Consider the following 70,079-nt stretch of genomic DNA (forward strand, 5'->3'; position numbering starts at 1 on the left):
GGGCGTTATCCATGGTAGTGGGTTGGGGGCAGGGTTGATGGAAGCTGGGGTGCAGGTCCACAGTAGATGGGCTCAGGGTGCTCTAGGTGAACTTTAGGGGTCTCCCTAAATCTTTAAATCCCAGCTGGACCGGAGAGAAGGCTGGGAGGAGAGGTGTCGCCTCTGCTGCATTTGGCTGGTTTGGAGGAAGTGAAAGGGGGTTTCAGTGCTGCTCCAGGAAGCCCTCCTAGGCCAGGCCTTTGAATTTTCCCCCTCTCCCCTGCATTTCCACCTCCCCTAGTCCAGACCCCACCCCGGGGTCCCCAGGGCAGTGAAGAAGAGTCTGGAGTCATGATCTTGGCTTCAAGGAAAATTGCTTTATTCTGCTTCCTCCCAAGGAGCTATTACACAGGCTCCAGGATGGGGCTTCGCTGGCACCCCCAGGGCTGAGCAGATCAAGATGTGGCAAAGCTACTCCTCATTCAAGCCCTTTTGAAAGGAAATAAAGTCCAATTAGTCCTTAGAGAGATGGTATTGGGCAGGGATGGGGCACTGGAAAGAAACGTGAGAGGGGTCTGATGGTGGAGGCCTGCTGTGTGGGCAGGTGGAAGCCCCTGTGGCAGCAGCAGATGTGTTTCTAGAGATCGATGTGCAGGGGGCAAGTTCTGCAGGGTAGGGTTCTGGGTTTGGCCAGAGGGAAGTTGCCTGGGCGAGAACAAGGGGGTTCTCTGGGATGTTCATTTTAGGTTTGAGTTACAAGATTGTAGGACAAAATTAGGTGGGAGGGAACTGGAAACTAGCAGTTGGGGGAAAATTGGGATATACAGGTTGTATATAAATTAGGGTCTTCTAGGATGGCAGACCACCCTAGGGCTGAAATTCCCAGAGCCACTGAAACTTAGAGCTGAGCTGGGAGTGGTGGCTCACGTCTGTAATCCCAGTACTTTGGGAGGCTGAGGCAGGTGGATCACAAGCTCAGGAGTTCAAGAACAGCCTGGCCAACATGGTGAAACTGCATCTCTACTAAAATACAAAAATTAGCTAGACATGGTAGCACATGCCTATAATTCCAGCTACTTGGGAGGCCGAGGCAGGAGAACCTGGGAGGTGGAGGTTGCAGTGAGCCGAGATTGTGCCACTGCCCTCCAGCCTGGGTGGTAGAGTGAGACACACACACACACACAAAAAAAAGTTGGAGCTAGGAGAATCTTAGAAATCACACAGAACTGAATTACCAATTACCTTGGCCTCTGGGGTTGTGTGGTTCAATTGTGTGGAATAAATGAAAAGGAAGCATCCCTGGTTTGAGGGTGCTCTGTCTGGGTATGCCTGCTATGGGGGTGACTAGCAAAGCCCAGAGGAGGGACCCACCTTGGTGCCAATGTCACGGCTCTTGGCCCTCAGCTTGTTGACCTGGGACTCGGCAATGTCCGCCCGCTCCTCCGCCTCATCCAGCTCGTGCTGCACCTTGCGGAACTTGGACAGGTTGGTGTTGGCTTGCTCCTCCTGCGGGAGGTGGGAGCATGAGGTGAGAGGGGGCCTGGGTTCTCTGACCTCTGGCTTGGGGGACGAGCTCTCCTATGCCTCCCCTGGACCTAGTCCCCATCAGGGTCACTCACCGCCTCCTCGGCCTGGCGCTTGTAGGCCTTGACCTTTAGCTGCAGCTTGTCCACCAGGTCCTGCAGCCGCAGCAGGTTTTTCCTGTCCTCCTCCGTCTGGGGGCCAGAGGATAGGCAGGGGGTGAAGATGGCACAGTCATAGAAGGTAGCATCCCCTCTGCCCTGCCCTGCTTCATCTGACATCCTGACCCAATTCTACTTTCTGATCCTCACTGAACACTTGAATTCTCCTTATAATTTCTTACCTGATATGTGTAAATATTTTAAATGATCTGTACCAGGAAGAAGTCCAAAGAACTAGTGGGACTCCTGAAACTATACACAAAATTGTGTGTGTGCAGTGCTCCAGGGAGCAGGTTTTTCAGGGTCCGGGGACCCCATGGATCATAAATTCCCCTGCTCTGGACCTCAGCATGTGCTGGGAGTGACTTTGGGGCTATGAGTATGATGGAATTTCCTGGGCTGCAATGCAGATGACACTGACTTAATCTAGGTTAAGGACAAAGTGTGCTTAGAGGGATGGTGACATCCTGGATTGGAAAAGAAACAAATTCTAATTCAGAGTCTGATTCTAGAAAACACCTCGGAAAGCTAGAGTCCACATTGCCTTGGGTAATGGAAAAGTTTTGATGCTTGTTTGAATGGGATTGTGTGTTTTTGGTGTCTGTTGGGGGTGACGCTGGTGAGCTGTGCTAGGTGAGCTTTGTCTGGAATTCTGTGTGTGTCTCCTGGGGATGGGCTGAGGGTGGGTGTTGAGATGGAGCTCAGGCCAGGAGGCTCAGAGACTGACCTCTGAGCTAGGGGACATTCAGGGTGGGGCAGGGCTAGGCAAAGTGAAATGGGGGCTGCATTCCCACCCTCGCCCTGGAAGAGGCTAAGAGCAAACTCTTCATTCTCCTTAGCTGGCTGTCACCGTGGTCATGGTGCCAGGGCTCTGCCTGGAGTCACCGCCCACCGCACCTGGTAGGTGAGCTCCTTGATGCGCCGCTCGCTCTTCCTCATGCCCTTCACCGACTCCGCATTGCGTTTCTGCTCTGCCTCTAGCTCATTCTCCAGCTCCCGCACCCGCGCTTCCAGCTTCTGCAGCTGCTTCTTGCCGCCCTTGAGGGCGATCTGCTCCGCCTCGTCCAGCCGGTGCTGCAGGTCCTTAATGGTCTGCTCCATGTTCTTCTTCATGCGCTCCAGGTGGGCGCTGGTGTCCTGCTCCTTCTTCAGCTCCTCTGCCATCATGGCGGCCTGTGTGCAGGAGAGAGGTGGCACATGGTCTGGTCAAGTCACACACTCACGCCCCAGCCCACGGAGAGACACATCTGGATCGGGTGGGTGGAGGGGGGCACTCACATCTGTGATGGCCTTCTTGGCTTTCTCCTCGGCGTTCCTGCACTCCTGCACTGCCTCCTCCACTTCGGTCTGCAGTTGGGACAGGTCAGCATCCATCTTCTTCTTCTGATTGATGAGGCTGGTGTTCTGGGTTGGGGGAGGGGTGGGCAGAGCACGAAAAGCATTGAGCATCTATGCATAGCTCTCAAGCCTTGCTTGCTGAGTCCCAGCCTGTACTCCCTTCAGGAATGAGCAGGGGAGCTGCTCACCTGGGAATGCAGCAGCTGCACCCGCTCGCTGGTCTCAATCAGCTCCTGCTCTGCCAGCTTCCGAGACCGCTCTGTCTGCTCCACCACGGCACGCAGCTCCTCCAGCTCAGCCTGCAGCAGGTTGTTGCGCCGCTCCACAATGGCGATGTTCTCCTTCAGGTCGTCGTTGGCGCGGACAGCGTCGTCCAGCTGAATCTGGGTGTCCTGAGGATCAGGAGAGTGGGCATGAGTAGGGAGCCAGCCTCGGTGCCCTTCACTGAGGGCACCTGTCAGAGGTCCCTGCAGTGACCCAGGGTCAGGAGGAATCTGGTGCCTGTGTTGAGACACCACTGCTTCTTCGGGCCACGTGGAGGCCAGTCCCCTCTGGGTGAGGGGATGTCCTGTCCCCGTGTACCTTCAGCAAGCTCTGGAGGCTCTTGACTTGCTTCTGGGCCTCAGCGGCCATGCGGTTGGCGTGGCTGAGCTGGATCTCCATCTCATTGAGGTCTCCTTCCATCTTCTTCTTCACCCTCAGGGCCTCGTTGCGGCTGCGTGTCTCTGCGTCCAGGGAAGTCTGCAGCGAGTCCACCACCCGCAGGTGGTTGCGCTTGGCCTGTTCCATCTCCTCGTCCTTCTCTGCCAGCTTCCGCTCGATCTCTGCCTTGATCTGGTTGAACTCTAGCTGGGCCCGGAGGATCTTGCCCTCCTCGTGCTCCAGGGAGGCCTGGGAAGGGGTGGGGAGGGGATGCAGGCAGACAGTCAGGGCACAGGGCAGAGTGGGGATCTGTTCACTAATCATGGATACAAAGTGAGTTCAAGAGTGGTGTAAGTGGTTCAGTCAAAGATTCAGGAGGTGGAGGAAAAGAGAATCTAAGAGAAAATAAAAATAAACCTTAGGAAAGGTGATTCAGGCCCTCACAGGGGAGAGCTAGCTATGAAGACAAGGAGGAAAATGAAGAGAAAGGTGTTGCCAAGGAAACAGAGGCAATCAGGTATAGAGTATAAAAGAAAACAGGCAGGCAGAGGTGGGAACCAGGAGGTGTGTGGAAATGGGAAACTCGGCTAAGATGCAATGGGTAAAATGTTTATATGAAGGGAGTTCAGTGACTGGTCATTCATTTACTCCACAAATCTTCATTGAGTGCCTACTATGTGCCAGGCTCTGTCCTAGGCTCTGGGGATGGGACAGTGAACAAAGCAGACAAAGCGGGGGATGAGAACAGGGACCAAAAGCCTGAAGTTCAGCTCCCTGCACCCCATGCCCTGCACACACACACACCTCAGCCTCCTCCAGGGCTGACTGCAGCTCCAGCTTCTCGGCCTCCAGCTGCTTTCGAACCTTCTCCAGCTCATGGATAGTCTTTCCGCTGGAACCCAACTGCTCAGTCAAGTCGGAGATCTCCTCTGTGTGGGGAACACGGTAACTTGGTTGAGGGCTGCTGAGGTCCAGTGGAGTTGGAGGGACATGCCTCTTTGCCCAGACCCCTCTTGGAGCCCCTGGGTGGCACCATATGGGGACACTGCCAGTGCAGCCCCTCCCCAACCTCTCGGGCCCCCAGCACACCCTGAAGGTTCTTGTTCTCCCGCTTGAAGGTCTCCAGATGCTCCAGGGACTCCTCATAGGCGTTCTTGAGCTTGAAGAGCTCTGTGCTGAGGGAGCGAGCCTCCTTCTGTGAGGACTCCAGCTCCGACTGTGACTCCTCATACTTCTGTTTCCACTCGGCCAGGATCTGCCCGGGAACATGGCTCAGTCTTCAGCCCCCCAGCCTCAGCCCCATGTCCAGGGTCTGTCTCAGGACCTGCCTGGGCTCAGCCCTCCTCCCCCGCCTTCAAAGGGGACAGCTCTGGCCTCGCACTGGACCCCTCATGCCCCCTTGCCCTGCATGCTGGCTGCAGCCCTCACCCAGGGCCCACCTTGTCGAAGTTCCTCTGCTTCTTGTCCAGGGCTGCAGCAGCAGCATTGGAGCGCTCCACGTCCACCATTAGGTCCTCAATCTCATTCTGTAGCCGGTGCTTGGTCTTCTCCAGTGAGGAGCACTTGGCATTAACAGCCTCCACGGCCTCCTCGGCATCCTGCAGCCGCTGGGCCAGCTTCTTCCTGCCCAGGGGAAGGTGGGAGAGGGTGGGGAGGATGGAGGGTGTGGATGGGGACAAGAAGAAACAATATGAGCCTTCCAGAAGACAATCCTTGAAAACTCAGAAGTGTAGCTGGAGAAGCCTGAGGATAGGTCCCAGGGGCTGAGAATGGCAGGCAGAGGATCCCAGCAGGGTGTGGAGACCAAGGCACCTTCTGACCCTGGGCCAGCCTCTGGGCTGTGGACATGGAGGAAGTATGGGTTTCCTCAGCCCTCCCCACTGCCTTTCCCTGCCACAGTGCCCTGCCCCAGACGGAAGCACTCTGCCCTCAGACAAACCTTTTGTTCGTCTTATATTCGGATCAGAAACATAATTCGAGCAAAAAGCTTCCCTGAGAGGAGAAGGAGGTGGGGCCGGAACAGAGTCCTCCTATGTTGTCAAACACTAGCTAAGCATCTCCTGTGTGGGATCTGCTGAGGCTGGGGCTGGGCCAAGTCCTGCCTGCAAAGGGGCCTCAGCCAGAAGTCAGGCTGCTCGGAACTCACTTGGCCTCCTCAAGCTCCTCAGTCCGCTGAATGGCATCTGTCTCATACTTGGTCCTCCACTGGGCCACCTCTGAGTTGGCCTTGGACAGGACGCGCTGCAGCTCAGCCTTGGCCTCCGTCTCCTCCTCATACTGCTCCCGCAGCAGGTCACAGTCATGCCGGGCTGACTGCAGTGCGTGGGCCAGGGCGTTCTTTGCCTGGGGAGGGGTGGGCACCAGGAGGTGGGCTCAGCTTTCTCCATAAAGCAACCCCACCCTTGCCCTTCTCCTCACCCCAATGTCAACATCGTCCCTTGGCCTCATCTATGTCCAAACCCCTGGTGGACCTAGCATGGTTTACTGTTTGCTAATAACAAATAATGCCAATATGGCAGTGAACTATTTAAGAAAAGTTTCATGGCCATTGGCCCTGAGCTCCTCCCCACACCAGACATGGTCATCATCGCTGCCATTTTACCTGGTTGGGGAGAGGGAAACAGGCTCAGAAAGGTTGGGGGACTTCCCCAAGATCACTGAGCTGTAAGAGGCAGGTTAGTATTGAACCCTGGTGTTTTTTAAAACTCATGTTCTTTCTTCTTTTTCATGAGACCACCAAAGTGCTAGGAATAGGCTCCAGTTTAATTTCTTTCTCCAGGTTGCAGATTCCCCTGCGAATCCCAGGACCCATTTGTGCAGTCCTTACATCCCCTTGCTGTGCCTAGGCAAAGCCATCTCATGCCTCCCTAGTTCATTTCCTCTCCTCCTTCTCACACCTAGCCTCCCGCCCGGGGATGCAGCAAAAGCAGAGGGCCTCAGCCTGGGGAGTAGATGGCATGTGGTAGGGTTTGGGCTATGATTTCTTTTTAGAATTCTTGGAGAACAATTGGTCTATAGCCAGCCTTATTCCTGGGAAGGGAAGTGATGTCAATGCAAGGCTAGTCAGTGTGCTCCTTGCTTGGGCCAGGTGGCCAGAGTCTAGCCCTTACCTTAACCTCCTCCTCCAGCTGCCTCTTGAGGTCCTCCAGCTGCTGGGTGTAGGTGAGCTTGCCTCGGGTCAGCTGGGAGATCAGTGCCTCCTTTTCATCCAGCTGCCGGGACAGCTCACCTGGGGAAGTACCATTCTAGATCAGCACTCCTATCCCCACCTCCTCCCCTAACCCTCAGGCCCCATTCTCTGGAGAGACTCTGTGTCTCTGAATGCATGTATTGGCGTGTGCGGGAGGCTGGAGCGGCTCAGGAGGTTGGGGAGACTGTGGTAGGATCCATGGAGACCCTGCTCTAGGCTCACCATTCTCCGTTTGCAGCTTGGCCCGCTGGCTGGTGAGGTCATTGACAGAACGCTGGGTCTCCTCCGCCTTGCTCCGATGCTCATTCATCTGGTCTTCCAAGGTCCTGCACATCTTCTCCAGGTTAGCCTGAGAAGGGAAGGAGAGTTATATGATGGATGTTGGGGGTAGAGGGGGGTGCAAATGAAGGGAGTGTAAGGGGTGCAACTAAAGGAGAAAGGAAGAGGAAGATGTGGAAGGAAGGAGGGAATGGGAGAACCAGGCAGCGGAAGGGAAGTGGGAAAATGAACCATGAAGGAAGAGAGACGACACGGGCAGAAAGTGGAGGTGGGAGGAGGAAGTTGGAGGAGGGGAGGCTGAGCAGAGCCTGCCTTGGCCTTGATGATCTGCTCCATGTTGGAGGTCACGTCGTCCAGCTCCAGCTTGAACTCGCTCTTCTCCTTCTCCAGCTTCTGCTTCACCCGCTGCAGGTTGTCGATCTGCTCCCCCAGCTCTGCCACGCTGTCGGCGTGCTTCTTGCGCAGGGCGGCGGCCGTGGCCTCGTGCTGCAGCGTGGCCTCCTCCAGGTCCCGCCGCATCTTCTGGAACTCGGCTTCGCGCTTCTTGTTCATCTCGATCTGCACGGACGTGGCCCCGCCGGCCTCTTCCAGCCGCTCGCTGATCTCCTCCAGCTCCCGGGACAGGTCTGAGCGCAGCTTCTCCACCTTAGCCCTGGCGGTGCGCTCTGCCTCCAGCTCCTCCTCCAGCTCCTCGATGCGTGCCTGGGTCAGACACAAAAGGCTCAGACCCACCGCCTGGACCCCTCCACTGGATTCCACCTGGTTCTAAAAGGCTCTTGGCTTCTCTGGAACAGCAAGTCAGTTTAGCTCCTCCAGCAGAGAGGTGGGGAGGATTTGGGGAAGATGGTTTGAAGAGCGGAGTTAGCCTTCCTTTGGGCGAGGGCCTGATAGTCTACATGCTCTTTAATGGAAGGAAAGTGATTGAAACTTGCTCTTAAAGATGGACAGAGACCTGTGTTCTGGGGATATTTTAAGTAGTTTAGTCATAAAAAAATAAGAAAAGTTGAAAATGACCAGACAACTAAAGATCTAACACAACTTCTGCTCTAGAGTAAGGAAAGTCATGCCATCAGAGTTGAGGAGCCTGTAAAAACCTCCATGTAACAGGGGAGGGCATGGAGACCCAGAGATCTGGAGTGGGCTCCCTGAGGTCACCCAACTAAGGCAGAGCTGAGACAGGAAGCCAGGAATTCTGCCCTCCTGGCCTGTGACCTTTTCGGGGTGGCTGTGGATCACCTCGCCCCTTTTGGATGTATCCATGGGGACACTGTGATAGCTGCGTGTCTGCCTCCAAGGACACATAATCAGTTCCTGTAATGCTGTGAACAGGACACCCTAGAGGAGGGGGCAGGGGAAACAGAACCAGCCCAGGGACTAAGCATCCCGCGAGGGTGTCCAGACCTCACCTGAAGCTCCTTGAGCTTCTTCTGCAGCTGGCTGCCGAGGGCCTGTTCATCCTCAATCCTTGCGTTGAGAGCATTCAGCTCAAAGTCTTTCCTGTGGGGAAGGAGGGATGGCAAGGTAAGGAAGACTCGTGGGGCCTCAGGAAGGTCCACCAGTGGTTGAAAATGGTAATGAAACAGCTAAAGAGTAGGATTTCATTAGAAAAACAGCTTCTGGGGGTGATATAGGATCCCTGGAGGTGTAATACCTGTGGTAGGATTGAAATGCAACAAGAACGTAATGGGAGGAGTGCTGTAGACAGGGTGATGGGGCCTGGGCTCTACAGGACATTCCCACCTTTGGTCCTTGTTTTCTCGTCTGTAAAATGAGGGGGTTGGACTAGATTGTTTGAAAGGTCCCTTTTAGCTCTGATGGTCTTTAATTTGTCACTGTTGCTTTGGGTAACTCAGCTAACCTTTCTGAAAGTTATTTTCCTCTTTGGTAAAGTGAAATTAAAGATACCATCCTTAAAAGATGTTTTGAGAATCAAATAGGATCATGTATTTATTCATTTATTCAACACATTCTGTGCCTGGGAAGGTATGAAGATTCCTGTGCAAACACAAACTTGAAGAGGATGTAGATTATGATGATTCTCAAAGCCTCTCAAAGTCCTGAGCCTGAAACACCATAAGAACTTCAATTATCAAAATATGTTCTGCAAGCTCACTGTTTACCAATTCTGGAAAGTCTATACATTTTGGAAGAACTTACACTAAGAATTGAAACGACAAATTAAGCAAAACAAAGAAATGGCCCTGATCCTCTGACTTCTTAAGTGTGAGGGCATTTCTTGGTGCCCTGTGGGCTCTCTGTGGAAAGCCACGAAGGGACTTTCCTAAGAGGCTCTCATGTGGAGCCTTCCTCCATGTCAAGGAACTGGTTTCCAAAGAGAGATGCGTATAAAGGGGGAAGGCTGTTATTTTCATTCCCACTGAGTGCCTAATAAGAAGAAAGGACTTAAGGGATACAATGGACTTTTTGCCAGGGAGGACCATCTAACTAACCCTGATATATGGGACTGAGGGAGGAAAGCCCTTGTGTGGGAGGTCTTTTCCCATGGTTTGCAACTCTGCTTGTGGAGGCTGCATGAGGTTGTTGCCTCAGAGGATGGCTGTCTTGTGTCTGCTTGTACTGTTATGGGCTGGGGAGGAGGAAGGACAGCAGGGAGGGAACACAGTACTTTTTCAGTCGCTCATCCAGCTGCTGCTTGTCATTCTCCAGGTCCATGATGCTCTCCTGGGTCAGCTTCAGGTCGCCCTCCAACTTCCGCTTCGCTCGCTCCAGGTCCATGCGCACCTTCTTCTCTTGTTCTAGGGATCCCTCCAGCTGGTAGAGAGAAGGAGCCAGGCCCAGTAGGCAAAGCATCCTGACTTGGTGATTCTGTTGTTCAGTTGCCCCAGGACTTGGTAAATCTCTGAGTTCAGGACTTGGGAAACCTTCCCCAGAGTGGACCAGATGTTATTAGGGGACTGTGAGATTGCCTAGATATAGGGGATGCTCAATCAATATTTGATAAATAAAGGAATGAATGATTGTGGGATGAAACCCCAAAGCTGTATTCTTTCTTTTTTTCTTTCTTTCTTTCTTTCTTTTTTTTTTTTGAGATGGAGTCTCACTCTGTCACCAGGCTGGAGTACAGTGGTGTGATCTCAGCTCACTGCAACCTCTGCCTCCCTGGTTCAAGGGATTCTTCTGCCTCAGCCTCCTGAGTAGCTGGAACTACAGGCACGTGCCACCACATCCAGCTAATTTTTGTATTTTTAGTAGAGACGGAGTTTCACCATATTGGCCAGGATGGTCTCGATCTCTTGACCTCATGATCCACCTGCCTTGGCCTCCCAAAGTGCTGGAATTACAGGCATGAGCCACTGCGTCCGGCTGCAGTATTCATTCTTTCAGCATCCTATAAACACCTACTGGGCATTGGGCTCTGTGCTAAGCACTGCAGTCCCCAAATTGAATAGACCCGTTTCTGTCTAAAAGAAGCCTGTAGTCTTATGGCTGAGATAGAAGCTTAAATAATTATAATACAGAGTGATAAGTGAGTCAACAGACATATGTGCATCAGAAGGAATAACGATCAGATTCTACCTTAAATATTGGAATTTCAAAAATTCTTCTTGGAGAGCCTCACAAAATTTCCAAAGAAATATATCATGTTCTTATGAGATGACCCTCTAAATCTTGTGTCAAAGGCAGAGATATCTGGGATTGAACTTAAATTTAATAAGGAAACTCATCTCTATTATTGATCATACCAGTGAGATTAGATACATAATTCAGAATTGATCACCACCTCTGACTTTTCATTCCCCAGCTCCTTTCTAGAAAGATATCAGGAAAATTAACATCCTCTAACCCCACCTCCCTTCAAACACACACACGCACGCACACACACACCCCTCTGGGCACAGATGGACATGGCATATCTAGGCCCCACAACTCTGTCTACTCACATCATCCACTTGCTGCTCCAGCTTGACTTTGGCCTTAGTCAGGGTGTTGACCTTGTCCTCCTCGGCCTGAAGGTCATCCAGGGCCTGCTGGTGGGCCTCTTGCAGAGCTTTTTTCTCCTTGGTCAGCTTGGCAATGATCTCATCCAGTCCAGCCATCTCCTCTGTCAGGTTTTTCACCTGCCGACCAAGAATCCCATCTCCTTTAGGGTCAAAGGTCACCAGCTTGGTGCCGTCTATGGGGAGCTCCACGTCAAGGTCCATCCTGCTCTCTGGATGCCGAGTGGCTGACCTGGGTCAAGGTCAGTATGGTCTGAGAGTCCTGAGGAGACCTGGGCTGGAGCCAAAGGGAGCTGCCCTTACCTTGTTCTCTGTTGCATGTTTCTCCTTCTCCACTTTGGCCAGTGTCAGCTCCAGATCATCGATGTCCCTTTTGAGTTCTGAGCACTCATCTTCCAGCTTGCGCTTCTTGGCAGTGAGCTCAGCATTCATCTCCTCCTCATCCTCCAGCCTTTCATTCATCTCCTTCACTTTGGCCTCCAGCTGAATCTTGTTTTTGATCAGCTGATCACAGCGCTCCTCAGCATCTGCCAGGTTATCTTGTTCCTGAGAGTGAGGAACAGAGGGGAGGCTGTTCAGGGGGCAAAGTTGTCATTCTTGCAGGTAGAGGGAAGGAGAGGCACATCCCTCAAATAGGACGGGAACTCTAGGATATCCCCAGTTGGCAAGAGCTTCAGAAGTATGGGGAGGGGAGCAGAGAGGAAAGGAACCAGAAGTCTTCATCTGGACCTCTTCCTCTGGTCTCCTCCCACAAAGGGCAGGAACTGCATTTGCTGATGCCAAGCGCTTATATCTGATGGCTCAATGAAATGGACAGCTTTATTCCCTGTCTAGAGGAAACTGAAGCTCAAAGATGATGCATGGTCTGCCCAAGGTCACAAAGTATTAAGCTGTGAATCTAGGTTGAACCCAAGTAGAAAGCCTGTGCTTTTAAAAGTCAGCTCTTTTCCCTCTGCCCTTTCCTCCTCCTGGGGGGACCTCTTTGGACGTCTTTAGAAGTGTTGAGCCCAGAGTCCTCTGACTGAAGGAACAAGACAGTGAGCCCCTGTGCAGGGAGGTGCAGGGTTGTGGGAGGTGAAGGTAGATCAGGGTGGAAGAACCAATAGTAGCCCAGGAGCCTCACCGCCTGCACTTGGAGCTGCAGGTCATTCTTCTCCTGCAGCAGGGACACCATCTTTTCTTCCAGCTCCTTGCGGCGAGCCTCGGACTTCTCCAGCGCCTCTTTGAGGCGTGCGAACTCCTCCTTCATGGTGGCCATCTCCTTCTCCGTCTCTGCACTCTTCAGCAGTGGCTTGATCTTGAAGTAGAGCTTCATCCAGGGCCAATTCTTGACCCCCATGAAGGCTCGAATGTTCCATTGGATTATCAGCAGGGAGTCTCTGCAGGGACCCATGAAAGGAGTGCTGAGTCTCCTGCCTCCTTCCTACCTGAGGTCCTGAAACCTTGGGAATGTCCCATTTTCTTCATCCCTCCCACTCTCCCTGAGGCCCTCTGACCCTGTGACTGCAATGTGTTCATGTGAGCGCCTCCTGCAGGTCTCTCTGTTTGAAGACCTGTTGAGCTCTTTTTCCTGACACTGCCCCTGAACCAGCCTGGGCCTCAGAGAAGCGGAAACTTCCTCTTGAGATCTCTCACCTACGTTCCAGCAGCTTCTTGTACTCCATTCTGGAAAGCACACCCCGGGACTGGGCCTGGATACGCGTGATGATGCGGCTCAGCCTCTCGTCCCTCATCTCCTCCAGCAGCCCCAGCAGCCCGGCCTTGAAGAACACCTGCAGGCAAGGTGTGTGTTGGGCATGACTAGGGAGTGGTACGAGGGAAAGAGGGAGTGGGGAGTACCTTAGGAAGGGTAACAGCCTAGAAAAGGATTGCAGGGAGGAGGTCAATGGCAGCTGGAGCTGGAGTGAGGGGAGTGGTGCTAGATGTGCTGCTGAGAGGGGTAGCATACAGGTAAGAGATTTCCCTAAGACGATTATAAAAGGAAAAGCATCATGAGGAGAGGAGTCAATGCACAAGAGATATTTTCCTTTAATTAACTAGTCTCCTTTCCTCACCTTGGTGTGGCCAAACTTGTACTGGTTGTGGTCAATGTCCAGGGAGCCGAGCAGCTTCTCTGCCCCCTTCCTGCTGTCAATGAACTGTCCCTCAGGGATGGCCGCTGGGTTCAGGATGCGATACCTGAGGAGGGAAGTGCCCAGAGTCATCCATGCTCTGCAGTGATCTGCTCTGCCCACAGAATTCCAGGGCCACCTGCAGACTCTCATTCCCACCAGGGCAGCCTGGTTCCCCCATTCTACGAGTTCTGGGGCGCCCTCATACCCACCTCTGCCGGAAGTCCCCGTAGAGGATGCGGTTGGGGAAGCCCTTCCTACAGATGCGGATGCCCTCCAGCACGCCATTGCAGCGCAGCTGGTGCATGACCAGGGGGTTGTCCATCACCCCTGTGGTAGGAGGGAAGTGGGAGGAGTCTGTGAGAACACTGAACTGAAGTTCTGGGTTCCTATCCTGTCTCTGTCACTGATTAGCTTGTAATCTTAGCAAGTCAGGTAGTAATAATCCTTTATTTGTTTCATTTTCTTGTAGCCACATTTTTAACCACAAGGCTTTCACATTCCTTTTTTATATGATTCATACCTATTATCATAGGTGGTAGCCAGAACAGATATATCCCATTTTCTAGATTAGTAAATGAAGCCCAGAGGGATTATGGGACTGGCCCAAGGCCACTAAGCTGATCAAGAACAGAGCCAGCTCTTGAACTCAGGTCCCTGAGCCTCTGTCTCCTAATCAGCCAAAAATGGATTAACAATTTGAATATGTCTCATTAGGGGATTAAGTAGTTCTGCAGGTAAATTTAAAGCTGAACTAAGATTCTGTGTTGGAACCAGTTATCCAAGGGGTTGTAGGGCCACTGATGAGGTAATGTACATCAGAGTGCTTTACACATCACCCACATTATTATACACTCCAAGTGTAAGGCAGCACTGAGAGGGAGGTAGCCTGTGAGGCCTCATGGGGGATGGGGAGAGAAGAACGTGGTTTGGAAACCGCTGTGGTGGTAGGTAGGGAGATGCCCTAGGAGGTCCTGTTCCCAGGGTGCTGTATGCCAAGCAGTGGGCTGGCCTGAGTTTGTGGCCTCACCTGGAGACTTTGTCTCATTGGGGATGATGCAACGTACAAAGTGGGGATGGGTGGAGCGCAAGTTGGTCATCAGCTTGTTCAGATTTTCCTGTGGCCAAAAATGCAAGAGAGAAAAGTAAAGAAAATGCAAGAAAGAAATGCAGAAAGGAGAGAGGAGAAGAAGGAAGGAAAAGAGAGATGGAGAGAATTCAAGGAGCCACAGAGATGAAGGGGCCTTGAGGGAAGACACAGATAAGGAGAGAGGTGGGAGACAGGAAGGAAAGAAGAGAGAAGTGAGATGGGAAGTAAATAAGTGAAGAGGCCAGGAGATGACAGGAAGAGAAGATGGAGTGAAAATGGTCACGAATGCACCAAGGAGACAGGGAGCGGGAGGAGTAGGGGATGAACAAGGCAGGGAAGGGCCGGGCTAGGTGGAGTTGGCAGATGGGGAGCTGAGCTGGCTGGGGCTGGGTCCCACTCACCCTGTGCAGAGCTGACACAGTCTGAAAGGACGAACCTTTCTTGGCCTTGCCTTTGCCCTTCTCAATAGCTGCAGGAAAGAGAGTCAACAAAAGAAGCCTCAGTGTGGGGAGGTGAGGGCGTGAGTAAAGAATTACAGCCCCTCTTTACATCCTTGCTGGCATTTGGCCCTTGGGTGAGGGCCTTCAATGTGGCTGCCTCAGTTTCTTCACCAAGTTCCATCCCACTGAGTCTGTAAACCTTGGAGTACAACCTGACATTGAAGTAGTGGGGTGTAGCAAGTGACCTAGCTCAGAACCTTGGCAGAATCCCTGCTCCTCTGTCCTGGGAGCCTCAGTTCCTACTTACGCGCATCAGCTCCAGCATAGTTGGCAAACAGGGTGCTGAGCAGCTTGAGGGAGGACTTCTGATACAAGGCCACTACAGTCTCATTGAGAGGGTCTTTGTTCTTCTGCAGCCAGCCAATGATGTTGTAGTCCACGGTGCCGGCATAGTGGATCAGGGAAAAGTGGGCTTCAGGCTTCCCCTTGATATTGCGTGGCTTCTGGAAGTTGGAGGATTTGCCCAGGTGGTTGTCAAACAGCTTGGCCTTGAAGGTCATGTCGGTGGCCTTGGGGAACATGCACTCCTCCTCCAGGATGGACATGATGCCCATGGGCTGAGGAAGCAGGGGAGAGCATCACTGAGTGTCCTTCACACAGGTGGACATGGATTCTGCTCTATGATCAATACTTGCTCATGGAGGTGCCCCGCTGGGTGTTAAGGTAGTAGGCTCAGCTCTGAGTACAGTTATCTACTGACTGGCACTGGTTCAAGGTGGAGGATTTTGTCTGATGACAGAAGGACCTTTGTGAAAGTCTGGGAGTGTGGCTGCTATCAAAACTGTACATATCACCCCACCACCCAGATTCCTGAGATGCTAGGGTTGAAAATAGGTGCACTCTTATGATCTCCCACACCATCCTCACACTTCCTGATCCTTGGATGCATAAACCAGGCCCAATAAACATGCAGGTGTGGGAGGTCATCATGCAGGTGCCCATCCTCCATGTGTCCACTCTCAAGCCCCTGGGAACTCAGCTGTCCCTGGTGCCACCCTGTCCTCGGTGCTCAACACAACATAGGCTCTGGAACCAAGGGCTCAGGATCCTTCAGCCCCTTATGTTGTCAAGATTATATTCCCCAGAAGGGAGAGAGGCTGCTATTTTGTCTATGGTGTTCATGTTGGGTGTGCAGGGAGAATTCAGGCGGTGAGACCAAAGAGGCACCTTCTCGATGAGGTCGATGCAGGCCTGCAGGTCCATGCCAAAGTCAATGAATGTCCACTCGATGCCCTCCTTCTTGTACTCCTCCTGCTCCAGCACGAACATGTGGTGGTTGAAGAACTGCTGCAGCTTCTCGTTGGTGAAGTTGATGCAGAGCTGCTCAAAGCTGTTGAACTGCAGGGGGCATGAGGGGTGGGACCAGTCAGGAAGTGGGTGTGAGTGGCCATTGGGGCTGTGCCCGTGCACTGTGCCCGAGCCCAGCAGGGCGTGGCTGGTCCCCTCCATGTCAGGGCAGTGGAGGAGGGCTTCCCCTGAAGACAGGGACAATGACTGCCTCTGTCACCGCACAGTCCCCACTGCCTTCCTGTGTCTGGTCCACAACTGACTCTCAGCAAATGGCTGTTGAATGTGGGAGTGAGCGAGTGATTGTTCTCCCCCTCCCAGGGGTCCCAACTCACATCAAAGATCTCGAAGCCAGCGATGTCCAGGACTCCTATGAAGTACTGGCGTGGCTGCTTGGTCTCCAGGGTGGCATTGATGCGTGTCACCATCCAGTTGAACATCTTCTCGTACACTGCCTTGGCCAGTGCCCCAGTGGCATATGCCACCTGCAAGGTAGAGGAGAGACCCATATTGAGCAGGGTTATTGGGAAGAGTGAACTTGAAAACTCCCACCCCATCATGCCAGTCTCCCTACCCTGCCCACCCATTATCATCTGAAGATGGACCCACCTGCTGGACATTCTGCCCCTTGGTGACGTACTCATTGCCCACTTTCACCCTAGGATGGCACAACCCCTTAAGCAGATCGGCTGAGTTCAGCCCCATGAGGTAGGCAGACTTGTCAGCCTCTGGAAGGAAAAGACAAATAGCAAAGTTGGTAAAGAGATGACTGCTGGCCGGGCATGGTGGCTCACGCCTGTAAACCTAGCACTTTGGGAGGCCAAGGTGGGCAGATCACTTGAGGTCAGGAGTTTGAGACCAGCCTGGCCAACATGGTGAAACCCCATCTATCCTAAAAATACAAAAATTAGCTGGGCATGGTGGTGCATGCCTGTAATTCCAACTACTCGGGAGGCTGAGGCAGGAGAATCACTTGAACCCAGGATGTGGAGATTGCAGTGAGCCAAGATCGTGCCACTACACTCCAGCCTGGGCAACAGAGCAAGACTCCATCTCAAAAAAAATAAAAAATAAAAAATAAAAAAAGACAGATGACTGCTGAGCAGACATGGCCCTCCGTTACTTGACAGCTGCCCCCTAGAATCCCTGCCTCCCACCTTCAGTGCCGTCCGGCTCCGCCTGCTCCTCCCGCTGCTTCTGCTTGAACTTCATGTTTCCAAAGTGCATGATGGCACCTGTCAGCTTGTACATGGAGTTTTTCTCCTCTGTAGTGAAGCCCAGCACGTCAAAGGCGTTCTGTAGGGAGGCCCCGTATTGGTGGACCCCCCAAAAAGAAGTATGATGGGTAAGTGAGATCCCTTGTAAGTTGTAGAGAAAACTTGTCTCCTTAATCCCTGTGGGTTCTGAGACTCCCATACCCAGTGGGGAACTCCAAAACAAAGGATGGAAGATGCAAGAGCAGAGCAGACGTCAGCCAGTCCCAGCCCCAATGTCAGTGGCCACAGCTTTTCTGAGTTACCCACTTATGCTTCCTGGCCCTACACTTGCTTCCTGCCTGGCCTTCCGTACCTGTCTGCATCTGTTCACCTAACAGGCCCTCCGGCCCCATGCCATCTGCATGGCTTTCCCTCCTCATCCTGCTCCCTTGGTGATGCTTATTTCTTGGCTGTGTGCTTCTCTGTCTCATGACTTTCAGCCCTTCCTGGTTTGATAGAACACCAAATACTGGCCAGTCCTGTCTCACCTCATCCGTTCCCCAGTACACCCTGACCACGGGGCACATTCTGGCTCTCAGGAGATCCATACCACTTTAAACAACCAATGGCCAGCATCTTAGCTCTGCTTCTGGACCCCTGTTTGCCCCTCACTGCCAATCCTCCCACCCCCTGGCTGGGTCCTCACACACTCACATCAGTGGCCATGAGCTCCTCAGCGTCGTCAATGGAGGCCACAGTGGTCTCTCCTTGGGAGATGAATGCATAATCGTAGGGGTTGTTGGTAATCAGCAGCATGTCTAGGGGAAAAAACATGGTTAGGGAGGGACACAAGCCCCCGGCTCTCATGGAGGCTGCTCGCCACAGCACATGGCCTGAGGAGGAGCACAGGACAGGGCTTGGCTCGGCCCCACATCCCACTGAACTGAATCCAGCAGTGCCATGAAACCCAGGGCATGCCAGCTGAATCCAGCCACAAGGAGAGGGGACCAGGTTGCCATGGAGATAGTTGGTCTCAGTCAGTGGCTGTGACTCACCCAGCAGCTCAGGCTTTTTGTTAGACAGGATTTGGTAGAAAATGTGATAATCTCTCTCCGCTTTCAGCTGGAAAATAACTCTGGATTTTTCCAGAAGATCTGTGAACAGGCGGGGAGAAGGAGAGAAAGAAAAGTTAGGGTTTGGGCACAAGGAAAATTAATGATAAACGTAGCAAGCAAAAGGCAGAGGGAAGGGAAGAGCCAGAGAGACTAGTTGGACAGACACAAAGAGATCACACAGAGAGATGGAGACAGAGACCCAGAAGGAGAGAAATAGTCTCAGAGAGAAGTCCCAGAGAAAGACACCTAGCCATGCAGAGACAGAAATGGAGAAAGATGCAGAGGAAATCTCAGAGAGAGACAGGTATGTAGATCTGAAAACAGAGACACCTATAGACATAGACTTAAAGAGGAGAAAAACAGAGGGAGGGAAGAGAGAGAGAGAGAGAGAGGTTAAGACCAGATGGTCTAGAGCAAGGGTGAGCTTAGGCTGAGCCTAGCAGATTCACGGCACTCACAGGTCTCTATGTCTGCAGATGCCAACTTTCCTGTTGCCCCAAAATGGATTCGAATGAATTTCCCCTGGAGAGATGGAAGAGAGTGGTGATGAGTCTGGGAAAGGCTCATATTTGAGACCATCCCTCCACCAGTCCAAGTCCCAAGCCCAAGGTCAGGGACCACTCACGAAGCGGGAGGAGTTGTCATTCCGGACGGTCTTGGCATTGCCAAAGGCCTCCAGAGCAGGGTTGGCCTCGATGATCTGGTCCTCCAGGGTGCCCTGCAGAGGTCAAGAAGGAGGCAGGTGAGAGCTCTTCCCCCTCCCTTTCTGCAGTGCAGGACCTTGGAAGGCAGTAGGCCTACCTTGCCCGTGTTCTGGTCCTTCTTGCTGCGGTCCCCAATGGCTGCAATAACAGCAAAATACTGGATGACCCTCTTGGTGTTGACCGTCTTCCCTGCTCCGGATTCTCCGCTGTGAAGACAGTCAGGGCCTTATTGGGCAGTGAACAACACTGCTGGAGACCAACAAGCCTCAAATCAGGAGAGAATGCCTGGGTCTACCCGAGAGTAGGAGCCCTGGACAAGAAGTTGCCAGGTTATCTGCACCCAAAATCCACAACTGTCTTCTGATGCACAGAGGTCAGGGCTGGCACCAGGAAGGATGCCACCAGAAGGCACTGGTTTGGGCAGGCTGAGCCTGTGCTTGGCTGGGCAAAGTAAATGGAAGAGATGGGCCTGGGTTGTTTTGGGAAAAGTGGGTGGGGCTGGAGGAATGGGAAATGTTTCTGAAGGGAAAGGAAAGGAAGAGATGAAGACATGGCGATAATGAGCTTCTGGATAAATGAGTGATGAGTTGGAGGAGAGTGGGTGAAGGAGGTGGGAGACGAAAAACATGAAGGGGATGGAAAGCAGAAAGGAATAGGGAGATCAAAGAGAGGGGTCAGGGTAAGGGTCAGAAGAGAAGGAGATGGGCAGGAGGTGGTGGGGAAAGAGGCTGAGTCTATGCCTAGGGGCCTGGGATCCCTGATGGGGCTGGAGGCGGGGATCAGGGAGATTCTGGAAGGGAACAGGGTAGCAGCTACACTCACGTGATCAGGATGGACTGGTTTTCTCTGTCTGTGGGGAAAGGGTGGGGAGGAAAGGTCAGGAGCTGCACAGAATGCTCTTGTGGGGCTTCTCCCCTCCTTCACCTTCTCCCTCTCCCTTCTGGCATCTCCCAGTTCCCTTCAGGAAGACCTTTCTGGGGCCTCTCACCTGTCAGCATGTACTGATAGGCATTGTCAGAGATGGAGAAGATGTGGGGCGGGGCCTCGCTCCTCTTCTTGCCCCGGTAGGCAGCTACCACCTCGGCATTGTACACCGGCAGCCACTTGTAGGGGTTGACGGTGACACAGAAGAGGCCCGAGTAGGTCTGGGGATAGAAAAGTAGCAGTGACTTGCCAGTTGCAAAGGGAGAGGGCTGGTGATTTTGGGAGTTAGAGAAAGATCCCAGGAGAGAAAGAAGAGAAAGGAAAAACTCTGCATGCACTCTATCTGAGTAATGCCAGTCCCCAGAGTGTTGGAATTGAACCAAGGATGTTGGGATGAGATTAGAGTGTAACCCTGCCTGGACACAAACAGAAGACACTCTTGGCTCCTGGGGTGGACATGGATGGAGCAGGAACAAAGATTCTGAGGTGGGGCCAGGTGCAGCACTCACATAGATCATCCAGGAGCCGTAGCGATCCTTGAGGTTGTAGAGCACTGCGGGCTCGTGCAGGAAGGTCAGCATGGCCATGTCCTCGATTTTGTCGAACTTGGGTGGGTTCTGCTGCATCACCTGATCCTCCTTCACAGTCACTGTCTGCAAGAGCCCCCATCCAGGCCCTCCTGTCAGCCTGGGCTTTCCCTTCTCCCTCAAGAGGGTTAGGAGTTGGTGAGTGACAGGGCAATAGTGCTTAAGAGAGAAGGAACCAGGATCTCACGGAGAAGACAGGGGGATTTGGAAGGTCAGGGCTCCTTGGAGGGTCTGGATTCTTCCCCAAAGGGAAGGAGAATGGGGCCATCCTCAGGTCTACGTGAGGGTGGGGCATGGGTGTTCCCCTCTGTGTCCACCCAGGTGTGCAGGTGGCCAGGGTGGACTCTCACATTAGTCTGACACCCACCTTGCCATTCTCCGTCTCGGCAGTGACTTTGCCACCCTCTCGAGACAAAATCTTGGCCTTGACGAACTCCTCTTTGTCATCAGGCACAAAGACATCCTTCTTGAGGTCAAAAGGCCTGGTCTGGGCTTCTAGCCGCTCCTTCTCTGACTTGCGCAGGTAGGGGGCGGCAGCCCCAAAGGCGGCCATCTCCGAATCTCCCATGGCTGTGCCTGGAGTGAGCAGAAGCTGGCTGCCTTTCCATCTGCCCACTCTCCCCTTCCCTCCCTGGGCTCTCCCCTTCAGTGGGAGCCCCAAAACCTAGCACCATGCTCAAGAATCAAGAAGAGATACCAGTGAGTCCCTTCATCTTTGAGGTTACCCTTTAACCAGAAGAGCAGCCTAGCAAACCTGCCAGAGTAAAGGGAGCAACTAACTATTGTTCAAGCTGGAGCTCTCCTAGGGGAAGGAAGAGTACCCTGAGCTCCTTGTAGGAGCAGAAATCTAACTATTTCCATCTCTGACCCTCATCTGTCCCTGGACCCCTTGGCCACAGGTAAGGAGCTCCTGATAGCCAAGATATTTCTCCAGTGCAGGGCAGAAACTAGAGTTCCATAGTCTGACTTTGGGGCTCTAATGCCCAGTCTCACTAGATTCTCAGTGCTCTAGCTTCAGCTTTTCTTACCTGGGCTACTCAAGTGTGTCTACAGATGAGGAAGGGGGCCAAGGCCTGCAGGGGACCTGGAGAGAGGGAAGAGGCTGTGTCAGGGCAGGCTGTGCCCAACCTGGCCAGTCCCACCTTCGTGCTTCTCCCTGGCTCTATCCTTCAGCATCCACCCTCTTCCAAAACAAGTTGGAAAGGGCGGTCAACTTCTCTGGTCCCATCCTTCTTGTTTTTCAAACCCTTTTCCCTTTTTCCTCAAGAACTAGTTCTAACAGCTGCCTGGTGTCAACTCACCCTGAACCCTAATCCTCTTCACTCCTCCGAGATGGTCCCACCCCTGCCTGTACCCATCTAGTGGTACCTTTCTTTGAGCCATCTGAGAGACAACTAATGGTCACATTTGTTGAGCACTTTCCAGTTTAAAAGCACTTCAATGCACATTCTCCTACTCAGTCTTCAACCCATTTGACAGATGAGGAAGTCGAGGTTAAGTGGCTTGCCTGTCCAAGAGCCCATGACAATAAGTGGGAGAGCCAAGACTTGAATACAAGTCTGTTGACTCTAAAGAGAGTTCTTTTCCATCCTGTCCCCATTTTGTTGTCAGACTTTGTGGACATTCTCAGAGAGAAGACACTGTGGGCTTCCTCTCATAGACACACCTCCATCACGTAGCTGAACACCCTCCACAAGCCCTCTGATGAACACTCATGCCTGCTGCTTGGGCGTGCATCTCACACGAAGACAGGCTTCTTTCCCATACCTCAGTCCGCACCCCACCCCCAGGGTGCCACATATGCCTCAACAGCAAATGTGCACATTTCAGGATGTGTGCTGCGTAAGTAGACTCACATCACTGCGTGTTCTTCAGTACACAAAGACCTGGAACATCCTACACCCCCGTGCCTGTGAGCTCCTTCTGCAGAGGGTACACACTATAACAATCATGACTCCTGGACGCATAGACAATCATCTCTGCATGCATGGACAGGGGTAGCTACACATTCCAGGCCTCACAGAATCACATGAAGGCATACACACTTCCTAGAATCCTTCTCCACCATCCTTTCTCCCTCCCTGCAAAGGAATCTCCTAATTCACAGGCATGATCATACACCCGCATCTCCCACTTGATATTTCTGTGTCAGTGAGGTACGTACCCTCTCTCACATTCAGACTATGCAGGCTTGTACACACACACACACACACACACACACACACACACACACACACACCACACCCTGTAATGCATATTGGTCCCATCTGCTCAGATGCAGATATCTTCCCCTGGGAACTCCTGTGGCACATACGCCCATGTTTAGACCTGCACATGTGTGCCCAGTGACTGGACCTGGTACACTGCATGAAGTCCTGCATGAAGTTTGCTATTCCTAGAGGAATCCCTTCCTAAGCCTGGAGCCCCCTTATCCCAGAGGAAAGCCTCCAGCTCCCGCTCCTACCTGAGAGCAGCAGGGAAAGACACAGAGCAGGACAGAGCTGTGGAGCCAGACCTGGTCTCAGGGGCTGTATATATGGGGCAGCAGGGCACCCCCACCCCCACCTGCACCCAGTCCCTAGCCGGATTTAGAAAGGGCTGTTGTCACTAGAAGCATTTCCCCCAGGCTCCCCCCCTTCCCAAACAGTGCTCCCCTCCCCCCGCTCCAGCTAGGAAACAATTGGAAGTGGTCGTCATTGTTATGGCATGGAGTGTGCAGGGTCTGAGTTCCAGGGGGCGGGGTGGCTCAAAGTGCAGCAAAAATATCTCCCAGGCCAGGCTTCACATTCCACAGCTGGCAGGAGAGGGAACTGACCACGACCACCAAGACCAAGGCAGCCAGAGTCCTGGCTCTCCCGCAGGGCACTTCTGGCCCTGGACACTGCTGCCCCTCCAGTCTCCTGCCCTGAGGCCCCTGCTGGCCTGGCCCCATTTCCACAGTGTCCTCCCTGCTCTCCTGGCCCAGGTCCTGTATCCAACTGTAAGCTGGGAAGGGGCTAAGTGTCAGCAGCAGAGAGGGGTAGGACAGAGTTGGGGGCATGGCCCCAGGGTGAGGCTAGACTGGGGCAGCTGGAAGGACGTTTCCTAGCCAAGTGGCAAGAACAATAACCATGGAGCTTAGAGATGGGGACTCTGGCTCAGGCACTGATTTCCTTGGACCAGCAGGCGATGTGTTGAGGTCACCAAGCCTCTGAGCCAGACAGGCCTTTAGCAAGCCGTCCAAGCACTTCATTTTATGGAGAGGGACAGTGCATTCTTTAAGGTTATACAGCTAATCGGGGCAGCAGGATTCAAGGTGGGAAACCTCAGCAGATGGGAGTGGAGCCGGGCCTGCGGAGGGTAGCCTGGAAAGGAGGGCTGGGATTCCAAAGGTGTGGGGACCACCTATGCGCAGAGGGCAGGACCCAGCTGCAGTGGTCCTAGTTTGGAGCCCTTTGCCTGACTCACGTTCCTGGCTCTGCCCCACAGGTACTAAAGGCCTGAGCCCAGAGACAGACCCTCTCAAAGCTCTAGATAATATAGCTGCTTGGAGCTGGAAGGAGACCCCTAAGACAGCTGTTGTCTGGCCCACCCAGCCTCAGGTGGGATGACCTTTGTCCAGAGCTGGAGGCAACTAGTGTTCTGGCAAGTGAGGCAGAGCGACAGGACAGGAAAAATCTTCCCCTCTGCAGGCCTGAGGAACAGCCACAAACGAGCGGAAGAAAGGGAGCTGGGGCCCAGCCTATGAGCACAGAACACAGCCAATGCCATGCTCTTCTAGCAACGGGGTGTGCAAGCTTGACTGGCTCCGTGTCTAGGCAACCACTGCAGGGTTTGGTGTGAAATCTCCCCCTTCTTCCGAGCACAGCTCTTCGGCGCATGCGGATTAATCCATCTGATTAGCTGTCAGCTTGGAAGGAGAGAGGCAGGCCTGGGGGATGGGTGCAGCAGGTACATTTTGAAGGTGGGGGGGGCATAGCAGGGAAGGGAAAATCCAGGAAGAGGCCTCTGTGGGGGTTGCTTGGTAATCAAGGCACTAAGGTACAGTCTGAGGACACTGAGCAGCTGTAAGGGGGGTGTGCAGGCAAGTGGGGGTAGACCATGAACTGCAAGGGCTGTGACTGACACTACTGCAGCTCTGCAGTGCTAAGGTATACAGTTGCTGAGGTGATCCCAGTAGGCTCTGCTACTAACATGCCCGGCAGAATAGACTCTGGCAGTGCCCTCCAGGCCCTGCCAGGCGCTGAGGAATCAGCCTTATTGACAGAGACAGACCCTCTTGGAGCTATAGATAATACAGCTGCTTGGAGCTGGAAGACAACCCCTAAGACAGCTTTGTCTGAGGTTCCCTGTAGGAACCTTAAGGATTGGCGATGAGGGGCAAAAACTTTCGTCCCCACCTTCCTGTTTTCCAAGCTCCAAACTGCCACCCCTCCCTGATTTCCCAGGGCTCAGGCATAGATGCCGACAATTAAGATGCACAAAAGGTGCTTGGGATGTAGTTGAGCCATTTCAAAGCCAGTGTCTTCACCATGGGCCAGCCTCCTTCCTTGGCTGGGGACTTGGGAAGTCTTTCCCGCATTTGAGAAATCAATCACACTTTGTTTCCCTCCCTTCGGGCTTGGGAGGCTCTGGTCTATTGGTGTTTCGGTGTTACTGTTCTCTACCCCTGCCCCGCGTCATTGCAGAATAGAACTCACCTCCCTAACTAGGCTCTGCCTCACAGCTCAGACAGATCAGAGGGCTTGCTGTCCTTAAAGATCTCCACTCACTCCCTAGCCCCTCCATCACCTGCTCTTGGCTACATCATGATTCTCTTCCTGCTGCTTGCTGCTGTCTGAAGACTGAGCAGCTTTGTAGATTCTTCCATTCAACAAGTATTTATTGAGTGCCTATGATGTGCCAGGCATTATTCTGGTCAATAAGGACATAACAATGACCAAAAGAAAGATCCCTCCTCTGGACTGCTCTGGTCAGCTCTTTGTAGAAATGGAATCCAGGCCTACGCTTTGCACACATGCACATTCCTTGTGGGGAGGGTGAGGGGCCAGGGGCCCCACCATGCCGGGGGTAGGTGGGGATTGTGCAGAGTGTGCTACAAAATGATAGCAAGATAAGGGAGAGCAAAGCAAAATGCTATAAATAAAGAGAGACTGGAGGGAGGGCCGCTTCAGCAAGGTAGACCAAATAAGGCCTGAAGTGAAAGGAAGGTGATCTGTCCCTCTGTCCTCCCCTCCCCGCATTGTGCCGGCTTTGTCTGCACTCTGTCACCACCCCGATCAAGTGTCAAGCCAAAACAGGGGCCATTTGCTGTGAACATGCCAGCGGTAGTTGAGAGGAAAAGTTGCTAAAATTACTCCCAGTAATTGTGAGGGAGGGAGACACCAGGGTGAATTAGAAGCGATGTCGGCATGGAGAGAGGGGAATCAGAAAGAAGCCCCGGTACCCAAAGGGAAGGAAGAAACGGGGCAGGAAGAGGCAGGTCACGTGGCACTGGGGAGGAATGAGGTACTCGTTGTTTGTGCACAGGGCAGAGGGGAGCCACCCAGGAGTGGAGGCTGACTCTCCCATCTGCCTGCCCCCAGAATCCCTGACCTTGGGGGCCCCTGCCCTGGCTCCACACGAGCCTAGGATTAGGGAGCTGAGCTTTCTGCCTGTCTCAGGTTTCCCTTTACAAACAGCTGCTCCTTCTTGTCATTCTTTTGTCTTCCTGCTGGCTTCAAAATCTTTTGTACTTGTGCACCCCTCCCATTCCCTACTCCAGGTCTCTGCTTTCCAATGGATGTGAACAGTGAGAGAGATGGAGGGCCAGGGACAGGCTTGGGGCTGGCCTAGTTCAGTTTGGGGTAGTTAGGGCAGGTTGATCTTGCATTCAGGGAGTATTTGGAGGGACACGATTCACCAAAAGGGAGACTTTGTGGAGAGTGGCCGGTCTGGAGGGCCAGAGGCCTCAGAAGCATAAAGGATGAGCAGCCTGGTGAGCTTTGGAGTCAGTCACAAAAATCCACTTTGAAACCCAGTGATTCCATTTTCTAGCTGTGTGGTCAGTCATATAATCGCTTTGAGCCAGTTTTGTCATCTATAACATGGGGATAGTCACATTTTGTTTCCAGGGCTACTCAGGCCGTTAGAGATTGCACAAATAAAGAGTCTACACACAGCAGACACACTGTGGGCCCTCACTGAACGGCAGCTCTTAGGTTAGGAACACAGAATTGAGGAAGCCAGGCTGCAGACAGGAGGGCCAGTTGCCCTGCCATAGGTTCTTGGTCCCCACACCTCCTTCCGCTCCACTAAGTCCACTTGGTTCGAAGGATGGTCTGGGCCAGAAATCCTGTAGTCTTATGGTCTGTTCTACCCAGACTGTGGCTGCCCTTGGGAATGTCATGCCAGGAGGCCAAGGTTTTCACACTGTCCTAGACTCAGTCCAGGCCCAAAGCCCAACCCTGAACTGGGACAGGCATCGCTGCCTGACTGCTGCCCACTGAACTTCCCTCCTGATAAGCCAGTATGTGTCCTGAGGTCCACCAGGAGTTGACCCAGGCCAAGTGGTGGCATTGGTCAGGCCACTGGATAGGAGCAGGCTAGGAGTTGGTGGCTCACACCTGTAATCGAAGCACTTTGGGAGGCTGAGGCAGGCAGATCACTTGAGGCCGGGAGTTCAAGACTAGCCTGACCAACATAGTGAAAAACCCATCTCTACAAAAAATACAAAAATTAGCCGGGCATGGTGGTGTACTCCTGTAGTCCCAGCTACTCAGGAGGCGTGAGAATCGCTGAAGCATGAGAATCATTTGAATCTGGGAATCAGAGGTTGCAATGAGCTGAGATCGCACCACTGCACTCCAGTCTGGACAGACTGAGACTCTGTCTCAAAATAAAATAAAATAAAATAAAATAAAACAAAATAAAATAAGCTTTCAAGATGGGGACATGACACTGGAGCTTGAAGTGAGGGGAGGGCTTTGGGAAGCACTGAGTATCAGGAAATGTTCTAGGCAATGAGAATCACAGAGTGACCAAAGGCATGGAAGGGGAATGATGTGGTGAGTTCATAAGGACTCGGAGGACACATGCCTGGTAAGGCTATGCTATAGGGGATCTGGAGACACAGGTGGAAGGAAAGAAAGGTGGGGCCACATTGTCAAAGAGGGGAAAGGGCCATATACATGTTGAGTGACCACCTGTGCCAGGTGCACAGTGTTTTATACAGCATGATCTCACACATGCTCACAATTGTGTGTCACTTAAATTGTGTTTTATGGAGGAGCAATGGGGTTCAGAGAGGCTAAGATATTTACTCAAGGTAAGTAGCAAACGTGGCACTGGGATTCAGACCCAGGTCTGTCTTGCTCAAAGGGCTTTCTACAGACTCTGCCCTGTTTCCCAGGACAGCAAAATGGACAATACCCTGGAAGCAATGAGGAATGACTAAAGTTCTAAACCATAGCAGTCACTGTGATGTCTTGAAACTAGAGTTTGATGGGCCTAGCAGGGGTATTATTGGGTTCTTTGTGGAAGAGAGGCTGGAGGCAGGGAGACCTGAGAGAAGGATACAGTAGTCATCAACGTTGGCAGGAGAGCAAGACCAGAAGCATGAAAGGAAAGGCAAGGCTGGAAGGCCTTTCTAAAGGAGGAATAAAATGCCTCGCTGACAGCCTGGACGTAAGAAATGAGGAAGGGAGAGGCATGACTGCATGATGTCGGCAAGGAGGGGAATAATGGCAAAAGGGACACATAGGAGGAAGGACAATGTTCCATTTGGGGGAACTGGAGGTAACAGTGGGGCAACCAATGGAAGATGCTTTGCTTTCCTGAAGGAAGCTGGAGCTATGAGACCAGTGGGCAGAACTGGAAAAAGAGGACTGACTACCTCAGGGGATGTGAAAGAAGCTGTGAGGTTGGAGAGAAGAGGAAAGGCCTGGGAGATACCCACAGCACAGCGATGGGAGAAGGAAGAGAAGCCTGCAGAGAAGAGAAGATTCAAAGAGAGCCAAGGAGCGTGAGAAATGGGCAGTTTCCTAGAAGCCAAAAGAAGCGTTTCAAGAAGAGCAGGTGGCCAGCAGTGTCAGATGCCAAAGAAAGGCTGTGTGTCAGGAAGACAGAGAAAAGAACTTGGATTATTTTGGAGCAAGCAGCTTGTGTAGTGTCACAGGCAAAGCCAGGCCACAGGGAGTTAATGAGGAAAAAGATGAGGGGACAGGAAGTGGAAGCAGTGGATGTACACCATGCATTTGAGGAGTTTGGCAGTGAAATGAGATTAGACAACAACTCAAGGGAAGAGGGCCAAGTAGCACAGTTTGTTTTGTTTTTAAGATAGGGCGGTCCAGAATATGTGAAGAGGGGGTAATAAAAGATGCCCTTTTTTGTTCACCATTTTCTTTTGCACTTTCTGGTTGTTTTCTTATTCTCATCTCTCTTTTTGGAAGACTGGGGGGTGCTTTGGGAATGCCTGGGGAGTTTGGGTGCCCACCACCAGAAAGTGGGCTTACAAACATGAGGCTCAGCTGGCTCCCTCCTCATCTTCAGATATGCACGTAGGGAGCTCAAGGCAGAGCTCTCTCACCATTGGGCCCTCTGACTAACTTGGGAAGGGTCTCAGCCTCCTGAGTTCCATCGTATAAAGACTAAGGTAGGGCTGGAGGGCAGGGAGTAGCCCTAGCGAATGATCTGGAAACATAAGTAGTGCTCAGTAATTCAATGTCTTCTGCTTGTTTTTGTTTCAGTATTTTTACTTTACCTAGAAAGACAATGTCCCTGGTGTGAAGGTACAGGTGCCTCTACTGGGCCCAACCTACAACTCAGCCCCAAGAGAGCTTCCTAGTCTCTTAGGGCAGGGCTTTTGCTGGTGCTCCAGGAGGGTGGTGGAATGCTGAGCCTTCTGGGATGTTCTGTGCTGTAGCAGGCGTTTGAGATGGCAGCAGCACTTGCTGGGTGTGCAAGCCCAGCAGAACCTTAATTCCAGTCCTTTGCTACACATGCCCCAAAGTTTGTCACAAGAATTACAAACTGAGTAAGTAGGCAACAGATACATACATTATGCAGGTCCTTCCGGCCATGGGAGAGGGTGGTAAGTGACCTCCCTGGGTCTGAGAGTCACAAAGTCAGATTTGGAACTGAGGGGCCTGGGGAGCTGGCTGCTGCTTTTCCCCAAGGAAACTTTTCCAGGGCAGCTAGCAGTCCGAGTGCCAGACTGCCTCTTAGGTCCGTGGATCAGATTGGAGGCTGAGAGCTGGTCAGGCTCCTGGATGTCTGAAGGGACCAGTGCAGAGGTTTAGCTTTCCTACTTGTAGCAAGGAAAGAAGGGCCTTTATCAAAGGTCTAGGAGTTTACTAGATTAAAACAGCTGAACCATTCTAAGCAGGAGGAGTGGGAAGGAAGCAAGATGGGATGGTAGTTGGTTTGCTGGGAATGAGGAAGAGTCAGGAAAGGGTTCTGTGGAGAGGCTGGGAGAGGGGCAGAGGGAGAGATATGCAGAGATATTGCATAGTAGCGGGGCTGGGGGAGCTGAGGTCTGGCTGTGGGAACAAAGACAGTGGAGTGACTAGGCCAAGACTGCAGAAAAGGTGCAGAGCTGTGTGTTTATCCATGGTGGAGGAGGTGACCTTGCCCAAGGGCAGAGCCTTGTGGCTTTGAGAAGCCAGGGCAGGGGGCACAGGCTCCAGCCTGGTCTCCCCATGCCTGGGCCCCTTGTCTCTGAGATTACAGCCTTGGCTGCCAAGAGTAGCTCCATGGGGGCGGTGTGAAACAAAGCAAAGGGCCCTTTGTCATTCTGGGTTCCTAAGAATAGCTTGGCTGTGTGTGGGGAGGTGTCTGTGGCCTGCCTGTCCCGGGTCTTGTTCTCAGAGGTGTTTGAATGCCTGGTGTTGGCAGGACTCATTGCTACTTGCTGGGGAAGTGGAGGCTGTCAGCCCACCTCAGCCTCTGTTACCTGTGCTTGTCCAGCTCAGCTTTGGGAGAAGGCGCAGGCCTAGGGACAGTGGAGGGGCAGACATGGAGTGGCCCCAAGGTATTAAGGGAGAGGAGACAAAGGCCACAAGCCTGGAAAACAAATTTAATGCCTGAAAGTAAAGACAGGGAGGGTTCTGGGAAGGGTAGGGGTTGAGGGACAGCAGCCAGAAGAGGCCAGAGTGGGGAGAGACACATGGGAAGGACTTGCGGGCCGCAGAGGAGAAGCAGAGAAAATAGGTGCACATGGAGGCTAGAATGTGGAAAGCAAAGGGATGAGGAATGGGCTGGGGGAGGGGGAGCAGGGTGGATGGGTTGACAGAGAAGAGCAGATGGAAGGAGAGAAGAGAATGAAGGGGGTGCTTCCACAGAGATTCAGGGATGGAGGGGGGTAGCATGACTCTTGGAAGAGCTTGGAAGCAAGGCTCTCAAACGCCATTCCTGTGAGATAACAATGCAGTCAAATCCCTGCCTAATCTCCCCTCCTATTATTAGCCCGGCGTCCTCTCAGAGAATAGGCCACAGGTCCCTGGGCTCTGTCCTTTCCCCCATGCCCTTGGCTAGAATTAGACAGACGTGCCTGCATGGTCATCTGCTAGCCGCGGTGTCCGGGCTTCTAGGCAATGTTACTGGAGAAGAGGGTAGAGAGGTAGTGGGAAGGGGATGGAAGGTCACAGAACACCCTCCGTGGATGAGGCAGCAGCTAGACACAGAGAGGGGTGAAGAGGTGCACCACAGGTCTTTGTGCTCAAAGAGTTTTCAGATCAATAGAATAAATACACAAGCAACATGATCACAAGTGCAAAATAACATGGTTAACATGTGCAAAATAACTGGGAAGTCAAACACATAGCCATGGGGATGCAAAACAGCAGAATCACGAAAGGGCAGGACAGAGAGAGAAGGGTTTCTGGTGAAGTCGAGCTTGGAGGTGGGTCTTGAGAGGATGGATCTTGAGGAACCATGTCCACAGCTGCTGGCCGATGCTGTGGGCATTCCAGAGGAAAGAAGGGAATCAAGGAGACAGTGGCTTCTATGTCTACTTTTCCGGCCCAGTCTCTAGGGGCAAGGTTGCTAAAAGCTTAGTAGCAGACTCCTGGGTTTTTAAGCACACTGGTATTTGTTGCTATTTACTTAAAACTGCTATTTCTTTCTTGTCCAACGTGTTCCTTTTATATTTTTCCTTTAGCCTCCCTCTTGCCTCTAGTATCCCTAAATACTGTTTATCGTTTTGATACTTAAAATGGCCAAAAGTTATCATGCATATTTTTATTTCGAGCTCTTTTGACTCTGACAAATCGAAATAAAATAAATACATGATGAATAATGTACCAAAGAAAGTGAGCAGCTGCTGTTCTCTGTTCCTATGAGGGCTCCAATTGCTCTTGCAGGATGAGGGACATAGATGAGATTCTCTGGATCATATTCAGGGAGAGGGTGGAGGAGGGTGGAGGTAGCTTGCTTTCTCTCTTTTTCTTTCTGTTCCTTCTCTCTCTCAAGTTGCTTTTTTCTTCCTCTCTCCCTTCCTCCTTCCTTCTTTCCTTCCTTTCTTCTTTCCTTTCTCCCAAATTATAAAAGTAATGCTCATTACTTTAAAAATTCAAACAGTAAACCTTCTATAAGGTAAAAGAAGTGAAGTCCCTTCCACTGTTCACAATCCCATCCCCAAAGGTTAATAGTCAGAGTGTATCCTGTGCTTGTCCATTTGGAACCTTTTATGTATATGCATAAAATACACGATGGGATTTTTTTTTTTTTTTGACAGTGTCTCATTCTGTCACTCAGGCTGGAATGCAGTGGTGTGATCTCTGCTCACTGCAACCTCTGCCTCCCAGGTTTAAGCAATTCTTGTGTCTCAGCCTCCCCGGTAGCTGGGATTATAGGTGCGCACCACCACACCCAACTACTTTTTTAGTAGAGATGGGGTTTCACCGTGTTGCCCAGGCTGGTCTCGAATTCCTGAGCTCAGGTGGTCCACCTGCCTCAGCCTCCCAAAGTGCTGGCATTACACGCATGAGCCACCACACCCGGTGGATTAAAAAAAAGAGAGAGAGAGAGAGAGACAGGGTCTTCCTATATTGCCCAGGCTGGTTTCAAACTCCTGGACTCAAACAATCCTCCTGCCTTGGCCTCCCAAAATGCTGGAATTATTGGGATGAGCCACTGTGCCCGGCCACATGGGGATTTTTTTCAACTGGGATATAAAAAAAAAAATGAAACATGTATATGCAATCAGGGAATGCTGACTTTAAAAAAATGTATGTAGTTTTTGGAAGCTTCTCAAGTCATTAATGATTCCAGGATCCCTCTTCAAGTGACACATGTGGACAGTTACCAGAGCCTTCAGAGGCTATACAGTAATCAGCACTCAAAAACGAATCAAAGTAAATTTTGAGAAATGAATGAAAGAGGCCAAGGAAGGATAAGTAAGAGGATGCTGACCCCTTTTAACCTCACCCCTTCTTTGTCCCTGGACATCCTCCTCTCGGGAGAGGTCACTTGGACAAGGTCTGTCTGGGGTCAGAAGTGACAGTAGGCGCATGATAGACTCTCCGGTCATGGGAGATTATCCTCATGGCAGAGTTACCTGTCTCTGCTTGTGAAAAAGACTTTTTTTTTTTTCTCTTACAATGGTAGCATTGGCATAATGATGCCTAGTAATTAATTTTGCAAGGCTGGTTCTGAAATGTCACATTTTTCATGCCCAGAAAAAGGTGGTCATTTTATCTGGTCGTTTTTCTGTTTTGAACTCTGGAACTTGTCCTGAATGTCACATTTGTACCTGTCCTTTGGTGGAAGCTCTAAAGTGGCCTTTAGCCAAAAGTCAATCAAAAGTTTTGAGCAAGATCCTAATATAGTTGATGACGCTGATGCAGCCCTTGAGCTGACAGCTGGTGTAGCGTGGATGACTGGATTCCTGATGTGAAAGCAAGAGACCAGAAGCATCTGAAATGCCCAACTCTCTACTCTCATTCTGCTCTGTGCTGCTCCCCCTCCTCCCCACTGCGGGTCCCACTCTAAGCCAATACTAATTCCCCAGTTTCTGCCTTTTCAGAGACCCACCGTGTGCCCTGGCCAATCAAAAGGAAAAGGTGGGATGGAAGAAAGGAAAGAAAAATATAAGATAATTATTATGGCTCCTGACAGCTCTATCAGTAGGATAAGGGCCTGAGATATGGAACCATCCTCTCTTGCAAACAGGGGGCATGCCTGTGGAGGACCAAAGTGGAATTGGAAGGCTTGAAATCAAGAGAATGGAGGAGGAGAAAGGGAAGTGCAGGGAGTGGGGCCTACAGCCCCAAAGGTGAGCCTCAAGAAGGCCTCACCTCTCTGGGCAGTGCCAAAAATCCTCGGGAAGAGAATATGAGGAGTGGCCTGGCTCCCAGCCCTTGTGTCCTTCTTCCCCTCTCCCATGCCTCATTATACCTGAAGGGTCAGTCCCGCCCCTGTCCCCGGATGCATGTGAAAACCCAGCAGGAGAACCTGCATGGGCTCTGGCCCACACTTGGAGTCTTAGCATCATCACCTTTGCTGCTGTGCCCTAGTTCTAGAAATTCAGCTTCTATCTTGTTCCTAAGACTTGGGCCCCACCCTGTGCCGCAGGCTGGTAACTGAACCCTGGTTCCCTCTGCCAGAGGCCTTGTCTTGGTAACCCTTTAAGTTTTTCTGGCCCCTGTCTACTTCTCAGGGATTAGATTTTTCCCTTAAGCCCCAGCCAAGAAGCCAGGGGCACTGTTTCCTGCTCATAGAAGGAGAAGGCATATTTTGATAACTAAGAACTAAGATTTTGGAGTCCGACTTAGGTTAAAAAATCCTGGCTCTGCCATGAACCAGCTATGTGACCTGGGTGTGCTATTTAACGTCTCTGAGAAAAACATGCAGTATCATGTGCAGTCTTATGACCCAAAATATAATCCATAGACTGGCAGCATCAGCATCAGTGGGAGTTTGTTAGAATTGCAGAACCTCAGGCCCCAGCCTAGATCTATTGAGACATTAGCATGTTAACAAGAACCCAAGGTGATTCTGTGCACATTAACGTTTAAGAAGCACTGGCTGGGCGCGGTGGCTCACGCCTATAATCCCGGCACTTTGGGAGGCCAAGGCAGGCGGATCACGAGGTTAGGAGATCGAGACCCTCCTGGCTAACACAGTGAAACCCTGTCTCTACTAAAAATACAAAAAATTAGCCAGGCATGGTGGCGGGTGCCTGTCCCAGCTACTTGGGAGGCTGAGGCAGGAGAATGATGTGAACCTGGGAGGCAGAGCTTGCAGTGAGCCGAGATCGCACTACTGCACTCCAGCCTGGGCAACAGAGCAAGACTCCGTCTCAAAAAAAAAAAAAAAGAAAAAAAAAAAAAAAAAAAGAAGAAGCACTAATGTAGAGGAAAGAGCACAGGCTTTGGAACCAAGAAGATCTTGCTCTGAATCCCAGCTCTAAACCTCAGTCTTATCTGTAAAATGTCGATGGCAATACCTACTCCATATACTTATCTTGAGGATTATGTACATGAAGTTACAGGCACAGGTTCTAACAAACAGTGAATGTATCTATTACTATCTATGGCCTGCTTGGCTTTCCAAACCTGTTCTAGTGCCCTCTTGTTAGAACATCTTCCTGATTCTGATTGCTTTCATAGACTACCTCCTTTTATCTGCTGCCAGGCTAGTCTGGACATCCTCCCAGCCTCTGCAATGAGAATGTTCTCTGGGATCTGCCCCATCTCACTTGGTCCTGTCTAACTCCAGATCCCAGGTCCTTCCAGGCCTACTGTTCCGCTGCAGCTAACAGGAACACAGCTCACCACACCCCAGGAATTCATTCCACCAACATTGATTAGCACCAGTTTTGTTGCAGGCATAGTCTTGACTTTGGGAGCTCACAGAATAATGTTGTTAAAAAGATAAACTAAGGCACATAAGATTTAAAAGAGTTTACTTGAGCAAACAGCAATTCATGAATCAGGCAGCTCCAAACCAGAAGTGGCTGGGAGGCTCCACTAAGGGTACACCAGTGGGAGGTTTTCACAGAAGAAACATGGAAGTAAGGCAAATAAAACATTTGGTTGGTTACAGTTATACAGCTGTCTTATTTGGTCTGTCCTGTTGGAAAGTCCCTAGTCACATAATTATAAGTTTGTTGGTTGCTTCTGATTCATTGAGCTTAGGTTCTTTTTTCTTTAATATAGGCATTTACAAGAAATAGCCCAAGTACAGTTTCACTTATGTTTGCAAATCAAGCAAGGTTAAGATCACTTAAGAGGCCTAACTGGCTTTTCCTGCTCAGGGATTCCTCAGGCCCAGTGTCCATTTCAATTACTTTAACACCGTAGCAGGGCAGACAAGCACAGAGGTGGTTACAATATAACAGAACAGGTTCTATGATGGAGGAAGTACCAGGTGCTATGAAGGGCAAAGTCCGGATGCCATGGGAGCATGAAGCAAGGCCATATGATTTGGACTGGAGATCAGGGAAGGTTCTCTAGAAGAAACGCCATTTTAGATGAGACTTAAAGGATAAATTGGAATATATATTAGTCCATGCTCACATTGCTATAGAGAAATCCCTGAGACTGGGTAATTTATAAAGAAAGGAGGTTCAGTTGGCTCATAGTTCTGTAGGCTGTACAGGAAGCACAGTGGTATCTGCTTCTGCGGAGATCTCAGAAAGCTTCCAATTATGGTGGAAGGTGAAGAGGGAGCAGGCATGTCACATGGTGAAAGCAGGAGCAAGAGAGAGAAGGGGAGGTACTGCACACTTTCAAATGACCAGATTGTACCAGAATTCACTCACTCACTACCATGAGGACAGTACCAAGGGGGATGCAGCTAAACCATTCATAAGAAATCTGCTCCCATGATCCAGTCACCTCTCACCAGGCCCCACCTCCAACATTGGGGATTACATTTCAATATGAGATTTGGCTGGGGACACAGATCCAAATTATATCAGAATATGTCAAGAAGGAGGTGAGCAGAGAAACCAGCATGTCCAAAGCCCCGAGAAGAACTGAAATTGATTCAGAATGGCTAAAGTATGGGAGTAATCAGGGGAATATGACAAGAGAAGAGCCTAGAAGGCAGAATCAGCTGGTCATGAAGGACCTTCTGAACCAAGTTAAGGAAGTTTGGACTCTATAGGCACTGAGCAGCTATTAATGTGTTTTAAGAGAGATCATGGATCTGATTTTATAGGATAGGTGGCATAACCCGTCATTCTTGGGGAAAACAATGTTTAGTTTCTGATTCATTTGCATGAGAGATTCTAGATTTGTGGTCACAGGTAGAGAATGAAGAAAACTACCTAGAGAAACTGGGAACTAGAGATGAGAAAGGGGAAGGGATCCAGGAGAAGGGTACTCAATTATATTTATACCATTCTGTAGATTCCACCTTCGAAATGTCCTGCCTCCTCCCTTCTTTTCCATTCTCTCTATAAACACTAGGCAAGGCCCCTTTTCATGTCTGGATAATTGCAACAGCACCTTAACTAGTCTTCCAGAGGCTCATTTCACCAGATGGCTAGAAGACTTGATTTTCTTTTTTTTTTTCTTTTTTTTTTTTTTTTGAGACGGAGTCTCACGCTGTTGCCCAGGCTGGAGTGCAGTGGCGCGATCTCGGCTCACTGCAAGCTCCGCCTCCCGGGTTCCCGCCATTCTCCTGCCTCAGCCTCCTGAGTAGCTGGGACTACAGGCGCCCGCCACCGCGCCCGGCTAATTTTTTTGTATTTTTAGTAGAGACGGGGTTTCACAGTGGTCTCGATCTCCTGACCTTGTGATCCGCCCGCCTCGGCCTCCCAAAGTGCTGGGATTACAGGCTTGAGCCACCGCGCCCGGCCTAGAAGACTTGATTTTCTAAAGCACTACTTACATATCTGTCATTCATAGAAACTTCCAGGGCTCCCTGTTGTCTTTAAGATGAAGCCTGGACTCCTCTGGCTCGCATTTAAAGGTGCTCCATAAGCTGGCCCAACTGCCCCACCTTATCCCTTCACAGTCTCCCACCAGGTCTGACTGGTCTACAGACAGCATCCTTACCTCAAGTTGGGCTTTCTCAGGCCCTGACCTTGTCGGGACTTTTTCTGCCTGCTCTTCTAGGCACAGCTCATTGGCTCTGCTATGAAAGCACTTGCTAGTCCAACACAGCTACCCCTGAAACACACAAAACAAACTTTGTTGAAACTTTACAACTACAAAAATGACACCCAAGATCTCCTACCCAATCACATTATTCTCCTTTGTTCAGTTCTTTCCAAGGGGTGTGTATAGCGTGTAATATGTACTTTTTGTATGGCTGCTGTGTGTAAATATATATGTACATAATCTGATAAAATACCAATTAGCATTTCATATTTTTACAATCTTCTATTTCATAAATGGGGATAATAATATTGCTAACCTATGGGTTTGCTGTCAGAATTAGATAACGTAATACAGTGATATAGTTTAAATATGTGTCCCCCCAAATCTCATGTTGAAATGTAATCCCCAGTGTTGGAGGTGGGGCCTGGTGGGAGGTGTTTAGGTCCTGGGAGTAGATTTCTCATGAATGATTGAGCTCCATCTCCTTGGTGCTGTCTTCACAACAGTGTGTGTGTTCTCTCAAGATCTGGTTGTTTAAAAGTGTGTGGCACCCTCTCCCTCTCTTGCTCCTGCTCTTGCCAGATGACGTGGCTTCTCCTGCTTTGGCTTCTGCCATGAGTAAAAGTTCCTTGAGGCCTTCCCAGAAGCTGAGCAGACACTGTAAAGCCTGCAGAACTGTGAGACAACTAAACCTCTTTTCTTTGTAAATTACCCAGTCTCAGGTACTTCTTCATAGCAATGCAAGAATGGTCTAACACATACAGAGATTCTCAAACTTGTTCATGCTGCAGAATCACACAGAAGCTTTGTTAGGACACATTTTCTTGGCTGGGAGCAGTGGCTCACACTTGTAATCCCAGGACTTTGGGAGGCTGAGGCAGGCAGATCATTTGAGGTCAGGAGTTTGAGACCAGCCTGACCAACATGGTGAAACCCCGTCTCTATGAAAAATACAAAAAAAATTAGCTGGTGCGGTGGCGCATGCCTATAATCCCAGCTACTTGGGAGCCTGAAGCAGGAGAATCACCTGGGCCTGGGAGGTGGAGATTGCAGTGAGCTGAGACTGCACCACTGCACTTCAGCCTGGGATGCCTGAATTTGCATACCGAATGCTACTGGATTGAGGACCACACTTTGAGAACCACTGAATTAATGCATGTAAAGTGCTCAGAATAGTGCCTGGCATGTAGTAAATGTCCAATAAATGGAGCTACGGAGCTATTCATTTGCTATTTCTGAGTTAAAATATTAACATTTACTTGTTTGATATTTAGATTGTTTATAGTTTTAAATGACATTGTTATTGAGATGTAATTCATATGCCATAAAATTTACCATTTTACAACATACAACTCAGTAGTTTTTAGTATAGTTAGAGTTGTGCAAGCATCACCACTATCGAATTTTAGAACATTTTCATCACCCCCAAAAGAAATGCCATACCTATTAGCAGTTACTCCTCATTTCCCCTGACCTCCGTTGGTAGTTTTTTTGAACTTATAAATAATGTATTTCTAAACATAAGTACACATGGCTTCTTTTTCTTTTGAATAATTTCAATAGAACAAATTCTAGGAGATGAATTCCTTAGTCAAAAATTATGAATATGTTTACATATAGCCACTCTTTGAAAGCATTAACTTACAATCATTGTGGCTTTTTTTCCTGCTGTTGCTTTTCATTGTTAGCATATTGCTTATTCTCACACTGCTTCAGTTTCCTTAAGTTGATGTCACCAGAATATGAGGTCCTTGGGGTTCAGATATTGTAATATTTTCATCTTTGTGTCCGCCAGGGCTGCACTATTGAGTATGGTAGTCACTAGCCAAACATGGCTGTTGGGTACTTGAAATGTGTCTACTGCAACTAAGACACTGAATTTTTCATTTAGTTAAAATTTAAAATGAAGGGAGATCAATTTATTTTCAACAAAGGTTCCAAAGCAATTCATTGAGGAAATGGTGCTGGATACACACATGCAAAAAGATACATTTAGACCACACCCCACATATACACAAAAATAACTTAAAATAGTTCAGAAACTTACATGTAAGGTCTAAAACTTATAATTTTTGGAAGAAAACATAGGAAAAGTCTTTGGTTAGGAAACAAGTTCTTACATACAATACCAAAAGCATAATCCACAAAAGACAAAATTGATAAGTTGGACTTGATCGAAGTTGAAAGATTTTGTGCTTCAAAAGATGGCATTAAGAAGATTAAAATTTTAAAAAGAAAATTAAAATCCAAGACACAGACTGGATTTTGCAAATCATATTTCTAATAAAGGACTTGTGTTAAGAATAGATAAAGAACTATTACAACTCAATAATAAGGCAACAGAATTTTAAAATAGTCAAAAGATTTATAGACTTAAAGTCAGCTGATTAGCAAGGTTAAAGAAAGAAAAGATTTATACATATCTCAACAAAGATATGCAAATGTATAATAAGCACATGAAAATATGCTCAACATCATCAATAGTTATAGAAAAATTCTAATTAAAACCTCAATGAGATACCACTTCATACCCATTAATGTGTAATAAAAAAGACAGGCAATAATAAATTGTGGCTAGGATGTGGAGAAACCAAAACCCTCAAACACTACTGGTGAGAATGTAAAATGGAACAGTTACTTTGGAAAACAGTTTGAACTTTCCTTAAAAGCTTAACTGACATACATGTACTGAATAACTCAGCCATCCACTTTTAGGTATTTACTCAATAGAAAAGAAAGTATATATCCACACAAAGACTTATATAAACGTGTTCAAAGAAGCATTATTCATAATATCCAAAAAGTGGAAATAATCCCAATGTTTATCATTTGGTGAATAAACAAAATGTCGTACATCCATACAATAGAATATTATTCAGCAATAAAAAGGAATGAGTACTGATACATGTTATTAATGTAACATGGATTTACCTCAAAAACTTACTAAATGAAAGAATCCAGATGAAAAGGCCACCTATTATTTTATGATTCCATTTATATGAAATGTCCAGAAAAGGAAAATCTATGAAGACAGAAAGCAGTGGCTGCCTGAAGCTGGTGGTGGAAATGGCAATGGACTGCAAATGGGTGTAAGGGATCCCTTTGGAGCATTGGGAATGCTCTAAATTGGATTGTGGTGATGCTTCCACAAATGTAAATTTTCCTTAAAAATAATTGAGTCATATAAAGGGGTGAATTTTATGCTATGTAAATTATACCTCAATAAAGCTCTTAAAAAAAACTAAAGCAGTGTAAAATACTTTTCTGTAAAACACAGCTTTGTTGTTTTGGTAGGATTGTTTTACTTTAACGATCAACATAAGATATTGTTGTATTGTAGTAACATAACAAGAATATGCATTGTTTCTAGTCAAGAATATGCGTTGTTTCTAGTGTATACACAGATATCACCAAACTAGTTGTTGTCAATAGATTGATTTGTTCCAATGGGTTTTTGTCACACTAATTTAACATCATAATGTGTTTATTTGAATATTTGATATAGATAGCACGGTTATAGTGATACTTATGTAGAGTCATAATTGGTAATTAAATCGAAATACTTATTATTTTAATTTAATAAATATAACACTTTTCTAGTTGGAAAATAAGTATGTACAAAATGTTTTAGTTTAAAATGAAGGCATGTTACTAATATAGAATCTCGTGTGAACACTTCTGATTGTGAACACTCCAACATGTAAAGAGATTATAAGTCGGTCACTCTCATTCTCAAAGCAAGAAGAAAGCTGAACTGAAAACCTACAACTTTTCTTAGCTCTATTAGAGAATTTTGGCTACAGGACAAACTCTCAACCTGAAAACTGGAGAGACAGGTGAATACAGAGAATACAAGCCAGCTTACCTGAAGCAGGAGGTGCTGGAACCAGTAACTGACAGGTACACCTAAATGGTAACTTCGATGAATTGCCAGACGCTGAGTGTGAATTAGCTTGAGAGTTAAAAACTCCTGGGAGCCCAGCCTAAGGGGAGAACCCACACTTAAGATCTTGAGTTTTACCTTCCACCAGGTTCTCATGATGAAGAATGGAGAAAAATATCCTTATGTTTGGCAGGGGGAGGGTAAGGTGACCTTTTAGAAATAAAATCAGAACTTTCTCCACAACAAAGGCCTATCCAGCAGGGGAAAAGCCTTCGCCGATGTCTTGTCTTACTTGGAGAAAAGGAAATTATCTAGCTCCATCTCATTCTGGACTTCTTGTCTCACATATGGGATAAAAAACAAAACAAAACAAAAAAATACCCTAAGAAGCAATTATGAAGGTTACAGTCTAGAGTCACAGGCCCACTAAAATACTGAGCCCTAATCATAGGATTATAGAATGCTCTCCTACCCCATATTTTGCTATCACATCAACAGGACTCCTGAATAGTAAAAGTGGATTATAGATGAAAGGGCTGCAAGGCTTAGATTCTATTTACGAAGGAGTTTCTAGGGAAACTCAAAGACAACAGAGGAGGCAAACACAAGGATTTTAGAAGAAATTAAAATCTTTGACACCTACAGCTGTAGCAAACTAAACACAGTGTAACCCTAGCCAGATAAAAATAAAACTTCACACAAAGTCTACCTCAATTCCTATTACCCAATACATCATGTCTGCTTTCAGCAAAAAATTACAAGGCATGCTAAAAGACAAGAAAAAACACAATCCAAAGAGACACAGCAGGCATCAGAACTAGGCTCAGATATGGCAGAGATTTTGGTATTATCTGTTTTAAAATGTACTGAGGATTTTGTTTTAATCAAATATGGTAAAATGACAAACATGGAGACAACTGCCTTGAAAGAAGAGTTTATTACAGCTCTTAAGGGGAGGGGCAAGTCATGCCACACAGGGCCAGATGGAGAAGCATCAGGTTCAGTCAGGAGGTAAACAGAGAGAGAAAAGCATGGACACAAGCCTTTATTGTGTTTTCCACAGGAAAGGAAGGCAGGGCAAGGTAAATAGCTTAGCTTTGATCAGTCTGGACAATTTTAGCAGGCTCTGTGTTACAGCAGTGATCTCTAGTTGTCTGGTCTCTGGCCCTGAGATGATTTAGGGCAGGGGAAATATTGGCTTGGTGTGCAAGAGTTAGATAAAGGAGGTGGTTAGGGATACAGGCTTTGGATTGGTTGGTTTGCTTGATGCTCATGTGCAAGTTGTTTACTGCCTCCAGAAATCAGTTAGCTCTGGGAAAGGCAGTCTTTCCAGGATTAGCAGGACCCTAAGATGTCAAAACCTCATAAAGTACAGAAAATTAAAAAACATGATTAATACATTATTGCAGTGGAAATTGAAATTGACTATGATTAATATGCTAAGGAGTCTAATGAAAAAGTGGATAATATTCAAGAACAGATGGGTAATGTAAACAGAGAGATGAGAACTCTAGGAAAGAATCAAAAGGAAATGTTAGAGTCAAAAACACTGACCAAAAGGAAGAACGCCTTTGATGGATTAGTAGACTGGACGTGGCTGAGGAAATATTCAATGAGCTTGAAGATATGTCAATAGAAATGTCCCAAACTGAAATGCAAAAAGGAAAGTAACAGAAAAAGAAAAGAAACAGAATATTCAAGAACTGTGGGACAATTACAAAAGATGTAATTATGTGTAATGGAAATACCAGAAGGAGAAGAAGGAAATGGGCAGAATAAATATTTGAAGCAATAATGGCTGATAATTTTGTTAAATTAATGACAGAACTCAAACCATAATGCAGGAAGATTAGAGAAAAATATCAAAGCAGGATAAATACCAAAAAAACCTATACCTGGCATATCATATTCAAATTGCAAAAACCAAAGACAAAGAAAATCTTAAAGAAGAGAAAAAAATTACCTATAAAGGAATGGATAAGAATTAACTTGTAATTTTTTGTCAGAAATCTGCACGCAAGAAGAGAATAAAGTGAAATATTAAATATGAAAAAACCCCACTAAACTAGAATTTTGTATACAGTGAAATTATCTCTCAAAAGTGAAGAGAAAATAAAGACTCCCTCAGGGAAACCTTTCTATTTTGTAGAATGGAGTCTACTCCAATTTAAAAAAAAAAAAAAAAAAAAAGACTTTCTCAAACAAATGAAAGTGAGGGAATCTGTCACCAGTAGACCTTCCTCTCAAGAAATGCTAAAAGATTACATAAATCAGAAGCTTGCATCTACATAAAGAAAGAAGAACATCAGAGAAAGCAGAAGATGAAGATAAAATAAATCTTTATTTTTCTTAATCCTATCTGATCTAATAGATAACTGTTTGTTCAAAGTAATAATAGCAGCAATGGATTGGCTGATTAGACACATGAATAAGTGGTTCAATGAATTGCAGCAATATTACTAGAGAAGGGAGGGAGGAATTGGGAATACTCTGTTATAAGGTACCTGCACTAACTGTGAGACAGAATACTATTTGAAAGTGGACTTAGATTAGTTGTAAACGTATATTGCAAACCCTAAGGTAACCACTAAAAAATTTTTGTAAGAAGTGTAACTGGGGCCGGGCATGGTGGCTCACGCCTGCAATCCCAGCACTTGGGAGGCCAAGGTGGGTGGATCACCTGAGGTCAGGAGACCAGCCCGGGCAATGTGGTAAAACCCCGTCTCTACTAAAAATACAAAAATTAGCTGGGCACAGGGGTGCATGCCAGTAACCCCAGCTACACATTAGGCTGAGGCAGGAGAATCGCTTGAACCTGGGAGGCAGAGGTTTCAGTGAGTCGAGATCGTGCTGTTATGCTCTAGCCTGGGTGACAAGAGTGAAACTCCATCTCAACAAACAAACAAACAAACAAACAAACAAACAAACCCAGAAGTGTACATAATATAGTGATATGATAAGAAATATATATTTGGTCTTTATCCCTGGTTTCTGACACAGAGCTCCTAGCGTAAGACAATAAATAAATATTTTATTTTTGTCCCCAGTTCCTCACACAGAGTATCTCAGACCCTTGGAATATCCAGACTGATAGAGGTGGTAGTTATTGTTATTCATAATAGGCCCTTGCTACCATACCTGGTCTTGTGTAAATGAAGTGACCCTAGGAGGATGGGGGCTGACTGGCAGAGGGACCAACTATGCGATTAGAGGGCTACGGTTTGAATGTATGTGTCCCTGCAAAATTCATGTGTTGGACTATAGCTCCCACAAGATGACATTATTAAGAATTGGGGACCTTGGGAGTGACCAGGCCATGAGAGCTCCTCCTTGTGGATGGGATTAGTATCCTTCTAAAACAGCCTGAGGGAGAAAATTCATTTCTTTCGCCCTTCTGCTCTTTTGCCAAGTGAGGACACAATATATGTCCCCTCCAGAGGATGGAGTCACAAAGTACCTTCTGGGAAGCAGAAGGCAAGCCCTTGCCAAACCCCAAGTTGGCCAGTGCCTTCATCCTGGACTTCCTAGCTACCAGAACAATGAGAAATAAATTTCTTTTTTCTTTTTTTTTTTTTTTGAGACGGAGTTTCGCTCTTGCTGCCCAGGCTGGAGTGCAATGGTGCAATCTCGGCTCACTGCAACCTCCACCTCCCAGGTTCAAGTGATTCTCCTGCCTCAGCCTCCCAAGTAGCTGGGATTACGAGGATGCACCACCACGCCCAGCTAATTTTGTATTTTTAGTAGAGACGGGGTTTCTCCACGTTGGTCAGGGTGGTCTCAAACCCCTGACCTCAGGTGATCCACCCGCCTCGACCTCCCATGGTGCTGGGATTACAGGTGTGAGCCACCACGCCAGGCCAATAATTTCTATTATTTATAAATTACCCAGTCTGTGATGCTTTTGTTACAGCAGCAGAATGAACTAAAATAGGTTGGAACTTTCAGCACCCACCCCTTCCGCCCAACTTCCAGAGAAGGGAGAGGGGCTAGACGTTGAATTAATCACAATGCCTAATGACTTAATCAATCATGTCTATGTAATGGAACCTCCATAAAAACCTTAAATGATGAGGTTGAGAAGGTTTCCAGGTTGGTGAACACATCCATGTGCTGGGAGGATAGTGCACCTCAAATCCATGGGAACAGAAGCTCCTGTGCACAGGACCTTTCTGGGCCTTGCCCTATGTGCCTCTTCAGTGATTCATCTATATCCTTTATGATAGCCTTCATAATAAACTGGTAAAGGTAAGTAAATAGCTTCCCTGCATTCTGTGAGCCATTAAAACAAATTACTGAGTCTGAGGAGGGGGTCATGGGAATCTTCAATCTGTAGTCCAATGAGAGAGAAGTGTGGGTAACCTGGGGATCCAATACTTGTAACTGGCATCTGATGTGGAGGTGGGGCAGTCTTGTGGGACTAAGTCTTTAACCTGTGGGATGTGTGTTAACTCCAGGTAGTTAGTATCGGAATGGATTAAATTGTAGCACACCTAGCTGAGCATGGTGGCTCACACCTGTAATCCCAGCACTTTGGGAGGCCAAGGCGGAAGGATCACTTGAGGGGAGGCGTTTGAGAACAGCCTAGGCAATATAGCAAGACCCTATCCCCACAAAAAATAAAAAAAAATTAGTTGGCATGGTGGCCCCTGCCTGTAGTCCTAACTACTCACAAGGCTGAGGCAGGAGAATTGCTTGAGCCCAGGATTTCAAGGCTGCAGTGAGCCATGATGGCATCATAGCACTCCAGCCTGACTGACATGGTGAGACCCTGTCACAAAACAAACAAACCAACAACAACAAAAAATAAATTGTAGCACACTCAGCTGGCATCTGCAGAGAACTGGAAATTGCTCTGTGTGAAAACCCTACATATTTGGTATCAGAAGTCTTGTGAATAGAGAAACAGTTTTCTTTTAGATATGTTGAGTGGAGAGAAAACGGAATCCCATAAAATGCTCAGTTAAAACCAGAGAAGGCAGAAAAAGAGGGAAGAATTTTTAAAAAACAAAAAGCTGTAGTGAATACAAAACAATTACACACATGGTAAATATATAATTCAAATATATCAATAATCACTTTAAATGTGAGTGATTACAAATGTCACCATGGATGGCAATAGCAATTTGCAGCAGCAAAGCAAAATGGGGGAAAAAAGTTGTTCCTTGTGTAAAAAAATTTTAAGATAATAAAATGGAAAAATATTAACAGAAATTTTTCATAAATACATAGTGAACTTGATTTTTAAATTTCTGCTCAATAATCAAAATGGATTGATAAAATTAGTCTCCTAAAGTCAAAATTAAATGTCCAAAAATTTTTAAAAAATTAACAGAATCTGAGCTTGTAGCTTTATTGAGCAATAAAATGGCTTAGATTCTTACACAAAAAAGAAAACCACATTTAGATGGACATGTAAAAAAATCTGTTGTTTCAGTTATGAAAATTTTGTTAGAAAATTTTAAGGAAAAGTCTAGAAAAAAAAAATTTTAAATGAAGGCTCTCCAATTTAAGACACAAAACAGTTGCTATGGAATTCAAGACACCTTTAACAAAGTCAAAATTCAAATGATTCAGGCCGGGAGTGGTGGCTCATGCCTGTAATCCCAGCACTTTGGGAGGCCAAGGCAGTAGATCAGATTAGGTCAAGAGTTCAAGACCAGACTGGCCAACATGAGGAAACCCTGTCTCTATTAAAAATCCAAAAATTAGCTAGGCGTTGTGGTACATGCCTATAATCCCAGCTACTCGGGAGGCTGAGGCATAAGAATTGATTGAACCCAGAGGCAGAGGTTGCAGTGAGCCAAGATCACACCACTGCACTCTAGCCTGGGTGACAGAGCAAGACTGTCTAAAAAAAAAAAAAAAAAAAAAAAAAAAAAAATTCAAATGATTCAAAATTTCAAAAATTGCAAGTGCTTTTCTTTAGCTTTAAATGAATTGTGCAGTATGAGACACTGTCCAATTAATTGGCTTTTTGTTTTGTTTTGTTTCATTGGTCTCAAAAGACTTCTAAAGGTACAAAGAAATATGTGGCTCCCCCCAAAATTAAACTCATGGCATAGAAGAATTTTGCTAGATATAAAAAGTTTGGTTTCTATCAAAATGGATGGTGCTCCAGTCATGTTAGGTTAAAAGTTCAAATGTATTGGAATTTTAAAACAAGAGACAGAAGTTTCCATTATTGTTTTTATCACACCACATGATACATATTTAAAATATTTGTGTTCAACTTTCTGAAACAGACTATACGAAAAATTCATGGATATGGTTGTTAAAAATTTCTCAGCACTTCCCAACTCATTTTTATGAGGCCAATATTATCCTGACATCAAAACTAGACAAAGGTATCACAAGAAAAGAAAAATACAGAACAATATTTCTTATGGATATGGATGTAAAGATTCTTAACAAAGTATAAGCAAATTGCACCCATCAACACATAAAAAGGATTATACACCCTGAGCAACTAGGATTTACACCAGGAATGTAAGGCTAGCTTAACATTTGAAAGTCAATTAATATAACACACATTAGCAACAGAATCAAGAACAAAAAGCACATGATCATCTCAATAGACGTAGAAAAAGCATTTGACAAAATATAATACCATTTCAGAATAAAAACACTTAACAAACTAGGAATAGAAGGAAACTTCCTCAGCCTGGTAAAGGGCATTTATTGAAACTCCACAGTTAACATAATACTTAATAGTGAAAGACTTAATGCTTTCCCCATAAGATCAAGAGTAGGAAGCCCAGGATGTCCACTCTTGTCACTTCTATTCAACATTGTATTGGAGTCAGGGCAATTAGGCAAGACAATGAGATCAAAGGCATCCAGAATGGAAAGGAAGAAGTAAAATTCTCTTTGCAGATGACATTATTTTATATATAGAAAATTCTAAGGAATCCACTAAAACACAATTAGAATAATAAATGAATTCACCTAGGCTGGGCGCAGTGGCTCATGCCTGTAATCCCAGCACTTTGGAGGCCAAGGTGGGTGGATCACCCGAGGTCAGGAGTTCAAGACCAGCCTGACCAACATGGTGAAACCCCATCTCTACTAAAAATATAAAAACTAACAGGGTGTGGTGGTGGACGCCTGTAATCCCAGTTACTCGGGAGGCTCAGGCAGGAGAATTGCTTGAACCCAGGAGACGGAGGTTGCAGTGAGCCAACACAGTGCCACTGTACTCCAGCCTTGGTGACAGAGTAAGACTGTCTCAAAACAAACAACAACAAAAAACATAAATGAGTTCAGCAAAGTTGCAGGGCACAAGATTAATATACAAAAATCAATTGGATTTCCACATACTGGAATGAACAATCAAAAAATAAAATTAAAACACAATTCCATTTACAATAGGATCTGCAACAGCTGAATAATGGCCATCCCAAAATACCAAGTCCTAATCTCTAGAACCTGGAAATGTTACCTTATAAGAAAAAAGGGTCTTTACAAATGTGATAAAATCCAGGGGATTACCTTAGGGAGATTATTCTGGATTATCCAAGTGGGCCCTAAATCCAATCACAAGTGTCCTTATAAAACAGAGGCAGAGGAGATTTGACAACACAGAAGAGGAGGCAATGTGACCAAGGAGGCAGAGACTGGAGTGACATGGCCACCAGCTTGAAAGGGGCAATGAACAAGTTCTCCCCTACAGACTCCAGAGGGAGTGTGGCCCTGTTAACATCTTGATTTCAGACAGATTCAACTGATTTTGAACCTTTGGCCTCCTGGATGATGACATAATAAATTCCTGTTGTTTTAAGCCACCATGTTTATGGTAATTTGTAAAAGCAGTCATAGGAACATAATATGACATGAAAAATAATTTTGAAAACATAAGAATAAATTTAGCAGAAGAAATGCAAAACTTATACGCTAAAACCTACAAAATATTGTTGAAAGAAATTAAAGAAGACCTAAACAAATGGAAATTTTCTATATATAAAATAATGTCATCTGCAAATAGAATTTTACTTCTTCCTTTCCATTCTGGATGCCTTTGATCTCATTGTCTTGCCTAATTGCCCTGACTCCAATACAATGTTGAATAGAAGTGGCAAGAGTGGACATCCTGGGCTTCCTAGTCCTGGTCTCATGTTCATAGATCTGAAGGCTTAGTGTAATTAACATGGAAATACTCTCCAAATGGATCTACAGATTCACTGCAATACCTATCAAAATTCCAGCTGTCCTTTTTGGACAAAAAATGACAAGCTGATCCTAAAATTCATATGGAAATGCAAGGGACCCAGAATAGCCAAATCATATTGAAAAACAACAAAATTGTTAGACTGGGATTGTGGCTCACGCCTGTAATCCCAGCACTTTGGGAGGCTGAGGCTGGTGGATTGCTTGAGGCCAGGAGTTCAAGACCAGCCTGGTCAAAATGGCAAAGCTGTCTCTATTAAAAAAAGTAATAACAAAATTGGAGGACTTACACTTCCTAATTTCAAAACTTATTACAAATATACAGTAATCAAGATAGTGTGGTACTGGCATCAAGAGAGACATATAGATCAATGGAATAGGATTGAGAGTCCAGAAATACACAAGTACATTTATAGTCAATTGATTTTTGATTTTTTTTTTTTTTTTTTTTTGAGACAGGGTCTCACTCTGTTGCCTAGGCTGAAGTGCAGTGGCACAACCTTGGCTCACTGCAACCTCCACTTCCTGGGTTCAAGCTATTCTCCTACCTCAGCCTCCTGAATAGCTTGGACTACAGGTGTGTACCACCACAGCTGGCTAATTTTTTTTTTTTTTTTTTTTTTTTTTTTGTAGAGACAGGTTTCATTATGTTGTTCGGGCTGGTCTCGAAATCCTGACCTCAAGTGATCTGCCCGCTTCGGCCTCCCAGAGTGCTGGGATTACAGGTCTAAGCCACTGCACCCCCCGGCCATTTATGGCCAACTGATTTTTAACAAGGGTCCCAAGACCCTTGAGGAAATGATCAACAAGGAAAGAACAGTCTTTTCAAAAAATGTTGCTGGAACAACTGAATATTCACATGCAAAGGAATGAGGGCAGACCCTACCTCACACCACACACAAAAATTGACAAAGTGGATCTTACATTAGGTCTTTGATCCATTTTGAGTCAATTTTTGAACTCTTAGGAGAAAACATAAGTGTAAATCTTCATGAACTTGTATTAGGCAACAATTTCTTAGATATAACACCTAAAACACAAGCAATACTCCCCCCCTCCAAAAAAAGGTAAATTGGACTTCATAAAAATTAAAATCTTGGCCAGGCATGGTGGCTAACACCTGTAATCCCAGCACTTTGGGAGGCCAAGGCAGGAGGATTGCTTGAACCAACAGTTTGAGACTAGCCTGGGCAACATGGCAAAAATCTGTCTCTACAAAAAAAAAAAAAAAAAAAAAAACCTCACAAAAATTAGTCGGGTGTGGTGGTACATACCTGTAGTCCCAGCTATGGGGGTCTGAGGCTGCAGGAGCACTTGAAGCAGGGAGGTCATGGTGGCTCACACCTGTAATCACAGCACTTTGGGAGGCCAAGGCAGGTGGATCGCTTGAGGTCAGGAGTTCAAAACCAGCCTGGCCAATATGGTGAAACCCCATCTGTACTAAAAGTACAAAAAATTAGCCAGGCATGGTGGTGCATGCCTGCAATCCCAGTCACTCGGGAGGCTGAGGCAGGAGAATTGCTTGAACCCGCGAGGCAGAGGTTGCAGTGAGCCGAGATCACACCACTGTACTCCACCCTGAGCGACAGAGCGAGACTCTGTTTCAAAAAGCAAAACAAAACAAAATAAACTTAAAAACTTTTGTCCTCCAAATAATACCATTAAGCAAGTGAAAAGACAAAATGAAGTGGGAGAAAATATTTGCAAATCATGTATCTAATAAGGAGCTTGTGTCTAGAATATGGAAATAACGCTTACGACCAATAATAAAAGGAAAACTCAATTTAAAAATGAGCAAGTGGTCTGAACAGACAGTTTTTTTTTGTTTTGTTTTTGTTTTTGAGACGGAGTCTTGCTCTGTCACCCAGGCTGGAGTTCATTAGTGAGATCTCAGCTCACTGCAACCTCCACCTCCTGGGTCGGGTTCAAGCAATTCTTCTGCATCAGCCTCCCAATAGCTGGGACTACAGGCATGTGTCACCACACCCAGCTTAATTTTTGTATTTTTAGTAGAGATGGGGTTTCACCATATTGGCCGGGCTGGTCTTGAACTCCTGACCTCTTGATCCACCTGCCTCAGCCTCCCAAAGTGCTGGGATTGCAGGCGTGAGCCACTAAGCCCAGCTAAGAGTTCTTCAAAGATATTCACATGGCCCATCAGCACATGAAAACATGTCCAACATCATAAGACATTAGGGAAATGCAAATCAAAATCTCAATAAACACTGCTTTGTAACTCACTAGAGTAACTATAATTAAGACTATAGATTATAGCAGATGTTGGCAACGATGTGGAAAAATTGGAACTGTTTTATGGCTGGTGAAAATGTAAAATAGTGCAGCCCTTTGGAAAACAGTCTGGCAGTTCCTCAAATGGTTAAACATAGAGTTACATATGACCCAGCAACTCTACTCCTAGATGTAAGCCCAAAAGAAATGAAAACATATGTTCCCATAGGAATTTAGCTATAAATGTTTATAGCAGCACTACTTAACCAGAACGTGGAAACAACCGAAATGTCCATCAGCTGATGAATGGATAAATAAAATGTAGTATATCCATACAATGAAATGTTATTCAGCAGTAAAAAGGAATAAAGTAGGATACACTACAATATGGATACCTTGACAACATTATGCTAAGTGAAAGCAGCCAGTCACAAAAGACTAACATTGCATAATTCCACATTAAGGATATGTTCAGAATAGACAAAGCTACAGGGATACAAAGCTGATTAGTGGTTGTCTAGAGCTGAGGTTTAGAGGGTTGGGGAAAAAAAGGGGAGTGACTACTAATGGGTACTGGGTTTTTTTTAGAACATTGTAAAAACATTCTAAAATTATTATGGTTATATTTGCACAACTCTGTGAATATACTAAAAACCACTGAATTTTATGATTTTTTAAATCAAAACAATTTTTTTTTTTTTTTTTGTAGAGGCAGGTTTCTTCACTATGCTCCCCAGGCTGGTGTCAAACTCCAGGCCTCAAGTGATCCTCCTGCCTCAGCCTCCCAAAGTGCTGGGATTACAGGTGCAAGCCACCATGCCCAACCCCACTGAACTGTATCCTTTAAATAGTGAATTGTATGGTATGTGTATTAAATCTCAGTATAGATGTTAACAATTTTTCTCAGTATATACTTGAAATATTATGGACGATTGCCTGTTTATGAAACTGTTGAAAGAAATAGAAGACAAGCTTCCTTTCCAACTTGAACCCGGCAGAATGGCTCCCGCAAAGAAGGGTGGCGAGAAGAAAAAGGGCCGTTCTGCCATCAACAAGGTGGTGACCCGAGAATACACCATCAACATTCACAAGTGCATCCATGGAGTGGGCTTCAAGAAGCGTGCCCCTCGGGCACTCAGAGATTCGGAAATTTGCCATGAAGGAGATGGGAACTCCAGATGTGCGCATTGATACAAGGCTCAACAAAGCTGTCTGGCCCAAAGGAATAAGGAATGTCCCATACCGAATCCGTGTGCGGCTGTCCAGAAAACGTAATGAGGATGAAGATTCACCAAATAAGTTCTATACTTTGGTTACCTATGTACCTGTTACCACTTTCAAAAGTAAGTTCTCCATCCCATAAAGCCATTTAAGTTCATCTAAAAAAAAAAAGAAAAAGAAATAGAAGACAATAAAATTAATGATCTTGTATTCTTTGCCAATGCTTGTTGGTTGAGTGGTAGAAGAGCTTTACAAAGATTTATTGTACTGTTAGCTCCAAGATTATCTTGTAACAAAAAGAATGGTTGTGTCAGGGCTCAGAAAACGATACTCCAGAGTATGGCACTTTGGCATGCTAAGCACTTTGAACTAAAGGAGATTGGAAGGCCTTAGAAGCAGCCTCAGAAGCAAAGTCTTTCTCTGACCTTCTCCTGCCCTCCTGTCTGCTGCCCTTCCTTCTGCTCCAAGGCAAGCCACAGAAACTAGAATTTCGGCTGGGCCTGGTGGCTCACACCTGTAATCCCAGCACTTTGGGAGGCCGAGGTGGGCAGATCACTTGAGGCCACTTGAGACCAGCCTGGCCAACATGATGAAATTCCATCTCTACTAAAAATACAAGAATTAGCCGGGCATCATGATGGATGCCTGTAATCTCAGCTACTTGGGAGGCTGAGGCAGGAGAATCGCTTGAAACTGGGAGGTGGTGGCTGCAGTGGGCCGAGATCGTGCCATTGCACTCCAGTCACTCCAGCCTCAGCAACAGAGCAAGAATCCGTCTAAAAAACAAAAACAAAGGCCGGACACGGTGGCTTATGCCTGTAATCCCAGCACTTAGGGAGGCCAAGGCTGGTGGATCACAAGGTCAGGAGTTCGAGACCAGCCTGGCCAATATGGTGAAACCTCATCTCTACTAAAAATACAAAAATTGGCTGGGCATGGTGGCACAAGCCTGTAGTCCCAGCTACTCAGGAGATTGGGGCAGAAGAATTGCTTGAACCCAGGAGGCAGAGGTTGCAGTGAGACGAGATCACGCCACTGCACTCCATCCTGGGTGACAGAGCGAGACTCCATCTTAAAAACAAAAACAAAACAACCAAAAAAACTGTAACCTCTGTCCCCCAAACCTGCCATAAGACAAAAATTCTACTCTAAATTTCTCTCACCTTTCTGCTGAGAGCTAACCATAAAAAATATTCTCTGACTTCCTCATTTGATAGTCATAAATCCTCATTTTGGAGGGGTCCTCCCTGTAAACCAGAAAGTATCTGAAACAGGTCTCAATCAATTTAGAAGTTTATTTTGCCAAGATTAAGGACGTGTCTGGGAGTGAGGCTTGTGCCTTTTTCCAAAGGTGACTTTCAGGGCTTCACTATTAAAAGGGGAAAAGTAAGCTGGAGGGGAAAAAGGGAGGGTACACTAATCCACATGTTGCAAGAGAAAAGGAGCAGGTAGGGGAATAGTCAATTGGTATTTGTTTCAGGCTCAGTAAATTGGCACACAAGATAAGGTGAACACACAGTAGATCCTTGTAGAGATATTTAACATTTTATCTGTAGCTATCCACTTAGGAACAAAAGCAAAGGCAGTTGCTTGCATGACTGCGTTGAATTTAATTTTTTTCTTTTGGCATAGTGAACTGCGGTCCCAAGTTATTTTCCTTTCACATTCCCTATACCCAAAAGGATTGTTATCTAGAGAGGCTAAGAAAAATCTGAACAGACAGGCCTTGCTGGGTTTCCCCCCCCCAGTCTATTTCTGTCAGATCATACTCTTTTTGTCCTGTCACATTTCTACTCACTGTCCATTCTTCACCAAACCTAACCATAAAAATGGACAGTTTTCCCTGGGTCTTTGAATCTTCATTTCTGAAGGCTCCTGTGTCAGGTAAAACTTTAAATAAATTCATTGAACTTTTTTCTTGTTAACTTGTCTTTTGTTATAGGAGTGTCTTCTATGACCCTTATGATGGGTGAGGAAAGGTATCACACTCTTCTGCCCCTATAGTTGACAAATATTTTAGATTTTTAGAGATGGGGTCCCCCTCTGTCACCTTTTTTTTTAGAGATAGGGTCTTGCTCCATCACCCAGGCTGGAGTGCAGTGGCATGATCATGGCTCAATGCTACCTTGAACACATGGGCTCAAGTGATTCTCCTGCCTCAGCCTCCAGAGTAGCTGGGACTACAGGCTTAAGTCACCGTTCCTGGTGGACAATTATTTTAATAATTAAGGCTGGGAGTGGAGGCTCATGCCTGTAATCCTAGCACTTTGGGAGGCCGAGGCAGGCAGATGGCAAGGTCAGGAGTTTGAGACCAGCCTGGTCAACATAGTGAAACTCCGTCTCCACTAAAAATACAAAAAATGAGCTGGGCATGGTGACGGGTGCCTCTAATTCCAGCTACTCAGGAGGCTGAGGCAGGAGAATCGCTTGAACAGGGAGGCGGAAGTTGCAGTGAGCCGAGATTCGAGATTGTGACACTGCACTCCAGCCCGGGCGACAGTACAAGACTCCGTCTCAAAAAAAAAAAAAAAAAAAAAAAATCAAGACCAAAATATGGCAGTGCAATTTGTTTTCTCATTGATGTCATAAAGCATATGAACAAACTAAATTTCAAGTTCCCCAAAAAGTTTATTGCTGATCTAACTAGACAGGTCCGAAAATTTATGTAGAAACAGAAACTTTTCATAATACAAATCTTGATAAAACATTACAAAAGCTACTGGATAATTGACTAAGTATGCTGCAACAGCATCCTGAGCTTCCACACTAGGCCTGAAGCAGCAAATAAATGTCAGAGGAGTGGGGACTGAACGCCCTCCTGCTTTCTTGATTCCAGCAAGACCTAGATACCAGGATTTCCTCACCCCAGCTGCCCAGATACGGGTGTTATTCTTAATTCCAAAAGCAGCTTCAAGTCAGGAAGATCTGATTTCTAGACCCAGCTCTGCTAGACGGTTGTGAACAAAAATTATACACTATCATTCACCCTTTCAGTGCTTTATTTCCTAAGGCATGTGATGGGAACAATGAATATCCGTCCAATCTACTTCACCAGCCTGTGAAAAACCAGAGTGAGTGAACACATCTGAAAGCATTGGGTAATGATGAGGCAGGTCATATTGAAACATGCACTGCTCGAGTCTGAACCAAGTTCTGCTGCTGAAGACCTGGGTGACCGGGGTAAGTCATGTAAATATGAACGGTTCCCCAACTTGTAAAACATTCTTTTCATGTCCCCAACTGGTAGGAGCGAAGAGTGTCGGGGCCGTTTCTCAGCGCCCCACGGTGCACATCAAGAGAGTAGGTGTCCTCGCAGTCAGTTTCTACTCTGGCTCTGGGCTTCTCTGGCCCCGCTCTCTTATTTACAGATGAAGAAAGCTCAGAGACCGAGTGACTTGTCCACGGTCACACAAGGAGTATTGTTACAGAATCGATTCCAGGGCCACCGGGTCTGTGAGGAATTTGGCGCGGTGGCCGTTGGATGAGCAGCCAGCAATGGCGGCTCCGCAACGTCGACACCGCAAAGCGAAGCCGAGGCCCGTCACCTAGCGGCCTGTTCAGGCACTACAAGAAAAGTGCCGTGAAAAAAGACTCTGGGTTCTGCGGCGGACGGGAGCCAATAAGCGCTAAGTTCGCGCTGCTAATTCCTTTTTTCTATTGGTCCTTCCAACTGTCAATCAACTATTTGCCTATCTCTTATTGGCTTGCCGTCAATCATTTTACTCAGTCTACCAATCACACGCTCTTTGCCAAGTGCTTTTTTTTTTTTTTGGTCCTGACATCGCTGAGTCTGACGAATTTAGCCAGTTCCTTTATTCCATTGGCCAGATCAGACTCCTCCTCTCGTTTATCCCGTTGAGGGCGGAAGTGAGAAAGGCCTTATTCGTATTGGCTTAGGTTTGCAAGCGGCAGTTGTCTATCAAATCTAGCAAGACGCCCTTAGCGCTCAGGAAGTACGGAACCGGAAGGGGTGGGCTTTGCGAAGATGGCGGCGCCGGTGAGTTTGATGTGGTTTCTTCCTCTCGTAGCTATTGTGGAGTTTTCCTTTCCCTTCAGCGGCTGGAGGCAAACTGTTGGTACCAGGGAAGGGTGGTGATGAAAGTTGCTTCAGGGAGGCGGCCTCCCTAGAGTTACTGTTCCTGTCCAGTAACTCAAGGGGCTGGCTTTAGGGCGAGTCTGTGAAGAGGAGTGTGAAGGCCCCGAGTCTGGGGTGTCAGACGGAGAGAGGGCAGTTTCCCAACCTAGACGTTCCGCCTTCTTATAATCCTGAGGAAAGAATGACTTTTCTTTACTCCTCCTCTCCCTTCTGTAGGGGGTGCTGGAGTCAGACCTGCCAAGTGCCGTGACACTTCTGAAAAATCTCCAGGAGCAAGTGAGTAGTGTCGCCTCTGGAATAAATTAGTCATGGATTGGCCTTGACTTTATGTACTTCACCTCAAAACTTTGGTGATTGAGATACATGAATGCTCCCAAAAACCGTAAGAGTAAAGTGATGTAATGAAAACCTTTCCAGGCCAGAGTTCTAAGTAATTGATTCTGCACCCAAGGGAATACAAGAAACGCCAAAAAGGAAATTATCTGAATAGTTTTCCCTTATTCATACAGCTAAGGAAACCAGTGCTTGGAATGGTAACATGATTTGCCCGTTGGGTGCCCAGGTAATACACACTTAAATACAGAGGCTTCTTGACTTAACGATGGAGGTTATGGCCTGATAAACCCATTGTAATACGAAAATCTCATAAGTCAAAATTTTGGCTTGATGCCGCTGCCCAGCATCACGAGAGAACAGGACGGTTTCTACCGAATGCATATTGCTTTTGCACCCTTGTAAAGTGGAAATTAAGACATAAGTCGGGGAGTTTTGTAGTTTTATGTATTGTAAGTTCAGCCAGTACAAACAAAATTACAGTCCTCCAGTCACTACTGTCCCAGTCCTTTTCTCCTCCCTATGGTTCAGTAAAAGATGGTCTCTTCTTTAAGAAATGGAAAGTTTTTGTTTTTTTTACTTTTTGAAGGACCATCTCTCCTATACTTTCCCAGAAGTGAGAAGATAGTACTATACTTTAGACAGTGTTTCAGATGATTTTTAGGTGGCATTGTTTAGCTTTTGCTCTTCACAGTTTGCAGACATGATTTGATATAGTCTAGTCCGTTGTTTCATTTGGGCTAATTTCAGGTGATGGCTATAACGGCACAAGTGCAATCACTGACACAAAAAGTTCAAGCTGGTGCCTATCCTACAGAAAAGGTAAGATGTACACAAACAGTAAGCATCCCCTGACTTAACGTTCTCAGTAGTTATTTCATTGTATGTTTATTGTGTCTTATATATCCTAAGTGCTCGAGCTTCAAACATAAATACGATTCAGTTTCTGTGCTGAAGTCTAGTGGGAAGACAAAGCAAAGCAATAGACGTAAGTATTAATAGTAGCAATCACATTACAGAGTTATGAGGAGTCTCCAGCCAAAGAGAGGGATTAATTAACTGCCAGAAGAGCAGAGGGATTCAGGACAGGCTTCCCAGAGGAGGTGATAGGATTTTGAGGAATAAACAGGAGGGACAGAAAGAAGGAACATGTGCAAATGCACAAAGGCCTGAAAGTATGTGATATTATGGGAAAGGAGAAAGCCGTTTTTGTGATAGGATATACTTTCTGTGTTATGTGTGGTGGGGGTAGGAAATAAGACTGGAAAAGTAGTCACTCTGAAGATCATTGTAGGCCAGATGAGGAGTTACTCTCAGATTTCATCTAATCTAAGACACTTATTAATTGGGACATATCACTTATTGTGTATATTAAGAAAAAATGTAACAGGCTGGGCCTGGTGGCTCATGCCTGTAATTCCAGCACTTCAGGAGGCTGAGGCTGGAGGATTGCTTGAGCTCAGGAGCTTGGGACCAACCTGGGTAACACAGTGAGACCCTGTCTCTACAAAAGTTAAAAATTAGCCATACATGCTGGCATGTGCCTGTAGTCCCAGCCACTCGGGATGCTGAGGCCAGAGGATTGCTTGAGCCTGGGAGGTTGAGGCTGCAGTGAGCTGTGGTTGTGCCACTGCATTCAGCCTGGGTGACAGAGCAAGACCCTGTCTCAAAAAAAAAAAAAAAAAAAAAAAAAAATTCCTCATGACATAATACCAAGATGCCAGTGACTGAAACATGCATCCTGATTTCAGAGATGTTAAAATATGAAAACAATGTGCATCTTAAAATTGAAATATGCGCCTGTAATCGCAGCACTTCGGGGGGCCAAAGTGGGAGGATTGCTTGAGCCCATGGGTTTGAGACCAGCCTGAGCAACGTGGTGAGACCTGTCTCTACAAAAAAATAAAAAATTAGCTGGGTGCAGTGGCGTGTGCCCATAGTCCCAGCTACTCGGGAGGCTGAGGTGAATGGATCGCTTGAGCCCAGGAGGTCGAGGCTGCCATCAGCCACAGTTGCACCAGCGCACTCCAGCCTGGGCAACAGAGTGAGACTGTCTTTAAAAAAAAAAAAAAAAAAGGGCCTGGCTAAGAAAAAAAGGTGGCTCACACCTATAATTCCAGCACTTTAGGAGATTGTGGCGGATAGATCATCTGAGGTCAGGAGTTCGAGACCAGCCTGGCCAACATGGCAAAACCCCATCTTCACTAAAAATACAAAAATTAGCCAGGCATGGGGGCATGTGCCTGTCTGTAATCCCAGTTACTTGGGAGGCTGAGGCAGGAGAATCGCTTGAACTCAGGAGTTAGAGGTTGCAGTGAGCCAAGATCACGCCACTGCACTCCAGCCTGGGTGACAGAGCAAGGTTCCATCTGAAAAAAAAACAAAACAACAACAATTGAAATATGTAGTTTTCAAATTAAGGTCTGGTAGAACCTTCTCAGGGATTACTGGTTGGGGGCACTGTAGAACAACAACTCTGGACCTCTCATCCCTGCTTAACTGGAAAACTCTGGTATTATCTGTTTTTATATATTGAGCTTTTGTCCTAAGATATTTAAGCCAAATATTCTATGGGTAAACACAAGTATGAAAATCATTGTAATAAGAATCACTGAAGGAGTTTTAAGCACAGGAGTTACAGCAAATTTGTGCTTACAGAAAGATAACTAACAGCATTCAAAATATATTCTCTTCTTGCCTTTATCATTCACTTATGTTCTTATTGTCCATTTTTATTTTAAAAAATTTAAGTCTTTGTTTTTCTCTCATATGCTTGTAGCTCAGTTTGAATTTGACAATGCCCAAGCATATCGGAAGAGCCTGCTTCTCAAATTCTTACCTGTTTTTGTCCTGGGTATCATGCTTTTTTGTTTTGTTTTTTTGAGATGGAGTCTCCCTTTGTCACACAGGCTGGAGTGCAGTGGCATGATCCTGGCTCACTGCAACCTCTGCCTCCTGGGTTCAAGTGATTCTCCTGCCTCAGCCTCCCGAGTAGCTGGGATTACAGGTGCCCGCCACTACTCATGGCTAATTTTGTGTTTTTAGTAGAGACAAGGTTTTACTACGTTAGCCAGGCTGGTCTCGAACTCCTGACCTCAGGTGATCCACCTGCCTCGGCATCCCAAATTGCTACGATTGCAGGTGTGAGCCACCATACCTGGCCTTGGGTACCATGCTTTGAACCATTTCAGTGCCTTTTGGAGATGGATGAGTTGCCAGCATCCTTCTTATATCACTATATATTTGTTTGTTTATTGAACAAATACATATTAACTTATCTTTTTGACCAAAGAGTTTTACTAGGTGCTTTATAGATTACAAAGTACTTTCACATTATCTTGTTTGAGCCTCATGGTTGTTCTTTGTGGCAGGAAGGACATATCATATATATTTTACTGATAAGACTGAGGTTGGCCTGGCGCAGTGGGTCACGGCTGTAATCCCAGCGCTTTGGGAGCCTGAGGCGGCTGGATCATGAGGTCAGGAGTTCGAGACCAGCCTGGCCATTCATGGTGAAACCCCGTCTCTACTACAAATACAAAAAATTAGCCAGGCATGGTGGCAGGCACCTGTAATTCCAGCTACTTAGGATGCTGAGGCAGGAGAATCACTTGAACCTGGGAGGTGGAGGTTGCAATGAGCTGAGACAGTGCCACAGCACTCCAGCCTGGGCAACAGAGTGAGACTTCATCTCAAAAAAAAAAAAAAAAAAAAAAAAAGACTGAAGTCACAAGGTTAAGTGACTTACTCAGTGTTTGACTACCGAATACCTAATTCAGAACTTAAACTCAGCTTGTGGACTCTCAATCCTTTGCTCTCCTTCTATACCACAGTAGTGTTGATCTCAAGAGCTTAGCATGTTGGCTTAAAGACATTCAGGGATTAAGTGTTGGAGTCAGATTGAGTTTGAATCTTAGCTCTACTTGTATTACTGTGTTATCTTGGCCAAAGTATTTAATGTCTCTGAAATAGGTTTTCTTAGGGCTGTGAAGTTTGGAAGATACATAAAAGCCCAAAGAAAAAAATGAAAAATCAGTATAATCACCACTCTGAGATAACCACTGTGGTATTTTTTTTTGAGATTTTTAAAATTATGAGAATAATATACGCAACACTTTTTCAGTCTACAGTACACTATTTCCTTTTCCTCATCTCACTCTAGGGGTAGCAGTTACTTGTGTGTTGTCTTGTAGACATTTTTCTATGTGTATAAAATGTATTCATCATATCCCCCCCACACACACACTTTCACAATTGAAGTCATATTATACTTTCTGCAACTTGTGCTGACATGGATTTAATTCGATGTGATTGTATGTAAATCGTTGTTTTTACCTGTGTCATATAATTCCATTGTATGGGGGGGGAATTAGTAATTACCTTGATTAAATTAATTTAAAATTTGGCAGTGTGTGGAGACATTTTTTTCTGCTGCAGCTTGGAGGGGCCATCCATGGGGAAAGGCCAAGGATACTGCTGAAAACCTACAGTGCCTAGGACAGCCCTCAACAAAAAATGTTCTGGCGCCAAACGTCAATAGCTCTGAGATTGAGAAACCCTGTTATAGTCTTTTTGGAGGGGTAGTTTATCGATTTTCCTCTTCTCATTGTCTTCTATTAATTCTCTGAGCGTTGTTTCTCTTGTATTAGCGTAACTTTCTCATTGGCCATCTTAGGCACAGCTACTTCTTGAGACTACTCCAGATATCTAATATGAACTGATTGGGAAAATCTTGAACTTGGAGAAATATCCTGTTTACCCTAGGCTTTCATCCTGGTTCTTTGGCTAAAACCAAATCTGCATCTCTTTCTCTTTTGTTCAACTCAGGGTCTCAGCTTCTTGGAAGTGAAAGACCAGCTGCTGCTCATGTACCTTATGGATTTGACCCACCTCATTCTGGACAAAGCCTCAGGAGGGTCTCTTCAGGGACATGATGGAATTTTGAGACTGGTGGAGATTCGCACGGTATGAAGCATTTGGTGTCTTGGGGTTTTAAGTTTCTAAATCTTGAGCTCCAAGGCTGTCACATAGTAGCTCTCATTTAAGTGAGTCTTTTCATGTTTAAGGAAACCAAATTTAAAAAAGTGTTTTTCTGTTCATTTGCTCTACTTTGTACTTATTTTAGGTGCCTTATGTGGCATCTTAATATAGGGACTCTGGTGTGTGCTTCATTTTGGGAAGGAAATGTAATCCTGTTTAACTACCATGTTGTAGGTTTTGGAAAAACTTCGTCCCTTGGACCAAAAACTGAAGTATCAAATTGACAAACTGGTCAAGACTGCAGTGACCGGCAGCCTTAGTAAGTGAGGAGACCACCATGAAGTTGTGGGGACCATCAGAAAGTTACAAATTTTGTAAAATTCTTTGGGTTATTTATTTCAGGTGAGAATGACCCACTTCGTTTTAAGCCTCATCCCAGCAATATGATGAGCAAGGTAAGGGGTTGTATTATTCTCCTGATTTTTTTCTGAGGCATCTATACCTAGGTGAGCCTCGTGGTGATCCTGGATCCCCTGGGATTCTCTTAGGACTTGACTTTCCAACTTGTGTGTTAGAATGCTGAGTATGAGATTTCCTTTTCTCTTTTTTTATATTCCCACCTCCCCAGGGTACTCCAGCTTTGGGTTTTTTTCTCACTTATCTTATGAATGTTTCCTAAGTTTGCAGACATTATTTCTTTTATAGTTGAGCTCTGAGGATGAGGAGGAAGATGAAGTAGAAGATGGCCAGTCTGAGGCTTCAGGGAAGAAATCTGTGAAAGGAGTGTCTAAGAAATATGTTCCTCCACGCTTGGTTCCAGTACATTATGGTATGAACTTTGGCTGCTGCCTCCTCAGTATGAATTGTTTCTCTTCTTTTCTCTGTTCTTGGATAACCCCTGCTTATTTTCATCATGTAGATGAAACAGAAGCTGAGCGGGAGAAGAAGCGTCTAGAACGAGCCAAGAGACGGGCATTGAGTAGCTCTGTCATTCGTGAACTTAAGGAGCAGTACTCAGATGCTCCAGAGGAAATCCGTGATGCTCGGCATCCCCATGTTACTCGCCAGAGTCAGGAGGACCAACACAGGTCTGAGCCTTTGCATTAGAAATTATTTCTACACTCTAGAGTCCTGTCCTCATGCTTTAGACTAATGTGACTAAGTTTGGTACCAAGAGAATTGATGTTATATAGAAAATGGAGTGAAAAATTTGGGATGATAGTTTCTAAGAATCAGGAGTTTGGAGTACAGGATAGGAACTAGGAAGATTTTTATCCCAACTGTTCAAAGCAAAAGTAGTACATTGCAATTCGACATGAGATTTGAGGGGGAAAAAAAGCAGTATAGAGAGGAATATATGCAGTTCCACATAGTACAACTTTAAAATTCTGTGTTTCACTGTCACAGCTCTCACTTTTGTGCAGAAAGCAATAAAGGTAGGTTTTTATAGTGACATTGTGAGTGCCAGATAGGTTCAGGGAAGGAAAGTAGAAAAGCAGTGTAATTGAATACAGGCTCATCAACTTTGCTCAGGTGCAGTCTTTACAGTTGATGGATTTGCATGAATGGACACATTTAGGGAAACGCATTTATAGAGCTGAAATAAAAAAAAATGTTGGTATAATATTTTAAATAGTATTATGGATAGGCTATGGATTCTATATCTAGCATGAGGGAAGTTTTAGCACAGAGCACATTTCATTGAGGAAGCTCAGTATTGAGCATTCAATATGTCCTTACTAAATCAATATGTTGATCTGCTGTGAAACTTCTTGAGAACTCCCTGAACAAGGGATGAGTAAATACTTGGGCCAGGTTCTGGGCTGGAGCTTTCCATCTCCATGGTCTGAGCCTGTTGGAAACTGGCTTTCTCTGGCAGGATTAACTATGAGGAGAGCATGATGGTGCGTTTGAGCATCAGTAAGCGAGAGAAAGGACGACGAAAACGAGCAAATGTCATGAGCTCACAACTTCATTCCCTTACGCACTTCAGTGACATCAGTGCTTTGACAGGGGGAACTTCTCATCTTGATGAGGTGAGGTGGAGATACGGTTGTAGTAGGATGTGACTTTCATGCTTTCAGCCAAATGTATGTGGGGCTTATTACCATGAGAAACTGGGGAAGGGATGCTGGCTCTCAAAAGCACAGTGCCATTCCTTCACTTCTCCATCTGTCTCCAGGATCAGAATCCTATTAAGAAGCGGAAGAAGATACCTAAGAAAGGTCGGAAGAAAAAAGGTCAGTGAACTGCTAGGACTTAGGTGATCAGGTGCAAGGTGGGGAGTACAAATTGAGACTCTCTGGATTTGCCATTCTGGGTCTCACCAACCCTTGTAGTATCTCTTCCTACTGGACAATAATCTCCTTAGGTGGGCTTTTATTTTTTCTTTCCTAAGCTGGAAATCAGCATCATTCACAAAATGAATTTCTGGATTCCACCTCTAAGGTCCCACAGCTCCTGTTCAGGCTTCCCTAAATAGAACTGATAAAGTGTCACTTGAAGGAACCGTTATCCCATTTCAATTTATTCCTACTTCTCATCTTTTGTCCTGGGAAGATATTCAGAGTACTGCCTAGGAGACCCCACCCCTGTGAGCCCTTCTCTCTAGATGTCCTCTTTTCCTGTCCCTTTAGCTTTTCCAACAGTCCTTTGCCTCATTCTTGGTTTCCCTTCTTTTCAGGTTTTCGGAGGCGGCGGTGATTATGGGTGTATGTATTTGTATATTTTTTGTCATCCTGAGATACTTCTAATTTCATTGTATATGGGTTGTTTTCCGTGGAATTCATTAATTGTTTGCGTTGGACATGTGGAAAGAACCTTACTAATAAAACTGATTTTACTTATGAATTAAAGCCCCTTTTTTCACATGTGTTATGTGACTGGAGTCGTTGGGTGTGGGATATTTTTGGTGAGTGGTTGGTGAAAAGGGAAAGATTTTTTGGAAGTGTAAAACATTTATATTGTTTTCTTTGATAGTATATTTTTCCCAGAAACCAAAAATTGGAAAATACTGAGAGACGAGGGTGGTATAATAACTCTTCCAACCCATGTTGCCTCAACTTCCTGTTTGATTTGTTACAATGCAATACAGGTTGAGATATTAATACATGAGTTTTAGGTTTTATTGGTGTTATCTGGGCTGGCCACCAGGTGGCATAAGTGGTTCAAGAAACTTGTGGAGCTTGGCTGTTATCAAAAGCAAGATAGAACCTTTCCACATCAGCAAGATTATTCTTGTCTCCCCTTCTCTGAATGTTTTTCATTTCTTTCTGAAATAGCGTGAACATAAGGCTGATCTTTGGTCCATTACTGAGAGAGTTTGTAGAAAATAGTAGAGTGAGTAAGAAGGCTAGAGTGAAGAGTCAGTATAGTTGTGTTATTCAGTCTCTTACCCTGCCTTCAACTGAGGGTTGTTTTACCAGAGTCAGTAAAGGCCAACCCTTCTATAAAGAGCTGGCGAAAAAAAAAATTGCCAGCAGACAAGCAGAATATTCCTAGCTTAACAGCCAAGCAAATGAAAATCCCACAGAAATAATTAGCCAAACTCAATCCAGGAGACTGGTGGGAGTTACACATCTGAGATCTTGTATTCTAACAAGAGAATAACCTCTGTTGGTGAGATATCCCACAGGCCTTGGATAATACAGAAAGTGAAAAAAGGGATAAAAAAAGATAGAAGTTGGGTTTGTAGAATTAATTCATTGGAGTTTTTAAAAAAGGCTTTGGGTCTTATAAACATCGGATTTTAGTGTCTAGTATTGCTGGATTATATCGATAGACAAATTAATTTGGGTTATTTTATGACTAAAACCTTGTTGATTCTGAATTTATGAATTTGGATTTATACTATTCTGCCTGATTGGGGCAGGGGTCTACTTTCAGTCGTCTGCTGCCTGGTAGAAAGTAGTTAAGAGACTGGACCTATGACTGTCTTCTGCTAATTCTATGATCTTGGGCAAATCACTTAATATCCCTGGCCTTTAATTTTCTTCAGCTAAGAAATTAATGTATTAGACTTCATCTCTGAGATTCCCTTCAAGTCAAAGAGCCTAGAGCTTTTGTGGATGACACCAAGATGGGCTTATGTCTGGGGCTACTCACTTTTAGTCCCTGATAGATCTGAGGGAGTCTGACATGCCCTGGGCTCTCATACTTCTGTTTCCTTGAGGGAATCTAAACAAAGAGCCACAAGAACAGATTTGGAGACTTTTTTTCCTTTGCGACTGAACTAACTAGATGAGTGATTCTGTTAAAAAAAATTTTAGTTAAAACCACTTCATTTGCTTGTTAGGACGACTGTATTTGTTTCTGATTTATTAAGATTTGTGGATTAGGGGAACTGCCAGGGGAAGGGAAGCACTCTTTTTTAAAAAAGCAAAACAGATACTACCTTCTGGCCAGGTGTGGTGGCTCATATCTATAATCCCAGCACTTTCGGAGGCTGGAGCAGGAGGATTGTTTGAGGCCAGGAGTTCAAGACCAGCATGTTTAACACAACAAGACCCTGTCTGTAAAACAAATAAAAAATAAAAAAATTAGCCAGGTGTGGTGGTGTGCACCTATAGTCTCAGCTGCTTGGGAGGCTGAGGCAGGGGTATTGCCTAAGCCCTGGAGTTTGAGCTTGCCATGAGCTATGATCTCACCACTGTATTCCCGACTGAATGACAGCAAGACCCTTGTAAAAAAAAAAACAAAAAACAAAAAAAAAATTGTGTTATATGCTGAGCTAAGTGCTTTATGCTTAATCCTTACAATTTTTTTTTTTTTTTTTGAGACAGAATCTCGCTCTGTTGCCCAGGCAGGAGTGCAGTGGCACAATCTCCGCTCACTGCAACCTCTGCCTCCTGGGTTCAAGCGATTCTCATATCTCAGCCTCACAAGTATCTGGGACTGCAGCTGCGTGCCACCACGCCCGCCTAATTTTTTGTATTTTTAGTAGAAACGGGGTTTCACTGTGTTAGCCGGGAAAGTCTCAACCTCCTGACCTCGTGATCCACCCATCTCGGCCTCCCACAAGTGCTGGGATTACAGATGTGAGCCACTGCGCCTAGTAATCCTTATAAAATGTATGACATCTCCACTTTACTAGTGAGGAAGCTGAGACACTTAGGGCAAACAGCTTTTCCTAAGTTGTAGAACCAGTGCTTGGAGAACACTGAGGATGGAGGACTTCAAGTGTCCTGTGGTTCATGAAAATCTTCAGGGTTAAAAAATCTTTTTTATTTGTAGGTGATTTATAATCTAGCTCTCCCACCCTACTGCCGCATTTTTGTTAGAGGCCTCGTCTTCAAAGAAACCCCAAGTTCCACAATTCTGGTCTCTTTGTGGTATACCAGGGAACACAGCAGACAAAATCCCTGCCTTTGTGGACCTTGTATTAATTCAATCAAGTCTTTAATCCCAGGACATTTTGTTTTCCCTGGCTTTTAGGCATTATTTGAAATAAGTTTCTGGTAAAAAGTTGAACTATTTCTGAGAATATTTGTGCCAGAGTCATCAAACACTGTTGAGAGTGTATTGTTTGATGGAGTATTACATGGATTCTCAATATGTAAAACAGGGGTAAGTGTGGTTACTTTGATTGAAGTGGGGATGAGGAGTCCTAAAGTTCCGTATTCTTATGACCCCCTTTCTCCAGGATTCCTGAGGAGCCCCCAAGGAACCTTTCGAATTCCTTAGAATATAGTTTGAGAACAACTGTTAGGGTAGTAGAACAAGGGAACTAATAATTAAAATTTTAGGATTTTGTTATGGCTGTTCTGTTCACTTTTTTCTTTCCCTTATTCCTACTCATAGATTCAGTTCTCTGATTATTCAGACCATGTGAATATCAGATTTTCTCAGTGTATTGCTGACAACAGATCATTTCTGGTGTTCACTAAGTAATAGCTGTCATTAATGCACACATGAGCACCTTGTTCAGTTTTATCGTGATCGTTTTATCATGTGATAGCTTTATTCTGTACAAGTAGTTTAAATGTCCACCTTATTCTTTTCATCTTAGGGGATAGGGAAGAGAGTTTGACCAAGGCCTGTCTTTGCCGTAAAAGCATTGTTTTGTTAGGATTTTATGAAGGCTTGGGGAAATGTCTGTTGGGAATTCACAACAGTCTTCATAGATAACCTTATCAGGAAAAATGTGTTTTGTTTGTGGGAGAGATTATTAGTGTGTCAATTGTCAGCACCGTGGAGAGTTCAAACTCTCCTCATTCCTTGGGTTGGTGAATAGGACGTAGCTAAACCACAGAACTGCGTGGTATAGACCTGCCCTTTTTCAGAGCCCAGTTTGTCCAATCTCCAAGTTCTGATTGGTACCGATTGGGTGAGAGTCAAACACCTCTGAGTGTCCCCCATCCTCCCTGGAATCGTGTAAGTGTATAAATCCCAGATTCATGCCAAAGATTTGGCTAATTTGATGGAGGTATGTGAGTGGAATCCTGCCTCCTGCTCCATTAGTAACATCATTTATATTGTGATACGTGAAATTTTTACCAGCCCTTAAGAAAAACTCTTTCCTATTCATCTTTGCTTAGAGAACCTTGAGAGAACTTAAAGTTGCTTTTTCATTCCTTGGGCCTCGTTTTCTGCCTCTGCATGAGGAAAGGCATCAATGCTCTGGCTCTCTGCCCAGTCTTGCTTTTGTGTTTCTTTGATCTCATTGTTCAGAGGGTCTCAGAGAAGCCCCAAGAGCCATGCCTTTGCATGTTTAAGCTATTGATGCTTTTGAAATAACAGAGCGTCGCTGTGTAAGAAGTGTATTAAAGGTCTATCTTGAACAAATTTGGGTCAATAGGTGGCAGTAGTCACCGAGTCTTGAGGCCCTGACACCCCCTAAACACAAACACATTTGATGGCCATTATATTTAAGGAAGGATGTGAGAAAGGAGGTCACATTGAGATTAAAATGGGGAAGAAAAGCAATCCTTTTTGGTGGAATCCAGGAAATGCTGAAATGTGCTGGATTACATCTGTGGGAATGTTGTGTGGGGTATGAGGGAAGATTGCTGTCAGCTAATGAAGGGCACTGATTGGAAAGAGCACAGCCTCAGGATTGGGGGAGCAGATTCATTCATCTAAGATGTAGGTGCTAAGGCCTCTTCCAGCTAGAGTAAGCATGTGTTAAATGAGGACCAGCACTGAAAGGATAGAGTGGGGTTGGAGTGAGTAGAGATACAAGTGGGGGAAGGAGGGGCAGATCTGTGTGAAGGGACCATGGAAAGGGTGGGCTGTGAAGGGGAGGACTGCGGTTAGAGGGGGAGGGGGGAGGCTGCTGCAATACTTGAGCCTATCTAATAGGGGAGGGGAGGGGGATATATTGGTCTGTGCTGCAGCTGCATTGCTTCCCCTCCCCCACACTTCTCAAGGAGCCAGAGCAGTGCTGGCAAATCTGTCTTCATGTATTTATTATTATTAAAAATGTGACAGATCCTTCCTCCCTGGAAGCACAACAAATACTGCTGATCACATTTCTCTCTCCCCTCCCTCTGCAGAGCTTTTGCATTCTCTCTTTCATTCCACCCTGTCCTCCCCCACTTGGTCTGTTTGGTGGGGGGGAACCTTTCCCTTCTTTCCTTCTTAG

The 70,079-nt window shown here is 46.5% G+C and overlaps 2 protein-coding genes and 1 pseudogene across 5 annotated transcripts; 2 read left to right on the plus strand and 1 right to left on the minus strand.

Moving 5' to 3' along the window:
• Positions 1–336: 336 nt before the first annotated feature.
• LOC102118628 (myosin-7) lies at positions 337–23,088 on the minus strand. Of its 3 annotated transcripts, none has more exons than XM_005560872.5 (40): positions 23,048–23,088; positions 21,612–21,667; positions 20,951–21,159; positions 20,506–20,649; positions 20,061–20,217; positions 19,895–19,922; positions 19,170–19,278; positions 18,994–19,086; positions 18,827–18,890; positions 18,309–18,407; positions 17,968–18,071; positions 17,215–17,353; positions 16,667–16,785; positions 16,393–16,542; positions 15,938–16,108; positions 15,018–15,327; positions 14,672–14,739; positions 14,211–14,298; positions 13,393–13,510; positions 13,124–13,247; positions 12,705–12,841; positions 12,193–12,448; positions 11,373–11,615; positions 11,013–11,189; positions 9,737–9,882; positions 8,517–8,607; positions 7,423–7,812; positions 7,054–7,180; positions 6,752–6,870; positions 5,788–5,984; positions 5,081–5,264; positions 4,731–4,896; positions 4,446–4,570; positions 3,582–3,890; positions 3,188–3,391; positions 2,940–3,065; positions 2,559–2,834; positions 1,599–1,694; positions 1,351–1,485; positions 337–468 (listed from the first exon to the last, which is right to left on the minus strand). In XM_005560872.5, the coding sequence occupies exons 3-40, from the start codon at positions 21,149–21,151 to the stop codon at positions 451–453; spliced, it is 5,808 nt and encodes a 1,935-aa protein (XP_005560929.1). In that variant the 5' UTR covers positions 21,152–21,159; positions 21,612–21,667; positions 23,048–23,088; the 3' UTR covers positions 337–450. The 3 variants fall into 3 exon arrangements, with proteins under 3 accessions (XP_005560929.1, XP_045252135.1, XP_045252136.1); XM_045396200.3 differs by lacking the exon at positions 23,048–23,088 and adding an exon at positions 22,440–22,485; XM_045396201.3 differs by lacking the exon at positions 21,612–21,667.
• A 29,754-nt stretch (positions 23,089–52,842) lies between these two features.
• On the plus strand, positions 52,843–53,269 carry LOC102119272 (large ribosomal subunit protein eL31-like; annotated as a pseudogene).
• A 3,785-nt stretch (positions 53,270–57,054) lies between these two features.
• On the plus strand, positions 57,055–65,352 carry NGDN (neuroguidin). Of its 2 annotated transcripts, XM_005560874.4 has the most exons (11): positions 57,055–57,085; positions 57,401–57,460; positions 58,268–58,339; positions 62,345–62,482; positions 62,732–62,816; positions 62,900–62,952; positions 63,203–63,326; positions 63,417–63,585; positions 64,377–64,533; positions 64,680–64,737; positions 65,181–65,352. In XM_005560874.4, the coding sequence occupies exons 1-11, from the start codon at positions 57,074–57,076 to the stop codon at positions 65,198–65,200; spliced, it is 948 nt and encodes a 315-aa protein (XP_005560931.1). In that variant the 5' UTR covers positions 57,055–57,073; the 3' UTR covers positions 65,201–65,352. The 2 variants fall into 2 exon arrangements, with proteins under 2 accessions (XP_005560931.1, XP_005560932.1); XM_005560875.4 differs by lacking the exon at positions 58,268–58,339.
• Positions 65,353–70,079: the final 4,727 nt, after the last annotated feature.

The sequence above is a fragment of the Macaca fascicularis genome, chromosome 7, assembly GCF_037993035.2.
Source record: "Macaca fascicularis isolate 582-1 chromosome 7, T2T-MFA8v1.1".
Taxonomy (NCBI): domain Eukaryota; kingdom Metazoa; phylum Chordata; class Mammalia; order Primates; family Cercopithecidae; genus Macaca; species Macaca fascicularis.

Coding starts and splice junctions, on each gene's coding strand:
- NGDN (XM_005560874.4), top strand. Junction 63,327..63,416: donor CTTGGTTCCAGTACATTATG/GTATGAACTTTG, acceptor TTCATCATGTAG/ATGAAACAGAAGCTGAGCGG. Junction 63,586..64,376: donor AGTCAGGAGGACCAACACAG/GTCTGAGCCTTT, acceptor TTTCTCTGGCAG/GATTAACTATGAGGAGAGCA.
- LOC102118628 (XM_045396201.3), bottom strand. CDS start 21,151: ATGGGAGATTCGGAGATGGCCGCCTTTGGGGCTGCCGCCCCCTACCTG. Junction 18,408..18,826: donor ATCTGCAGACATAGAGACCT/GTGAGTGCCGTG, acceptor GCCTGTTCACAG/ATCTTCTGGAAAAATCCAGA. Junction 18,072..18,308: donor CAAAAAGCCTGAGCTGCTGG/GTGAGTCACAGC, acceptor TTTTTCCCCTAG/ACATGCTGCTGATTACCAAC.